The sequence below is a fragment of the Cornus florida genome, unplaced genomic scaffold, assembly GCF_030987335.1.
Source record: "Cornus florida cultivar Cherokee Brave unplaced genomic scaffold, ASM3098733v1 CherokeeBrave_3.0.0_Hap2_Chr01, whole genome shotgun sequence".
Lineage (NCBI taxonomy): Eukaryota > Viridiplantae > Streptophyta > Magnoliopsida > Cornales > Cornaceae > Cornus > Cornus florida.
The window spans coordinates 120,166,155-120,238,243 of record NW_026775571.1 but is presented as its reverse complement, the minus strand read 5'-3'; the positions used below and the strand labels follow the sequence as shown (position 1 = coordinate 120,238,243).

General features: G+C 36.9%; 2 protein-coding genes across 2 annotated transcripts; both read left to right on the top strand.

Annotated features, from left to right (window-relative positions):
* The first annotated feature begins 22,931 nt into the window (after positions 1–22,931).
* LOC132271582 (subtilisin-like protease SBT5.4) lies at positions 22,932–27,530 on the top strand. Its single transcript, XM_059773051.1, has 11 exons — positions 22,932–23,134; positions 23,288–23,400; positions 23,791–23,888; positions 23,979–24,146; positions 24,284–24,392; positions 24,738–25,281; positions 25,463–25,557; positions 25,680–25,928; positions 26,016–26,130; positions 26,249–26,453; positions 26,663–27,530. The coding sequence occupies exons 1-11, from the start codon at positions 23,036–23,038 to the stop codon at positions 27,250–27,252; spliced, it is 2,385 nt and encodes a 794-aa protein (XP_059629034.1). The 5' UTR covers positions 22,932–23,035; the 3' UTR covers positions 27,253–27,530.
* A 33,928-nt stretch (positions 27,531–61,458) lies between these two features.
* LOC132271509 (subtilisin-like protease SBT5.4) lies at positions 61,459–65,967 on the top strand. The gene is made up of 11 exons (XM_059772939.1): positions 61,459–61,661; positions 61,815–61,927; positions 62,318–62,415; positions 62,506–62,673; positions 62,811–62,919; positions 63,265–63,808; positions 63,968–64,062; positions 64,175–64,423; positions 64,510–64,624; positions 64,758–64,962; positions 65,175–65,967. The coding sequence occupies exons 1-11, from the start codon at positions 61,563–61,565 to the stop codon at positions 65,765–65,767; spliced, it is 2,388 nt and encodes a 795-aa protein (XP_059628922.1). The 5' UTR covers positions 61,459–61,562; the 3' UTR covers positions 65,768–65,967.
* Positions 65,968–72,089: the final 6,122 nt, after the last annotated feature.

Sequence of the window (72,089 nt, the reverse complement as noted above, 5' to 3'; positions counted from 1 at the left end):
GAAAAAGAAAAAAAAATAATAATACAACTATATAGTAATATTAATACTACCCTGTAATATTACGTATCTACATATATATGTAACCATTTATAAATATAATATATTTATATAAATATAGATATAACTGAATCCTCCTTATCATTATTAATTAAAATAATAATAATAATAACCTCTACTACCCATGGGTCATAACCCTTACTCATGTAGGTCTATCCAAGTAGTCCATGTGACCCATCTATTTGATCCACTACTACTACCCAAATCCAACTCATTTTTAAATTAAAAATAAATAAAATATAATACACATTTAATCAAGCAAATAAAATTACATTTAAACAAGCACATCATCTTTTAACAAATAATTTCATACAACAATTAATTTAAACAAACTACTTAAGCACACACTTACAATTAAACAATTAATTTATTTAAACATTATTTAAACATAAAACACGAAACCATATAAACATATAGCCACGTAAACACCTAAAATACAATCAAATAAAATAATTAAATTCTAATTATATCCTTTTTAAAATTAGGGGTATTACATGAAATTCCAAAAATGCTCTTATAACAGACGTTTTCGAAAAATGCATATGCACACAGAAAATCAGATTTGACGTAGGATTTTTGAAATCGAGACGGCATTTTTTGGAAAATTGTTGTGAAGAAACCCCCCACCCTTAAAATCACGTTTTTTACCCGACCATGTCGAAAGAAAAAATGCAACTTGAATTCTTGTTATATTTAATTTGCTACCAATATTCCCAATGGGGAGTAAACCAAATAGGGTCAATCTTGAGTCCATTTTCAAGGATTTTGAGTTAGTTTTCCAATGAGATGAACCTCATCTTCAAATTCCATTCATGTTGAGAGATATGGTTCGCTGCAATTCTGAATCAAATCTTCGAAATGGGTTGCAGTCCTGTAATGACCCGAATTCGTGGGTCCGGACCGTTACCAAGGTCCTTACCCTAACTCAAGGTCAACTGAGTCACACTGTCCATTTCCTGTGTCCAAACGTCTTCATAAAGATTAATCCAAGGTCCACAACTGTCCTAAGACTCAACCTTACATGAAAGCCCAAACATACAGGTCAAAAGGAACAGTCAGCCAGCTGATAGCCCTTGGTCGGCCGGCTGACAAAGTAGGATCGGTCGGCTGACCTACATGATCGGTCGACCGAAACGATGAGGAGAATCGAGTGCTCTCGGGACCTTCACTGTACAGGTCATTAGTCGGCTGAAGGATAGGGTTCGGTCGACCGAACCTAGGGTTTCGGTCGGCTGATGGTGAGGATCAGCCAGCCGAAACATGGCCTTTGAACCAAGAACTCACTCGAATAAATTTCTTGGCTGAGCTTGAACATTCCAAACCTAAACCGAACCTATTTCACACCCCATTTCCGAATTCACGGTAACAAAATATGATGATACATATTGTAATACCCCTAATTGTAAAAGGATAGTCTCGGCATTTATTTATTATTTTTATTGTATTTTTGCATGATTATTTGGTTTAACTCTTTTATTTAATTGTTTACCTGTGTGACGTGTATTTAATTGGTATCTATTTCTTTGTTTCAATTGCATTCTATTTATTTAATTGATTATTCGTGTATTTAATTGATATCTATTTATTTGTTTAAATTGCATTCTATTTATTTAATTGATTATTAAAGGTTTTAATTTAGGAAGTAATTTAGGAAGTATTTTAATTAACGATTTTTTCAAAATTGAGGGTTTAGTTTCTTTAGCCGACACAGGATTTAATTAAGTTCTATGGGCCGGTTAGGATTTAGTTAGGGCTCAAATTAATGTAGGGTTTTGGTATAACTCTATAAATATATGGGTATACGTCTGTCGAGGGTTTCTAAAACCCTATTCACCATATTCCCGTATACAGTAAAGAGAGAAGTTGAGAGAACAGAGCGTCGTAACGGTCTGTCAAGGAGAATAACAGAGAGGACCAAGGGAGGTGTTTGGTGGATTAGATCAGAACCAGAGGAGGCTAGAAGGTAGTCAGTGGTTGCCGGAAAGCTTAGAACAACGGCGTCAAGGTTCTGTTTATAAAACTGTACAGGCAAGTTCTTCTCTTTCTCCTTCCCTTTGGCTTGTGTTCTGTGCACCTAGACAGTCTCTAGGAGATTAATTGGCCTTAAACTGAACCATGCATGTTTGATATATGATTTGCTTGATCGTTTTATCTGTGCAAAATTTATTTACAAAATAATTATAGCGCATATGTTTTCTTGACTCTGTTTTGGCATAACGTCCCACTGTTCTAATTTTTATTTTGAATCTTACTGAAATCAATCAAGGTCTGACTGGATACTAGACGTAAATTAAGACTTCAAATTTAAATTGGAGAAAGAACAGAGGGGTTGGGATAAAACTGATCTTGCAATTTAGTTTCAGTGCCGTTCTTCAACAACGCTAGTTTAAATGGCCTGATTAAACTCTGTAATTGCTTTCAAAACTATTGTAAACAATCTTGGGGAATGCTTCTAGACTAAATTACGAGTCCTAAGATTAGTTCAGAGATTAACAGAGGGTTGGGAATAAGCCGGAGAAGGAGCACAAGAGCTAAAACGACGCACCGGGGACGAAGGCTCTCAGAGGAAGTGAGAGCCGGCTCCATGGAAGTGGGAGCCAGCTCCCACAACAAAGTGGAGCAGGCTCTAGGGAGTCCTAGAGCCGGCTCTAGGCTGGAAAAGAGCCTGCTCCAAATTCTGGAGCAGGCTCCCTTGGTATTTTTGGTTTATTTTACGATTTTTTTTAATTTTCTACATACTATGTTCACTGTTGGAGCATGGAGACTGTTGGAATGAATTTGGAACTTTATAGAGGGATCAAGGAATGAATTTTGAGTGTTATTAAGACCCTAAATTAAGTAAAGTTTAATTCTAAGTTGTCAGGACAAACAGTGTAAAAATTAAGGCACTTAACAAATGGAAGTTGAATTAATTGTTGAATTAAAATTCAGCAATTTGATGGAACATAATGTGTTTATAAAACTTGTTTTAGAATGCATTCAAGTGCATGGTAAGGTCATTTAATTATTAATTTTGATCTATGCATGCTTAGGAGGCTAGTTGCTGAAATATTTAAACAATCTTCTGAATTGTTTTAGCAATTTATTGGTTAATAATAGGATTATTTAACCTATTCACATGCATGATGGAGTCCCTGACATATTAAATTTGGTCTATGCATGCTCTGGAAGTTAGTTGTTGATTTGTTAAATCGTCTCCTGCAACTATATGGTTAAATGCTTGGATTTAAATTGCTGAAGCTTTAAATATTTTTCTGCAATTGTTTGGATGGTAGTTTTTGGTCTGTAAATTATTGAACTGTAATATATGTTGTAATTTACATGGATATGGAGGATGGTATGTACCGGTATGGGACGGTGACATACTAGGGATGGTTTAGCTCAAAACGCATAAACCTAACCTAATGGATTAATGGAATGGATTGGAAGATATCGAATCCTAATTGTGACTAAGTCAGATCAGCTGTAAACAAGTTGGATGACTTCCTGGATTAACGGATGGTAGTTAAGTCATATCAACTGAATAAGTTGAATGACTAACTAGTTGGTTTATTGTATGACAATTTAATAAATAGTTGAACTGCATACCCTGGATTTGGACGGACTTTATATATATGGTTATGGTACCACGAGTTGAGCTTGAGTCTCAGACTCGTTGGTTAGGGTGCGTATATGCAGAGGATGCGTAGCTGGTTATAATAGGTTGAGGTGTACCCTGTTAGGTCTAGGTACTCATGCCCACCTTTGGGTGCGTATTCGTATGTTGCCTTCTATTCAGGTTGAGACCCCTATTATAGACTGGTGAATGTCCCTTAGTGTGGATATATTTATACGTATGGACTAGATAGATATTGTGAGGTGTCTACGGTGTATCTGCGTATCGGGTCACAGTATGGATTGCAGTTAGATTAGAACTTGCTCGTGGGTCTGACCCACTCCTTTATTATTCTTTTCAGGTACAGGACGGTTCTAACCTTAAAGCTTGATCGTGCTTGTCGAGGACAGTCTCACTTTCATCTGAATACGTAGGACTTCTCTCGATGTTTCTAGCATTATCTATTTTCAGTTTTCAGTTTCAGTTGAACTTTTGGTTAGGGGTCCATCAGTGGATTCCCAAGTTGTAACCTTGAAGTTTTGGAGGATTGGAGTTTTATTTTTCAGTTGTCCATGGAGGATTTTATAATTAATGTTTCTTTCAGTTTTATTCTATCTTTATTGTTCTTTTGTCATCTGTATTCGTTTTAAAATACTTTAATTGTTTGATATTCCCTCGGGTTTGGGCCTGGGCCTGATCAACCCGTGTCTCGGATCCGAGGGGTATCACACATATTTGAAGGGCATCGTTAGTGAATTATAATATAACATTCCTTTCCCATTCATCAAGAAATATTTACTTAGTACCAAGTTTATAACACTTGCAATCAAGTGTTATGGTCCAAGTACATGTCCAAGGTTAACAAAAAACCAAAACAAAAAAAAAATTACACTTTACTATAGTTTGAGACATTACAAAAATGGGAAATACACAAAAGATACAAAATAAACTCCTAGTCATCCTCATGCTTGTGGAAAGTCGGCGTCCACTACTTATTTTCTGAGTCCTGAAAAATGTTAAATAATAGGGTGAGCGTAAAACTCAGTAAGTGGTGCCTAAGACACACCTCTTGTAGCCCCATGAATCTAAATAATGAATAGATCAAAAGGAAACGGGGTCATACAAAGTAGAGTAAAAATAACATATCAATTCCAAGTTCAAAACAATTAAATGTCGTGCCATGAATGCAATGCCATGCATGTCACTCCCCATTTTCAGAAAAAACATCCATCACTTCACAAACTGTTAATATAACCCGCCCTTTGGTGACTCCGCAGCGACGCGATAGAACGATTGGCTACTGTCCCCGACCTTTGGTACCTCCGCAGGGTCATTTGGGGCCCAGATAGCTTAACCACGCTAGGGCAATCTCCCTAGTTCCCTCTAGGCTATACTAACACACCGGCCCATTGGTGACTCCGCGATGACTGGGTTTTCTCAAAACACTTTATCAAAATTCCTCCCTAAAATCACCTTTCACTTTTATTTTAAAACACTTTCCCTTTTCTTTCATGCCCAATGCTATGAAATGCGTGTCATGTACTTCACCAATAATATGAGCATAAAAGAAATTTACACTATACAATTTAACATGCTCCTACATAGCAACTTCTAGAAAATTAACAAACATCGTAGGCATGTAAATTAACATCTAAGAAAACTTTTCACATAGTTTCATCAACACATACAAGTATAGATTCCAAATACAACAAATATATCATTCTCAAGACAATTGACTTAAAATTAAGCATGTTCTACAACAAATATGGAGAAATAATTCACAAAAGGACAAGAAAAATATGGATTAGAGACCCCTTCCTCTAAAACAATGAAAAGCCCCAATTTGCCCTAGATCCCAATTCTCCTAGAGTGCACCAAACACCAAATTGCTCCGATCAACTTAAAGATCTCGTCGTGGGCTTCAATTTGCCGTAAACGGCACTTAAAAATACCAAGTATAGAAAGAAAGATCTAGGATTGAAGTTTCGAAGCAAAAAGAAAAAGAAAAAGTGAAGCCAAGAAGGGACAGAGAGAACCAGTGGGGAAAGTAAGAAATGAGACCCAAAGTGGTCTCTAACTCACTTAAATGTGTAAAGTGGGTCCCACTATTTTCTTTTTATTTTACCTTTTTCTTTTTCCTTTTATTTTTACATCACATAATTATACATATATGCAACTATATAAATTTCACATAAAGCACCTCAAATAAAATGCATGGAGTGCAAATGGACCCAATCAAAATACCTAGATGCAACAATTTGGTAGCAGATCCCACACGGAACCGTCTGGCCTGGAAAAACTGAAAAATGCAAAAATGATCACCCTTACATTTCAAAGAGTCCTGGACTCAATGAAATGTCCCAAACAACTCTCAGACACAACCGGCAATCCCCGTAGTGTCCAATACGCAAAACGGTAAAAGACTGAAATGCCCTTGCGACTTCAAAATCTCCGGAAAAAGAAAAATGCCGAAAATTAGAAACATCACAATCTCCCCAACTTAAAAGGATTTCGTCCCCGAAATCGATCCATACCTGGGGAAGAAAACAATGCTAGATACTTGGAGCGAACCTCCTACTCAAGCTCCCAAGTAACCTCCTCGATTCCGTGGTGCCTCCAAAGAACTTTCACTAAAGGTATCGTCTTATTCCTTAACACCTTCTGTCGTGTGTTAAGGATCTGAACAGGTCCCTCTTCATAGGAGACATCCTCATCAATATTCATATCAACCCAATCCAAAACATGAGATGGATCTGGTTCATACTTCCGTAACATCGACACATGAAAAACATTGTGAACCCTGTCTATCTACGGTAGCAAAACAAGTCTATAGGTAACCTCTCCTACACGGTCCAAAATCTCAAACGGTCCGATGAACTGTGGCGACAACTTGTCACTTTTCCCGAATCTCATCAATCCTTTTCGTAGAGAAACCCGTAGAAAAACATGGTCTCCCACCTCAAAAGATAACGGCCGTCTCCGTTTATCCGCATAACTCTTCTGTCGACTCTGAGCTATGAGTAATTTATGTCTAATCAATTTAATCTTCTCAGTGGTCTCGAGTATAATGTCGGGTCCCAAGGCGGCTGTCTCGCTCACCTTAGTCCAACAAACTGGAGACCTACAAAGTCTGTCATACAACGCCTTAAATGGAACTATCTAGATACTTGCCTCATAACTGTTGTTGTAGGCAAACTTAATAAGTGGAAGGTCATCCTCCCAACTACCTCCCAAATCAAGCACACATACCCTAAGCACATCCTCCAAAATCTGGATAGTATGCTCCGACTGGCCGTCCGTCTATGGATGGAATGTCGTACTCAGGACTTTAAAGTGAACTTGGCAAAAACAACAGTTATCAAGCAAGTATCGAGCGTGGCTTTGTTTTTGCCTGATAACGCTGCTTGAAGTCCTTCCCAGAACTTCGAAGTGAACTTGGCATCCCTGTCCGATACAATGGTTACTGAAACTCCATGCAACCTTACAATCTCCTTGACATTTAGTACACCAAGTGCCTCTGCATCATCTGTTGTCGTAATAGGCAAAAAGTGAGCCATCTTGGTCAGTCTGTTAATGATGACCCATACGGCCTCATTACCTCTCCATGACTTTGGAAGGCCTGTCACAAAATCCATTGCAATCTGCTCCCATTTCCACTACGCTTCGGGCAATGGTTGTAACAAACCTACTTGTCTCTAATGCTCGGCCTTCACCTGCTGACAGGTAAGGCACTTAGCCACAAACTGAGCAACATCTTTTTTCATCCCGTTCCGCCAATACTAACGTCTCAAATTGTGATACATCTTGGTACCACCTGGATGAACTGCAAAGTGGGAAGTGTGAAACTCTCGTAGGACGTCCTCACGACAAACCATGAGAACCACCAACAAACCCCTGAACTGTAGACCCCCATTTGCACGCAAAGCCCAATCTTTCACTATCTTACCATTGGAGATCAAAGCGTGAATGGCATCTAAATCTGGGTCATGTCTCTTTGACTCAATCACTCGTACAACAAGAGTAGGCTAAGCCACAAAATTAAACAAGAATGCTGGCTTACTGTCAACATCGTCATCAAAACAATACAATCCCATCTCTGCTAAATCCTTAAGCGTCTTCCACTTCCGAATAGCCAAACAGGCCAGAGTCCCATGAGATTTCCGTCTTAAGGCATCCGCTACCGCATTTACCTTGCCCGGATGATATTGTAAGTTAAAATTGTAATCTTCCAAGAATTCAACCCATCACCTCTGTCTATTGTTCAAGAACTTTTGAGAGAAAAGGTACTTGAGACTTTTGTGATCCGAGAACACCTCGAATCTTTCACCATACAAGTAGTGTCTCCAATACTTCAAAGCAAAAACAACGGCCGTAAATTCCAGATCATGAGTAGGGTAGTTGTACTCATGAGTCTTCAACTGTCGAAACCCATAAGCCACTACTCTACCATCCTGCATTAACACACATCCCAAACCATCACGTGAAGTGTCACAATAAATCATATAACCCAAGCCACGCTCGGGTATCACCAACACTGGAGCTGTGACGAGTAAAGCCGCTCGTGAACGCCAAAATTGATGTAGTAAATGTGCGGTTCAAGGAAAGCCTTTTTAGGTCAAGTTTAAATTTATAAAAACCACTACCAACACTACTACTAACGTAGCAAGAGTGAGTAGGGATCGTCCTAAGGGATTGTGGGGATTGAGCAATGTCGAAGTTAATTGTGGAATCGCAATTAGGGCTAGTAGGTCGAGTGATCAAACAATTGGTTGGTTGGTTGATTAAAGAGCAACTAGATTAAACTAAGTAATAGCAAAAGAGTGCAATTAAGAGTAAGAAAGAGAGAGAAGAGTCTTGGGATTTAGAGATCACCACCAAGCAATGCATTTCTATATTATTGACAAGTGATTAATAAAGGCAATTAGGGTGTTGCAATATTGGTCTGTATGTCTTTGGTTGATTCAACAAGCAAAGATGACTAGTTCAGCATGTATTGTCTAAACATCATGTGAAAGGCACAATATATCTAAGCAATAAAGCATATATTGTCTAAATAACATGTGAAAGGCACAATAAATCAAACCAAGTCATTAATCATTTCATTAGACTCACAATCCAAACACAACACAAGATTAGAGACATATGCTAATTACATTCAACAGCTTGGATCATCAAACAACAAGCATAGATTGTCCTCCCATTTAACACTACACTACAACTATACTACATCTACACTACTAGAATGAAAATAAACTAGGGAAGAGGCACAATCTATCAAGAGATAAGCATGAACCATCAAGAGAATCACAAAAGCATTCTTTTAAGCACAATGTTTTGACAATTTCTAAATTTATGGCATCAATACACATAGACATGCATCAATAACACAAAATCTAGAGACAAAAACATAAACATCAATTCTAGCATACATAGACATATGAATAGAATGAAATGATCAACTGGAAACATTAAACCACATAAATCATTGAATAAACAAGATCTATATATATCAAAGTGTCAAAATATCGATTACAACACTAATCCCTCAATAATACACAAGATTAAGATATAGAAAGTATGCTTGGGGCTAACTCTAGCCCTAAGAGGATGTCTAGCCACTCATGGTGATGATGCTCCAACCCTCAAGGGCTAACTCCGTGGAAGAAGTTTGCTCCTTGTTGATGAAGATCTCCAATGGTGTCTCTAGCCTCCTCCTCCTCTAAACTTCCTCTCCAAGAGATGATATAAAAAATATAATGTTTTTCTTCTTCTTTTTTTTTTTTTAAAAAAAAGCAATCCTTATCATTATATAAGTAGGTCAAAATAACACCCAAAATGAGCTGGGGTCGTGCACACAATATTCCCTAATGATTGGATAAAGGAATCGAAAGTAAGTGAGATCGATCGAACTTAGGCTAGATCGATCCAACTGGCTGAACTTTTTGGAAAGAGATAAATCCGAGATATTTATGGGAAATATTTATGGGAAAAGGACAAAAGTGGTTAGTGGGTGGTACAACTGTGGATAGGATCAATCATTTGGATAAGGACAAAGGTGTTCGATCGATCGAAGAATGATGTTGGATCGATCGAAATTTTAGACTTAAGTGCTTTGGGTCAAAGCTTGGATCTATCTTCAAGTGCTGAGATTGATCATTGTTCGATCGATCGAACCTTGAACTTGGATCGATCGAACTTGCTGCTTTGCTTTATTTTGCTTCTTTCTTTCTCCACTTTGCTCCTTTCTTTGTTTAATCTCAGAATTGTTTCAATTAAGCTCTTATTTTGCTGAGTTAGCTTATTTTCGGGATAAGTGCCTGAAATTGAAAATAATACGAAATCAATCTAAAACGATAAAATGAGATAGATAAAGGTACTAGAATGCCTAAGCTTAAGGGGTTTAAATACGCACTTTTCAGTGATCATCAAGCTGTAATCAACCTTGTCTTCAGCTCTTAAAAGGATGACTCATAGGCTTTATTCCACACAAACTTGATCCCTTTCCTAGTCAAACGGGTCATAGGCGCTGCCAAACAGGAGAAATCTTTCACAAATCTCCGATAGTAACCCACTAAACCAAGAAAACTCTAGATCTCAAACATATTCTTGGGTTGCTCCCAAGTTAAAACTGCTTCAATCTTTGATGGGTCAACCGATACTCCACCTTCTGAAATAATATACCCCAAAAACTTCACCTCTTGTAGCCAAAACTCGCACTTCTCATCTTTGGCATACAATTGGTGCTCTCGCAAAATTTGCAATACGATACTCAAATAGACCTCGTGCTCCTCCCGAGTCCGTGAGTACACAAGAATGTCATCCATGAAAACTACCACAAACTGGTCCAAGTAATCGTGAAAGACACGGTTCATCAAGTCAATAAATGCCGCTGGAGCATTAGTCAAGCCGAAAGGCATAACAAGGAACTCATAGTGTCCATACCGTGTACGGAATGCTGTCTTTAGGATATCCTCATCCCTAACCCGTAACTGATAGTAGCCTGACTTCAAGTCAATCTTTAAAAAACAACTGGCTCCTCTCAACTGATCAAACAAATCATCTATCCTTGGCAAAGGATACTTGTTCTTGATAGTGACATAATTTAACTTCTGGTAATCAATGTACAACCTCAAAGAACCATCTTTTTTCTTAACAAACAAGACCGGTGGGCCCCACGGCGACACACTCGGTCGGATGAAGCCTTTCATCCTCAAATCATTAAGTTGCTTCTTCAATTCTTCCAATTCAACTGGTGCCATACGATACAGTGCCATAGAAATCAGCACGATACCTGACATTAAATCAATAGTGAACTCCACTTCTCGGTGTGGAGGCAACTCCGTCAAATCCTCCGGAAACACATTCAGAAAATCACGAACAATTGCAAGATAATCTTTTTCCACAACATCATCTTCTTCAGCTATAAGGCTAGCCAAGAAGTAATCACCACGACTTCGTCCACAAACTCCATAAAATGATGAAATATGGGAATCACTTTGATCTCCCACGAAAAAGAAACAGTTCCCCTCGGGAGTGCAAACTGTGACTCTACCTCTAAAACAGTCGATCATGGCATAAAACGCAGTTAACCAATCCATCCTGAGAATATCGTCAAAACTAGTCATCTCTAGGAGGATAAGGTCAAACACAAAGGTCCGCCCGGCTATCACAATGGAACAATCCCTCACAACTTGGCTCAAGGACACTGAAACTCCAACTAGTGTATCAACACACAATGCCTGATCCAAGAAGCTGACCTTTAACCCCGATGCAAGTGCAAATGATGATGAAATGAAAGAATGAGATGCACCAGAGTAAATCAAAATACGGGCCTAAGAACCATACACTGGAAAGATACCTTGAAGAACTGATGGACCATGAGATACATCAGTTGGTACAAGTGCAAAGACGTGCCCCTGCGGTGCCTGTGCCTGAGAACTGCTAACCTGAACACCAGACTACTGCACTGATAAAGTAGGAGTATCTCTCCTGGCTGGTCGTGAACCCTGCGAAGACATAGCAGGCTGTGGTGGTGGCGGTGGTTTGAAACCTGACTGAACTGTAGTCGACTGTGACAACCTCTGCCGTGACCCTCTGCCACTAGTGGTTCCTGCTCCCTGACTCGGACAGTCTCGAATCAAATGGCCCTGCTGGCGACACCCATAACAAGCCCTCGGAGCTGAAGAAACTGAAGACGATTTCATGGGATAATTGGATTTGTAATGTCTAGGCTACTGACACTAAAAGTAAATAACTCCACTCCTATCAGACCCAGCTAGCATAGGAGTGGTGGAAGCAGATCGTGCAAACTGCTGCCCCTGAAACTGAGATGAACTACCCCTGCTTCTCTTCCCTGAAGGTCCTTCTGAAAATGACCCTACATTCCTCTTTTGCTTCCACTGTTCCCTTCTTGCATCTTTATCTTTGGCCTCCGCCTCTAGCATCAATGCTCTTTCCACTGCCTCAGAATAAAACTTGATACCCTGTGCTATTAATAATGGCCTCATCTTATAGTCAAGTCCGGAGATAAACTTCTGAACCTTATCAACTTCATTACTCACCATTTCTGGAGCAAAGCAAGAGAGTGAGATGAACTTGTTCTTATACTCCGTCACTGACATATTGCCTTGGATAAGGCCAATAAACTGATCCTTTAACTCCTACCTCTTAGAGGCAGGGAAATACTTCTCATAGAACAGCTCCTTGAACCTATCCCAACTCATCTCTTCAATCTTATACTGATTTGTGATCAATTTCCACCAAAACTTGGCATCTTTTGAAAACTTGTAAGTAGCTAGGATGATTTTCAAGTGATCATCCGTCACATCCATAGAAGTCAATTGAGTTTCAACTTGATCCATATAGTCATCCGCTTCCATTGGATCCACACCACCTTCGAACATCACTGGCATTAACTGAGAAAACCCTTTAATAATCTTGAGATGTTTCTGTGCTGGCATCTCCTATACCTGAACTACCGGTTGTGGTACCAGTTGAGGTGCCGGCTGCGGATGAGTAGCAATGGTGGCCCTCAAGGCCTTTTGCAACAAGCAGTACAATGCTAGTTCCGCCAAACTTTCACCCTCTTCAACGGGTGCTTCCATATTATTGGTCCTTGTAGGAATAACTCTTGGGGCAATCAGATCCCTAAGAAGTGTGTCCTCATTAACTGGCTCCGCCGGGTTGGAGCTAGAATTTTCGCCAGCATCATCCCTTGTTGGCCTAGGGCCAACTTCTCTTGGTTCATCACGCCGTGACATCGTACCAAAAAAAATGAAAAAACAATTCAATGACATGACACAATGGTCCACCGTGGACAACTCAACATGAAATGATGCCGCACTAACACTTAGCATGCAAAACTATGCAATAACACCTTAGTATAAACATGTAAGCACATAAATAAATAATCAGTTAAGCATGTCTCTTCAAATAATAAAACACGTAGTAATTAATCACATAAATAATGCAAACAACTTCCCATGCAACCCTATGCAGGCCTCTACCCGTCGTCCTAATAGTTTTCGAACCATCGCTATGATTCTAATTTTGTAACGACCCGAATCCGTGGGTCTGGACCGTTAATCGGGTCCTTGCCCTGACCCGAGGTCAACTGAGTCACACTGTCCATTTCCTATGTCTAAACATCTTCATAAAGATTAATCCAAGGTCATAATTGTCCTAAGACTCAACCTTACATGGAAGCCCAAACATATAGGTTAAGAGGAACAGTTAGCCGGCTGATAGCCCTTGGTCGGCCGGCTGACAAGGTAGGATCGCCCGACTGACCTGCATGGTCAGTCGACCGAAACAATAAAGAGAATTGAGTGCTCTCGGGACTTTCACTGTGCAGATCATCGGTCGGCTGAAGGATGGGGTTCGATCGGCTGATAGTGAGGATCAGCCTTCCGAAACATGGCCTTTGAACCCAGAACTCACTGGCATGAATTTCTTGGCTGTGTATGAACATTCCCAACCTAAACCGAACCTATTTCATACCCCATTTCCGAATTCATGGCAACAAAATAAGATGATACACAATTGAAGGGCATCGTTAGCGAATTATAATACAACATTCCTTTCCCATTCATCAAGAAATATTTACTTAGTTCCAAGTTTTCAACACTTGCAATCAAGTGTTATGGTCCAAGTACATGTCCAAGGTTAACAAAAAACAAAAAATAAAAAAATTACACTTTACAATAGTTTGAGACTTTACAAAAATGGGAAATACACAAAATGTGATACCTCCGGATCTTCGGATGTGGATTGGCCAGGCCTACGCCCGATTACCCGAGGATATCAAACCAATTAGTAATAATTGAACACAGAATACAATTAAAACCAAAAAAGATAAATAAAATTTGCTGAAATGAAAACTAAAATGACAATCCAATAATTGAAACCTCAGAATAAATATTTCCATTGATAAATTAAACTATTTTGTTACAACTGATCCTCCACGAATACAAATCGTTCTCCAAATTATACAACTCGGGAATCCATTTAGTGGACCCCTAAAATATCCCACTGAACTCAAATGACTGAAAATAAAACTAAAGCCTAAAACATGAAACAAAATCCTACGGCATCGGTGAAGTGAATGACTGTATCTGCTCAGCACAATTCAGCTCTAAGACTGGAACTAACGAACACCTGTAAAAATAAGAGTGGGTGAGGCCCACATGCAAATTTTTCTCTAACTGTAATCCAAACAGTGACCCGATACGCAGGTACACCCTAGATATCTCAACAATAGCTATTTAGTCCATACATATATATATATATATATATATATATATATATATATATCCACACTAAGGGACATTCACTGGACTATCATGGGGGTCTCAACCAGAATAGAAGGCAACATGCGAAAATGCACCCAAAGGTGGGCATGAGTACCTAGACCTAACAGGGTACACCTCAACCTACTATAGCCAGCTACGCATCCACTGCATATACGCACCCTAACCAATGAGTCTGAGACTCAAGCTCATCTCGTGGTACCATAAAAATATATTTAAAATCTATTCATGTCCATCCATAGGAAATCTAATAAATGTTCAGCTTATTCAACCGCACAGACTTATATAAGAGATCCAATAAGTCGTTCAGCTTATTCAACCACACAGACTTAAATATAAGGAGAATTATGTTTTTATAAGTCGTACCCTTATTCCAAAATAAGTAGGACTGAGTATTTTGAATCAGTCTGTCCCTAGTATGCCACTGTCCCATACCGGTGCATACAATCCACAAAATCCATATAATTGATAAAACAGATAAAGTTGTTCATCAATTAAAATCCATAAGGTAGGAATTAGCGTTTTGAGCTAAACCATACCTAATATGTCACCGTCCCATACCGATGCATACAATCCTCCATATCCATGTAAATTACAACATAAAAATAATAAACAAGTAATTTACTGTACAAAACCAAATATCCATATCATTGCAAAAAAATGATTAAAGTTTCAGCAATTTAAATCCAAGATCTAAACCATGTATTTGCAAGAAATGGTTTAATAGTTCAACAACCAGCATCCAGAGCATGCATAGATTAATTTTAATAAATTAACAACTCTATCATGCATTTAAATAAGTTTTATAATCATGTTATAGTCCAAACAATTGCTAAATTAATTTAAGCAATTTAGTTCTTTCCATCCGGTAACAGCGTACTAAGTTCTATACTCGTATTCTGTTTTATCTTTTCGCACAGAGCCTTACACTATGCCACAAGTCTAATTTGTTAATTAAAAGACTCCACCATGCATCTAAAACTTAAATTAGAATTATGTTATAGCATCTTAAATTGTCAAATTAAAACTAGACAATTAATTTCCTTCCAATCGTTAACTGTACGCATAGTTGTTAAATAGCGCACTGTTAATTCCATTAATACAAAGGGGGTATTTTATGCAATTCAAACCTTAATTACATGTTAAATTAATTATTGAAACCCCCATCAAAGTCCTAAAACTATTCAAGAACCCCAAGTGCCCAAACAGTAGCTTAAAAGGTTATGGTACGTATAAAATTGCATCAAATTAGGAAGAGCCTACTCTTGGCAAAGTAGAGCAGGCTCAAATCAGCCTAGAGTCACCTCTTTTAGAGGTAGAGCCTGCTCTACTTCCTCTAGAGCAAGCTCTACTCCATGGAGTCGGCTCTCTCCCCCCTCCATGGAGCCGGCTCTCTCCCCCTGTGAGAGCTTCAGTCCATCTTTGCTCCGTTCCGACCTTCTGCTTCTTCTCCGGCCTGTTTCTACTCTTCAGTTGGTTTCTAAAATTGATCCTAAGGGTCTTATTAATACCAAATAGCATCCCAATGGTTTGATAACAACAATTGGAATCAAATACAAAGATTAAATTTGCTACCGAACTAAACATGCTTTAGGAACAAACTAAAACTATTTTGCAACAACAGTTCCATTCCAACCCCTCTGTTCCTCTTCACTACTAAACTTAGCAGCCTTATCTAACCCCCGTACATCCCCATGGTTCATTTACAGTAGTTAAAAGCAAGTACAGTAACTAAAATTACAATATAATTAACATGCCATAAGAAGCAAAACTAAGACATACATGCACGAATTGTAACAGATTTGATTACAACACAAACAGATCATCACTATATCATACAATAAACATGTAAGTTCTAGTTTATGATTTATTTAACCCTAGAGACTACCTAGGTGTACAGAACACAAGTCAGAGGGAAGGAGAAAGGAAAGAACTTGCCTCTGTGGGTTTTTTTGAATAAAAACCCTGTCTCCGTCTTCCTAGGTTTTCTGACGATGTCCGTTCTCTGTCAACTCTACCTCCTATTCCTCAACCTTCCTCCTCCTAGGGCCGACCTTTAAGCCACGGCCAAAACTCTCTCTGAAGTTGCTCTATTTTTTCCTCACAACCTCTCTCTGTTTTCACTCTAAAACTCTCTATATTTTCACTGTTCATGAATAGGGTTTGTGTTTACAACCCTAAGCAGACTTATAACAGTATATATATAAGCATATAAAAACCTACGCCTACTTATATTTAGAAATGGAAACCCAACTAAACCCTAGTGGGCCAAATACACGATCCATAAACCTGAGATCCTAATTTAACTTTAAAATTAAATACCTTAATAATTTAACCTAATTAACTCATTCAATCAATCAAAACCAATTTAATTAAATAAAAACAAAAATCCAATTAATACAAATAAGCAGACCAAACAAAAATAATCAAGTAATACCAATATTCAGACAAAAACAAAATATTCAATTAATCAATCCACATAAAGAAAAACAATTAATCAATTAAACATAAACACATATCCACATAATCACATAAAACACTTAAAAAATAATAATAAAATTTCAATTATATCCTTTTTTAATTTTAGGGGTATTACACAAAAGATACAAAATAAACTCTTAGTCATCCTCATGCTTGTGGAAGGTCGGCGTCCACTACTTCTTTTTCGAGTCCTGAAAAATGTTAAATAATGGGGTGAGCGCAAAGCTCAGTAGGTGGGGCCTAAGACACACCTCTTGTAACCCCGTGAATCCAAATAATGAATAGATCAAAAGGAAATGGGGTCATACAAAGCAGGGTAAAAATACCATATCAATCCCAAGTTCAAAACAATTAAATGTCGTGCCATGAATGCAATGCCATGCATGTCACTCCCCATTTTCAGAAAAACATCCATCACTCCACAAACTGTTAATATAACCCGCCCTTTGGTAACTCTACAGCGACGCGAGAGAAGGATTGGCTACTGTCTCCGCGGCGACAGGGTTTTCTCAAAACACTTTATCAAAATTCCTCCCCAAAATCCCCTTTCACTTTTATTTCAAAACACTTTCCCTTTTCATTCATGCCCAATGCTATGAAATTCGTGTCATGTACTTCACCAATAATATGAGCATAAAAGAAATTTACACTACAGAATTTAACATGCCCCTACATAGCAACTTCTAGAAAATTAACAAACACCGTAAGCATGTAAATTAACATCTAAGCATGCTTTTCACATAGTTTCATCAACACATACAAGTATAGATTCCAAATGCAACAAATATATCATTCTCAAGACAATTAACTTAAAATTAAGCATGCTCTACAACAAATATGGAGAAATAATTTACAAAGGAACAAGAAAAACATGGATTAGAGACTCCTACCTCTAAAACAATGAAAAGCCCCAATTTGTGTAATACCCCTAATTTCAAAAGGATAGTCCTGGTATTTAATTTATTGCTTAAGTTGCATTTTTAATTGTTTAATTGCATTTTTATTTGTTTAATAGTTTATTTGCTTGTTTTGTTTGAATTAATTGTTATTTCTTTGATTTATTTGACTTACATTGAATTAATTGTTATTATTTGATTTATTTGAATTAAATTGATTAATTGTTTTTTTTTATTATTATTATTTGTCTTTAATTGAAGTATTGCAATTAATTCGGGTGTTGTTTTATTTTTCTTCACGTTGTAGCCAACTTAGTTCTCCGTCTCATATTGTACTTAGGCTTAGGTTTAAGGGTGGCCTATAAATATAATTATTAAGTTTTGCTTAGGATTTTAGAATCCTTTTCACGACTGTGGAGGCAGAGAGAGAACAGATGAGGACAGTAGTTGGATTTCGCCGGAGAATTTAGGAAGACGACGGTCTAAGACCTAAAGGCAAGTTCTATTCCTAACTCTCTCCCTTTGACTCGTGTTCTTTAAACGACTAATTCAACTCCAGGACTAAATAAAGTTTAAGATTAAACTGGATTGCATGTCTAAGATACTTAAAACTGGAAATGTTTACAAGTTGGTTATTACTTGCTTTAAATTCTTTCTTGTGTAACTTCCGATTTACTTCATGTTTTAATTGATGTCAATTAATGAATAAAGGATTTAATCAGTGATGGAACACCTTGGGAAAACATTAAACTTAATCTGGTTCACATGGGTGATCATTAGAAACAGTACGTTCATGAATGGGTAATTGTTTCGGTTTAAATTCTTCTTGCATAATTTGTATTTTAATTGATGTTGGTTGATGAATTAAGAGTTTAATTAATTCTGGAACACACTGGACCTAGTATTAGACACCTAAGAGCTTTAGGAATGGAGGACAGATGATCAGAAAGTCAGAAAATAGCCGGCGTCGGAGAAGATGGAGGCTGGGAAAAGTGGAGGCGGCTCCACCCTTCAATGGAGGTGGCTCCATTGAAGTGGAGCCGGCTCCACACTTTATTGGAGGCGGCTCCAAGAGGGTGGAGGCGGCTCCACATGTTTTTGGAGCCGGCTCCTTGTTAAATTTTTATTTTTTTTCCGTTTCCAGTAAGTTTTGGCTACAATGGTTGGATTTCTGTGGTTCCAGTTGGGTTTAGGGCTGTATGTGGGGAGTATAGATGATGCTCAGAGACATATTAAGGCTCTAGGAAGCATGTTAATAATCTAATTATTGTCATCACTTGAACAGCATATGGTTTAAACAAATTAGTACTCTGTTTTGGAGTTGGAAGATTTAAATTGCTTAATCTTTATTGTTAGCAATTTTTCTGTGAAGATTTGTATAATTGAAACTTGTATCGCGATATACTATGATCATGTATTTCAATTATGCTCTTTGGGGATGAGTTGATGTTTAGTGGTATTATGATTTAAATTTATCAATTTACCGAATTATGTGAAGCAATATGAACTAAGCATGTTTATGTATATAATTTTACTATGCTTATTGATGCTTACATTATTATTTTTAGTATCAATTGTTGGATGTATGGATTAGTTGATATTTACTTTCATTATCTGTATTATCAACTACTGGATGGATGGATTGTATGCACCGGTATGGGACGGTGGCATATTAGGGACGGATTAGTTTCAAAATACTAAATCCTACCTATATGGAATAAGGGAATGGATTATAAAATAAATCCTACTTATATTTAAGTCAGATCAGCTGAAACACAGTTGAATGACTAACTAGATTACTTGCTATGGATATGTAAGTCAGAACAGCTGAACAAGCTGAGTGGCTTACTGGATTTCTTATGGATGGATAGGATAGGACTTTAAATATATTTTTATGGTACCGTAATATGAGCTTGAGTCTCAAAGTCAACGGTTAGGGAGAGTATATACAGTAGGATGCGCAGCTGACTATGTTGGTTGAACTATACCCTGTTAGGCTTAGAGAGTCATGCCCACTCAGGTGCGTTTTGCATGTTGCCTTCTACTCAGGTTGAGACCCTCATCATAGTCCAGTGAGACTCCCATAGTGTGGATATATATATATATGTGTGTGTGTGTGTGTGTGTGTGTGTGTGTGTGTGTGTGTACGGATTACATAGTTATTGTTGAGTTGGTTAGGGTGTACATGCGTATCGAGTCTATATTCGGATTGTAGTAGGATAGAACTTGTTCGTGAGCCTGACCCACTTCTATTTTTCAGGTATTCGCCAGTTCCAGTTTTAGACCTGATCGTGCTGAGCAGAGACTATCACTCACTCTTCCGACGATGCAGGACTTCCCTCTATGGTTTACTTTGGATGTTCTTTGAGTAGTTTCATTTCAATTTGGATTTTCATTAGGTGTCCACTAGAGATGAATTCCCTAGTTGTTAATTATTGGAGGTTTTATGGAGGATTGGATTTCTAGATTTTTAAATTTATTTATTCAGGGATTTTTAAACTTAGATTTCTTTCAGTTCTTAATTATTTATTTCTTATTTCATTTTTTTTGTATTCCATGTTCGTTTTAATTATTAATTGTTTAATATTCCATCGGGTTTGGACTTGGGCCTGATCAACCCGTGTCTCGGATCCAAAGGGTATCACAATTTGCCCTAGATCCCAATTCTCTTATAGTGCACCAAACACCAAATTGCTCTGATCAACTTAAAGTTTTCATCGTGGGTTTCAATTTGCTGCAAACAACACTTAAAAATACCAAGTATAGAGAAAGAGATCTAGGATTGAAGTTTGGAAGCAAAAAGAAAAAGAAAAAGTGAACCCAAGGAAGGGAGCGAGAGAACCAGCGGGGAGAGTGAGAAATGAGACCTAAAATGGTCTCTAACTCACCTAAATGTGTAAAGTGGGTCCCACTATTTTCTTTTTATTTTACCTTTTTCTTTTTCCTTTTATTTTTACATCACATAATTATACATATATGCAACTTTATAAATTTCACATAAAGCACCTCAAATAAAATGCATGGAGTGCAAATGGACCCAATCAAAATACCTGGATGCAACAATTTGGTAATGGGTCCCACACGGAACCGTTCGGCCCGGAAAAACTGAAAAATGCAAAAATAATCACCCTTACATTTCACAGAGTTCTGGACTCAATGAAATGTCCCAAACAACTCTCAGACACAACCGGCACACCCCGTAGTGTCCGGTACGTAAAATAGTAAAAGACGAAAATGCCCTTGCGACTTCAAAATCTCCAGAGAAAGAAAAATGCCAAGAATTGGAAACATCATAAGTCCCATCCAAACTGTGTTGCTCATCATGCCCTGCTGTCATCATTAAGCCGTTCCTTGAAAGCTTGGCGTCCAGACACAGCTTTTGGCGTCCGGACGTAGTGTATAAAAAGCTTGCGTCCCCATGTAACTAGCGTTGAGCCAACGACTCCTAAACCAGAAAATATACACACACACACACACATACACACACACACACACACATATATATATATATATATATATATATATATATATATATATATATATAATCGAGAAGAAAAGAGATGTAATCTTTTTTCAATTCAATTTGTTCCTTTGATCAATATTTAGGGATGTGTGAAATGAGGCATGCCTGAACTCAACTGTATGAGTTTAAGTTAAATTTAAACTACCTAAAAAATTGTGTGGAAATGAAATTTGATCGGGATGTCCCACACATGAACATTTCTTTGTATGCTTGTGATAGCCCTTATTGAGGCCAATTTCATTGCTTTATTTTAAGTCCAAGCATCGACCTATGTGGAGCCCAATAGTTTCTTGTATTCTCTCATATTATTTTCTGTAATTTCTAGATTGTCACTTAATTGTATTGATTTAATTGAACCATTAGTTTAATTAATCAAATCAAACCCCTCTTTTGATCATTCAACCTACTAATCCAACATTGATTCCAAAATATCCTCGACAGCATGCTAAGTTTAACGTCGATAGCTCGCCGCGCACAGAGGCATAAGCGCGCGCGCGCCCAAGCGAGCAGCAGAGCTCATCTCTTACGAGCAGCTTTATGTTACTTGTCACGTAGTGGGGAGATTTTTTTAGGTACAAAAATCAAGATTCGAGATTCACATTATGCTTGGGATGTTTCAAGATCATCCTCAGACTTTGTTTCAGTTTCTTCAATAACTTCCTTGGCTTTAAAAACAGCTTCTCTTCTGTGAACAGCTGGAACACCAATTCTCATCTCATAAGCAATGAGAGAGGCTTGAAACATAATATGCAACCAAAACCCGTCGTCTAAGGTATTCGAACCTAGGAGCTCTAATACCACCTGTGACGACCCTGGAAGCCTTAAATGATGACATGTGAAAGGTGAGGATTCACCCACTTGGTGGCTTATGATTGGTCCACTTGTTGGCCTAAGATGAGGGCAAGTGTAGGACTTAGATAAAGCATTGAGAACTCAAAATTCTCATTTTCTTTCAAAGATTTAATATTTATACATTAAAAACCCTAAGTGACACAATTATTATCAACGGGTATCGCTCTCATATTCTGAGCGCACTCCCACTATTACGCTTCGCGCACGTTCTGGCTCAAATTCTCACTATTTATGACTTAATTTTGCAACTCTCACGCTCCCGCTTTTAAATTCGCTCTCACTTTCGCTCCCACCCTAAATGACTTAGTGTGTCACTAGACACCTAACATATTTTTTATTGACCACAATATTTTGACAACTCCATTTATAAATTTTTTTTTTTATAATTTGCAACAGCAATTCCAGACTTTTGTGTCAACTATGCAATTTATTTTCCTTTTCAATTTTAAAAATATTAATTTACCGACACGCATTCATTTCGGCAATAAGCGCGCATGATCACAAAGACGTGCAGTAGATTCTTTCTAATTTAAAATAGCAAATGCATGCAATTATTGAATTCATTTTCTGAATTACTATATTAGGAAAGAACATTAAAGAAAATTGGAGGAGGAAATTTTGAGATTTAATTCCCTACTATGTATAGATATCAATATGGGTATAAATAAACAACCCCTCCTCTCCTCGCTCCTCAGGACGAAAACGGAAGGGAAGGAGCCCCAATCTCTTCTCTTCCTCGACGCAAACAGTAGATATATAGTTTTTAAGTACAATAAATACTTAAGAAAATATATATCATTTCAGATTACAGCATTTCGCGGCCATGATGGAAAGCAAAATGTTGTTTTCAAAACTCACAATTTTCCTTGTAATCTCCATTCTTCTCTGTGTGTCCCCAACACCAGCTTTCGCGGCCAAAAAGGTAAGCACTACAGATAGATCTTCACTTCTAGTCATGGATCGATTTGGAACTTAATTAATTTTTCTAGTATTTCCTCGCTAATGGGGGCTGGCTTTGATTATTCTCCGTTGTGTGTTTTTTTGTTTTTGTTTTTTTCTTCTATGGTGTTAGTAGTCATATATTGTGTACATGGGAACTCCTTCGCATAAAGGTCGAAAAATGAGTGAGAAAGCTCTTGGTCAAGTTTCAGATTCTCACTGCAAGTTTCTTGCATCATTCCTCGGAAGGTATGAGATTTTACACATATTTTGATTAATTATATTTTACTTTTTTGTTTTTATCAATATTCTCTTAATCCCATATGAATATACAAGTCAGACTAGATAAATTATCCTTTTTTTTCATATATAGGAAAGAATTTTCATATATAATTGGAAAAGAGGAATTCAAGTGATTGCCCCAACAATAAAAGACCGTTGGGTGTGTAAAATGAGTGAAAATTTAAATACCAGTTTGATGACAATCACTTATGTAAATAATGTAAATTATTTAAGTCTCCTTTTCAGCTTTTCCATTTCAAAAAACCTAATTGAGGGAGATTGAGTGTTATTATTTTTCATACTATTGCATCACATTGTTTCAACTCTCTCCTTTGCTTATGCAATTGTTTCATGCAGTACAAAGAAGGCCAAAGATTCCATATTTTACTCGTATCAAGGATACATCAACGGCTTTGCTGCAGTGCTTGATGAGGAGCAGGCAGCTAAAATTTCAAGTACAGCATCTTGTGTGGATTCTGTCTCCTTTATGTTCGATCATTAATTTTTGATGTACTACTGATACATGTTTTTCTATATTGACGCAGAGGATCCAAATGTTGTGTCCGTTTTTAAAAATGAATTGTTACAATTGCACACAACAAAGTCTTGGAATTTTCTTTCACTAGAAAATAATAACGGTGCCGCTGACTTAAACTCCTTGTGGACGAAGGCCAAACATGGAGAAGACATCATTATAGGAAATCTTGACAGTGGTAATTAGTGATAACCATTTTTTATTCTTTTAATTATCCCATATATAGATTGCCTTTCAAATTATTTCTTTTTTATTCTTGTGATTCTGGAGTTTTGAATAAAGAATTTATAATTTTTTGTGACTTGGTTTTTTTAGGCGTCATTCCCGAATTAGAGAGTTTCAGTGACAAAGGATATGGACCCATTCCAAAAAAATGGAATGGAATATGTCAGAACGGCACCAAAATTGGATTCGCATGCAATAAGTAAGTTCCATTTTCATTAAATCCCTATGTGAATAAATATAAAAATATGTAAACAAAATCATATATCAAAGCAGTCAACAAAATCAATATATGATCGGCAATTGTAAGAACCCACACAAACAATTCAAAGCACACACCCATATTCAACTAGGTCAGCCTCTAATTCAAGTACTCTACCACTTAAGTTTCAAATTCAAAAGAAATTTGGGTTGATAGAATGATGCGAATGAATATGGGCAGCACCATTTAGCCTTGCATAATCCAACATAGAGATTCTCAGGAGATGATATTCTGTTTTTGTTTTTTTTAACAAGGATATTTTCTTATTTGGAACAAAATTTTCAGAAAACTTATCGGAGCTAGGTACTTCTACAAAGGATTTCTTATGAATAGGGAGTTGAAAGACCATTCCAATTTCTCATCACCCCGAGACGATGGTGGCCATGGAACTCACACATTATCAACGGCAGGTGGGAACATTGTGCCTGGAGCAAATATACTTGGCGCTGCAAATGGAATTGCAAAAGGCGGTGCACCTAGAGCCCGAGTGGCTGCTTATAAGGTATGCTGGCCACCAGTAGATGGTAAGGGTGGATGCAGTGAGGCGGACATCCTCAAAGCCTTCGATCAGGCCATACGTGACGGAGTTGACGTGCTTTCAGTGTCGCTTGGTTCAGTCCGACCCACTGATTACGTCGACGATGCCACTTCAATTGGGGCATTCCATGCTGCTAAGCATGGCATACTTGTGGTGGCCTCAGCCGGGAATGAAGGACCCGGAGATAGTACTCTCTCCAATCCTGCCCCATGGATACTAACAGTTGCGGCGAGCACCATGGATCGTGAAATTGTTGCTAACGTTGAGCTTGGCAATGGAGCGCGCTTCAAGGTTCAATTCCATGTCATTCAAAATTTATGATGATCCAATAGTACATAAAGTACAAAAAAGTGAACAGTAATATATATTTTTTCCCTGTTTGATAAACATCTAAAAGTTTAACTTTGGTGTGCTATTAATTGTTTCTTCAATTTGTTTAAGATTCTATTAATTATGTAATATATGATTGTAGGGAGCTGGTGTTTTTAAACCAATGCGACAAGAAAAACCCATTCCGATTCTTACTGGGGCACAGGCTAAAGCTGCCAAGGCTAACGAAAAAGAAGCGTGAGTCAGAACAATATCTGCCTTGTGAGATAGAAAGAAATTTCATGATTGCGGTATCATGCAATTTGATGATTATGATTTCTAATTCGAATTTCTTTATATATATATATATATATATGCAGTTTGTTTTGCAAGGAGGGAGCACTGGATCCCCAGAAGGCTAAGGGTAAAATCGTGGTGTGTCTTAGGGGCGGCGAAGTTGATAGAGCAGACAAAAGTGTAAATGCTGCTCGTGCTGGGGCTGTTGGAATGATTCTTTGCAACGACAAGGCTGATGGTGATGCTATCGTTGCTGATCCTCACACGATTCCCGCTTCGCATCTCAATTACACAGCTGGTCAAGCTCTTTTTGCCTACATCAACTCAACCCAGTATGTCAATTACATTTGTCTGAGTTATCACATCAATTTAATCAGTTTTCTTCTTATATATACTTAATTATTACTGTGATTATGTAGGAATCCGCAGGCTACTATTAAGGATACCACAACACAACTCAACACAAAGCCTGCTCCAGTCATGGCTGCTTTCTCCTCTAAGGGTCCAAACATTTTTACACCAGAGATCCTCAAGGTTTGACCGTGGACATACAGGAACAAGAACCTTTTTCCTTTTTTTTCAATTTTGGCTTTTCCAGTTTTGGCTTAACCATTTTAATTTTTTTTTTTTTTTTTTTCTGTTTAATATTCAGCCTGATATCACTGCACCAGGAGTAAGTGTGCTAGCTGCATTTGGATTACCTATATCAGGCTTTGATAAGCAAACTGTTTTTCCCTTCAACCTTTTATCTGGAACATCCATGTCTTGTCCTCACGTTTCTGGTATTGCCGCCCTTCTCAAAGCAATCCACCCTGATTGGAGTCCCGCTGCCATTAAATCCGCAATCATGACCACCGGTAATATATTTCAATTCATTTTCACTTGTACTAATGGTATCTTCTACCATTCTTATAATTACTATCGTCTCACGTCACATTTATGCGAAGAGTTGTGCTAAATGTACCAAAATTATAGACATGCACTTGGCTTTATTACTCATTTAGACGACATATTCAATCCCAGTACTAATTATCATTTGTTTGATGGTGAACTTTTTTCTATGCAGCAAGCACAATAGACAACACTGGTAGTCCAATCTTAAATTCTTCTAATATTAAGGCAACGCCATTCAGTTACGGTGCTGGGCACGTACAGCCAAACCTTGCTGCAGATCCTGGCTTGGTTTATGACATGACACCTTCGGATTACAAGAAATTCCTTTGTGCAAGTGGATATGAAACACACAAGGTTCAGCTCTTTGCCAAGAAGCATGTATGTCCCAACTTTACAGATCCTCTCACTATATTAAACCTCAACTATCCTTCAATAACCGTCCCGGAACTCTCTGGCTCAGCCACCGTGAGACGAACACTGAAGAATGTTGGCCCTCCCGGCAACTATAAAGCCCGTGTTGTTTCCCCACAGGGATTTTCAGTTATTGTTAAACCTGATGTCTTTAAATTTACCAAGGGTGGTGAACAGAAGACATTTTCTGTGACATTGAAAGAAGATCAGAAAAATAAAAAAGCTAGTGATGACGAAGACTATTCATTTGGAGAGTTAATATGGTCAGATGGGGTACATAACGTCCGGAGTCCGATTGTGGTTGCCAAGGAGCCTGAATTGAAATCCCCGAACTCTAAAACAAAGGAGTAGATATATATAAATATGTGTGTGTATATATATATATGTATAAACAAAGTGAACTGAAAGAGAAGTAAACATGGAGCAGTTACATAAAGACTTATTTGAATTATTATTACTCAATTTGTACAGATATGACGGTTGATGGATTCATATAGAGGATGTCAATACATGTGTTGTGTTCTTTTCTTCTTTTAATCCGCATTTTTTGGTCATTGTCTATGTACTTGTGACTGTGGCTTAAATTACCAATTTTAATATCAGAATTTTAGAAAATCTAGCCATTATCAAAGTACTTTAAGAAGTATCTTGAAAAATCTGTAAATGTATACAATGATTGTGTAAATTATCCACTCTGTTTAAGGCTATAACATTTTTTTGGATAATTAAGGCCGGAGAAGCTAATTGGAAAGTTCAGGTTACTCTAATTATAAAAGAAAACAAAATTATAAATTAGATTCTTAGAGTTTTTTTTATTAAGGGTTAATTCCATCTACACTCCCTGAGGTTTGTCAATATGCTATTTACATCCCCTCTACGTTTCATAATTCCACCTATCTCTCTTAAGGTTTGGGTTTACATATCAATTTGCCCCATGCCGTGAAGTAACTAACAATTTGTGCTGATGTCATTTCTACAAGCAATTGCATTATCATAATTATATTCGATCTTGTTTTAGTGTGTTTTTTGGGATGTAAAACACTAATATCTAATTCAAGTCTAGGCCTCGAGGCCTAGAAAAATTTAGTGCACTTATTAAAGGGTCCCAAAGTTGATCCAATATATGCAGCTATCACATTTACTCCTGGTCCAGTGATATCAGGATGAATATTAACCCAAAAATAAAAAATGGAGATCTGTTAATTACAAAATGCTATTCAAAGTGAATAGACATGCCCAACGGTCTAACCAAATTATTAGTTACCATCAAATGTTTTAAAGTTGTTACAAGTGATTTGGTAGCTAATTGGGCTTTGACTATTCACATTGAAAATATCTTATAGAAGCCAAAACTGTACATTGGTTTTAAGTCCAAAAAAAAAAAAACGAAAGAAAGAAAGGGTACTTGTTCCCGGTGTCAAACCTTGAGGATCTCTGGGGTAGTTGTGTTTGGACCCTTAGAGGAGAAAGTAGCCATGACTGGAGCAGGCTTTTTGTAGGGTTCTACTGCATGTTATTATTCAATTTGTACAATAACTTCAAAATAAATAAATAAAAAATTCATTACAATTATTCAGCCATTCAAGTTTTTTATTGTTCATTCTTTAAGATTTAGGCTTCATTTATTTGGGTGTAAAATTTTTTCCTTATAAAATATTTTTCAAATAATACCTTCTTCATGTAAAACGTTCTTCTATTTTTTATTTTTCAATGTTTGGCAAAGGTCTTGAAAATATTTTTTAGTGTTTGACTTCTGAAAGGGTTTTTAAATGAAAATTGAAGCTCTTATTTGATGCATTGATTATTCAATCTCTTGCTTATCCATTACTCTTTTTTTAAAAGCCTACAAAAAATTTAACAAATAAAATATATAACTTTTTTTGTTTTTGTTTTTTGAACAACCAAACACCAAAAAAAAGAGATAAATAAATAAATATTTTTCAAAAAAATATTTTACATTGGAGAAATAATCCTTCCTCTGATGTGAGCACAAAAGTTTCTCAGGACAGAGCCTGGATTGATTTGTTGGACTGAAGTGGGTGAGACAGTCGCCTTAGAACCCGACATTATACTCGAGACTACCGAGAAGATTAAGCTGATCAGGCAGAGATTACTTACAGCTCAAAGCCGACAGAAGAGTTATGCAGATAGGCGGAGACGACTGCTATCCTTTGAGGTGGGAGATCACGTTTTTCTTCGGGTTTATCCACGAAAGGGTTGATAAGGTTCGGGAAGAGTGGCAAGTTGTCGCCACGATTCATTGGACCTTTTGAGATCTTGGATCGTGTAGGAGAGGTTACCTACAAACTAGCATTGCCACCGCAGATGGACAAGGTTCATAATGTTTTCCATGTATCGATGCTACAAAAGTACGAGCCAGATCCGTTTCACATTTTGAGTTGGGTTGATGTGGACATTGATGAGGATGTTTCCTACGATGAGGGACCAGTTCAGATCCTTGACACACAGTAGAAGGTGTTGAGGAAAAAGACCATACCGTTGGTAAAGGTTCTTTGGAGGCATCATGGAGTTGAGGAGGCTACTTGGGAGCTCGAACAGGAGGTTCGCTCCAAGTATCCAGATTGGTTTTCTCCCTCAGGTATGGTTTGATTTCGGAGACGAAATCTTTTAAAGTTAGGGAGACTGTAATGTTTTAAGGTTTTATATATATATATATATATATGTGTGTGTGTGTGTGTGTGTGTGTGTGTGTGTGTGTGTGTGTGTGTGTCTTAAAGTTATTAGATTTTTTTTAAAAGCTAGTAGGCCCCACCAATATTTTAAACACCACAAAAAGGCCTAATGGCCATTGACTAGACTGCCTTTTTTTCTCTCTGCGTATCTCTCTCTCTCTCGTCCGATTCCAGTAGCTTAATTTTCCTTTTCTTTTTTTTTCTTTTACAATTTCAAGCTTTGATTGATCCTTTCATTCTTGGAATTTTTAGGAGCCGTTTGCGGCAAATCGAAGAGCACGGCGAGATCTACGTGTGAGTACCAGAAATATCATTTTTAGTGCACTCTAGGGATTTTGAAATTATAGGGTTCTTGGGCTCAAATTGGAGGTTTTCATCAAATTTGAGGTAGGGGTGTTCTAATGCATGAATTATTGTATTTTTGTGAGTTTCTAGCTTAAAGTGATGCCTAACATATTTAATTAGTGCTAATTATTGCAAAGATTTGTTTAAAATAATAAGCATGGAATGTATGTGACTATTTGTTAATTGTTTTAAGGTGATTTAGTATGCTTACATATTTGTATGAAATTGAATTTATATTGTACATGCTAGTTATGCAAAGTTAATATTAAATGAGAGATCCATCATGTAGTTTATAAATTTTCCTTGTATAGTGTGTGTGAAAGTTATGTGGTTGGGTTAATAAATTGAAGCACAAACATTCATGCATTCATTAGGAAAGAGAAAGGGAAAAAAAATATTTTTAGAACAAACGAAATTATTTTGGGGAAAATATTTTCTAAAAGTGTTGCGAAAACCGAACGACTAGCAGGCGCCTAGTGGTCCGTGATGTTGGTGTAGTCTAGAAGGGAATGTAGTTGAGTTAATTAGTCCGGATGCGACGCCTTAGAGGTGCCTTGTGGTCGTGGATAGTTAACCAACTTTTTTCTTATGACGCCTTAGAGGTGCCTTGGGTTGGATTACACTAACGGTTTGGTTGTTGAAACAGAATTGTTTCGAAAACGGGGAGTGGCATATGTATGACATTATACTTCATGGTACATGTGGGAAATTTGTGATTGGATGATATTTATACTATGTTTGTTGTTGTGATTGAGATTATGTTTTCCCCATAGTATGACCTCGTCCCTTTTATCTATTCTTTGTGTGGGATTCACGGGGATGTAAGAAGTGTGTCTTAGACACTTCCTACTGAGCTTATGCTTACTCTATTATTTTTAACATTTTTCAGGACATGGAAAAGAGGTGACGGATGACGATCCACTACAGGTTTAGATGAGCTTGGAGACTCATTTTATTTTGCTATCTTTTATATTATAACTCTAATATTTTGTAAATATAATCTTAACTATTTTAAGAAATTTTAGTTTAATTGGTACAATGTTGTAAGCTATGGACTTTTAAATTCTAGCTACATTTTATGGACTGTAACTTAATGTAACTAAGGTGTGTTTCTTGTTTGGATGAAATGGTGGAATGGGATTTTTGATACGTATGCAATCATTTTGGAAATGTGATATAATATCTGTATTGTGCGTTGAGACATGATAGGTTATTTTTAAGGCCCCGTGAGGCCATTGCATCTTTTTTTTTTTGTTGTATTTTAACAGGTTATAGAGGGACTTTTTTTGATGAGGTTGTGATACCCCTCGGATCCGAGACAGGGGTTGATTAGGCCCAAGCACAAACCCGAGGGAAATATCAAACAATTAATATTTAAATGAACACAGAATACAAATATGAAATAAGAATAAAATAATAAGCTGAAAAGAATTCCAATTAAATAAAATCCTCAAAGTAATAATGTTAAAATCCAATAATCCAAAACCTCTATTTAATTAATAACTCGGGAATCCATCTTGTCGACCCCTAATAATATCCCAAACTGAAACTGAAACAACTGAAATAAAATCTAAAGCCAAACATGGAAAATAGTCCTATGTAGTCGGAGGAATAAGTGTTTGTATCTGTTTTGCAAGACCAAGCTCTAACCTTGGAATTGACGAGCACCTGAAAAATAAAAGAGTGGGTTAGGCCCACATGTAAGTCCTATTCTATTACGATCCATACAGAAACTCGATACGCAGATACATCTTAGATAGCTCAACAATAATTAGAGTAGTTCATATATGTATAAGTACACACTATAGAACGCTCACTAGTCTAATAGTTCTGTCTCAGCCTGAGTAGAGATACCATGCAAATCACACATAATGTGGTCAAGTGTACCTAGACCTACCAGGAAACAGTAACTACTGTTCAGCTATCTATCCTAGGCGATATACGCACCCTAACCATGGTCCTGAGACTCAAGCTCATACCATGGCACCATAACTTAAATATATAAAGTCCGTATACTCCTAATACAAAATATCATCCATCTGGTATAGTAGCCTGATATATGTATAACAATCCATCCAGAAACCAAAGCAGGTCATTCAAGTATTTTATTGATATGACACAAGCATGAGTTGGACTTAACCATTATGGTTAATCTATACCTCAATTTAGATTAGGTAGGACCTAGTATTTGAACTAATCCGTCCCTAGAATAGGTTTTGAACTAAGCCAATTACTCTAATATGCCACCGTCCCATACCGGTGCATATACACATGTATAAGTAGGACTTAACTTTTATAGTTAATCTAACTTATTTCCAAATAGGTAGGACTTAGTATTTTTAACTAATCCATCCCTAGTATGCTACCGTCCTATACCGGTGCATACAAAACACAAATCCGTATAATTGACAAAATAGGAATAAGTAACTCATAAATCATACTCCAAAATTAGCATAAATAAAGTCTCACATGTGTATAACCAAATTATGCATCCAATATAAGATTTAAAAATCCTTTTGCAGTCCTTTAGATGGATTAAATAAGTTTAAGCATTTAATCCTCCAAACCGTACCATAATTGATGTAATTATTCAGAAATTAAATACCGATTTAATCCAAACCAAGCATAGTTAATTTTAAGTAATTCACTATACTTAAAACTCTATTTAAATATAATTAATCAATATTGAATCACATATAAACAAATCTCCAAGTTCCAATGTGTAAGCTGATTAACAACCAAAGTGCAACATGTAGGATTTGTCCCTAATTTTACACTGTCCATCCCTTAATCCATTTATGAATTATTGTTTCCCTATCTTTTACAGGTCTATGAGAATCATATACATCATTTAAAATAGTTTAAACGAAGTTGCAACACCCTGCACAGTCCAAACAACGCCTTAAAACCCAACCGTATGCAATTCTGGGCGAGAGCAGGCTCTCACAAATTGAGAGCCTGCTCCTTTGGCATGGGAGCCAGTTCCCTAACTTAGGGAGCCTGCTTTATGCATCTAGGAGCCGGCTCAGACTCCATTGATGAGGGAGCTGGCTCCCTCCTTTTGGGAACCCTTTCTCTCACTCCGTGAAGTCGGTCGGCGATTTCTGCTTCGTTTTCCTCGCCTCCGGCAATACCCAGGCCCTCTGAATTTTTTTTAATACTTGTTCCAGTGTTCATTCAGTGTCCCAGATTATTTTAAAGACATCCATATGCATCAACAATCTCAATTAAACAAGGCTTAAACAAATATACAGAATCATACAATTAAACGGTTTAAGAATTTTCAAAATAGTTTAATACAACGAAGCAAATTACAGTTTACACATGCATCAAAGATATATTTTAGCATTAATTAAACTCCTGGAGTCTAGCTAGGGATGCACAGAACACAGGTTTAAGGGAAAGAGACAGAATAGAGACTTGCCTCTAATTTCAGTTTAGAAATCTTAAACCTACGTCTCTAAGTTTTTCGACCACTTCCTAGACTGTCGTTCCACTCCTCTGATGCTCTTGGTTCAACCCAGAAGCACTCCGTCCAGTCCTCCTTGAACCTCTCTGTCTATCTCTCAAATTTCCATCTCTACCTCTCAATACTCTATGTTCGTGGTTTTTTTGTCGTAAACCCTAAACAGACATCATATATATATATATATATATATATATATATAGTCATCTTTGAAAACCCTAGTCCACTTAGAATTAGAGACGGCCAACCCTAAATTAAATTCTAGTCAGCCACAACGTGAATCCTAAAAGAAAATAAAACCTAGGTTAAACATTAACTATACCCTACTACAACCCAATCCACGTATTTACATTACTAACCGATTACTTCAATTAAGGAAAACCATAATATAATTACAATTAATTTAATTAAAGAAAATCAACATATAACTACACAAAATAATTCATTAATTAATTCAAATAAATACAATTTAATAAAACAATACCTTTAATAAAACAATTTATCAATTAATTCACATAAACAGCTAAATAAACAATTAAATAAATAAAATGCAACAAAATAATTAATTAAAATACCAGGGCTATCCTTGTAAAATTAGGGGTATTACAGAGGTCATGCCGAAATTTTGTATATATTATTATTATTATTTTGGTATCTTTTGGGACGTTACAGACAAAATTAAGCTGATTTAATTTATCAGTCAACCAATATCCCAACCAAAATCCTGACCCTTGTGTAAAATCAGCAATCCCTCAACTAAATCCATGAAAAATGCTCTGTCATTTCAACTTCAATATAGGAAATGGCTGCAAGGATCTAGGGATCTCTAATGGTCCATCACAATTATCTAATAAATATTAGACTTTAAGACAAAATCACTATGTCTCTCCTCCTGCCTGTCCTCCAAACATCTGCTTCATACCATGAAGCATTATGTTTCCACTAGGATGAATAAAGAACTAAGAGTTATGAACCTCAGTCCTTGCATCCTCTTTCCAACTTGTCTATAGAAAGTACCATTAGTATGGTACCACCAGCTTTCGTCTGCACCCATTGTTCAAATTAGAGCATCGTCAAAAGTTAACTCTACAACTGAATCCTTACATACTGATTCATGATAAACTTACCGATTTGGAAAGTCAATCCGTAATTCCATTTATCGAAAGTCAACTAGCTATGACTTTTTGACATACATTGTGCATCGCTTCCTTATTATAGGTGATCGGTCTCACCATCCTGTCTTTGACACACCCAATTTCTATAATGTAAGTAAGTGTCAATTAGACTACTTATCCAACCTCAAAAGAACATGGAACATTTCTATCCTCCAAACAAGTCATCAATTTCCCTGCAACAGCTAATTGTTGCAAATTGTGACCTAAAAAAAAAAATTCCATATTTTTATTTTGTAAATGAAGAAACTTGATTTCCTCTTCCATATGCAACACCGGCAACTCCTCATAATGACACACCCTTGTGAAGAAATTCTTGCTTAAGAATTAACTGATGAAGATTTATTCAGTCTACTATCCTCAATCGGTGTCATTCTAACAAGTACCTAAACTAGTACAAACTCCTCCTTCCATCTTGGTGACAACTTCTAGAATTTCTTAGAAGATGTTCTACAACTCTGACACCTCTAATAAATCATCGTGGCGATAAAGTATATCAAACTAATCGTACTACATTATTTGACTTGTAGTGATGATTTAACTATTCCATCCCAAATAACATACCATAATAACGTATGTCCAGGTCAAATAGATTGGTTAGATTATGTATTTCTACCAAATCCTATGAGCACATGCTCACAATCCTAGCGTAAATAACGCTATTACTCCATGTTATTAAAAAAAAAAAAAAAAAAAAAAAAAAAAAAGAAATAGTAGTTGGCTGATCACATACTTGTGTCCCCAACTAAACCATATTCCAAATCATAAATAATTGACAACAAATAAAACACATAAGATACACACAATAGAACAAAATATAATCCTACTTAAAACACTGTTCTTTCTATAAAAGAAAACCTCTTCTAAAATAAACTTGCAAAAATTGTTTCACAAAATTTCTTTTTATAGTTTCGTAGGTAATCATCCAACCTCGAAACATATACTTTAAACATAGCTGAAAAACAACATATGTTTGCCTAAACAAATACCAACGGCTTAACCCTTATCCTCCTTATACGCGGAATATAAACTGTTTAACTTGGCTTTATAAAGTAAATTAAAACGTCACAACCTAATCCCCACACTCTCCGGAATGTGATATAAAATCATTGTTTTGTTTTGGTAAGAACTCCATTAGATCCCTAAACTCCAGAAGAGTACTTCTCACATATCTCTCTTAGAGATGATACAAAAATTTAACTATATGTAGATTAATCCACACCAAATCTACTTGTATCATTCATTATACTATTAGCGAATAAGATCATCCTGGTGCAATCATTCATCTTCAAGATTTAATATCCTCTTTCTTGGATACGTTGAAATCTCCTCCCATAGGATCCTTTTAGGACACCTACTATTCGTTTGTCTCCTTTTTTAGATCAACTGAAGTCATGTTGGCCCCGATATGTGGTGACCTAACACATACACCTAAATCATTTCTTGGCTTATACTTTTAAAAGTAGCGCCAACCGGAACTAAACCTTCGATTCCTAATTCTACCTTCTGGTAAAGAAATCGATAATGTACTCCTTTACTCCTTTGGGTCTTTATCGCTTTCGCCTTGGACCCAATCCTCCTTCCAGTGTTAACCATTCTGTGATACAGAATATAATTGACATTCGCTTCTCCTAACGAACCATAAATAGAGTACAATGAATCCTAATATGGGCTCTAAGTTTGAAGAGATGCATCACGGAAGTCATATAATGAAAGATACTCCTAAGGACACTTGACCCCGGAGTGCTTCGATACTAACTGTGATAACCCCGGATTTCTTAATGCGGGTTGGCAGGCCCACGCCCGAACGCCCGAAGATATAAAAAATAAATAGTAATAATCGAACACAGAATACAAATATAATCAATAAGAATAAATAAACTGCTGAAAAGAAACTAGAATGATAATCCAAAAATTCCTCAGAATAATCTTCTATTAATAAATCCATCTGATACAAGTAATCCTTCAAACTAAAAAAAATACAACTCGGGAATCCATAATACGTGGACCTCTGGAAAACCAAAACTAAACAATCAACGGTCTATAACTAGATACAGAAATCCCAAAGGGAACTCCTATGTAGACAATCCGGAAGAATAAAGTAGACAATCCCCATTCAGCACGAATAATCCCTACTCCTGATGAATTCCTGAAAAATAATGGTGGGTTAGGGCCACAAACAAGTTCTACTCTTTACAGTCCAAGTAGAGACCCGATACGCAGAAACATCCTAAACAACTCAACAATAACTATTTAGTCCGTAAATATATATATATATATACACATATATATATACTACAGGACTCTTACTAGACTACAGGCCAGTCTCAACCTGACTAGTAGGCATCACGCAAAATGCACCTGAAGTGGGCATGAGTACCTAAACCTAGCAGGATACACATCAAACCATCATAGCCAGCTATGCATCCCAATGCATATACGCTCTCTAACCATCGATCCTGAGACTCAAGCTCATATCGTGATAACATAATTATATATTTAAAATATACTTCATCCTAATACAGAACATAAAGCAAACATCCAGTATGTCATTCAACTGTTTTTGTTGAGCTGACATGAATCTATGTAGGATATAACTTTTTGTTATGTATGAGTAGGTAGGAATTAGCGTTTTGATCTAATCCATCCCTAATATGCCACCGTCCCATACTGGTGCATATAATCCACAAAATCCATAAATGATGCAACATTCCAAAGTAATATATCAAATAAATCCACAAATCCAATAATTGATGCAATAAATGATAAATTTAAACATCAATTAAAATCCACCAAAAACAACCCAATAATTGATAAAACAGAGATAAATAGTTTATCAATTATACTCCAAAATAAGCATAAATAATGTATAATATGTATATGACCATATTATGCATCCAATACAAGATTTAAAAATTATGTTCCAGTCATTTAAGTTTCTAACATAAAACTAAGCAATTAAAACCTTCATATCCGTTAACAGTATGCAAAATTCTTTAAACTTTCATACTGTTCAATTCATTAGCATATAAATATTAATTATGCCATATGGGTTTTAATACAACATGAAATAATATTTAGAATCCTCAATGTTAACCCGAAACAGCTTCAGGAACCCCAAAAATATCAAAATCGTACTTAAAAATCAATTCCAGTATGTATTTAGGCAAGAGAGCTTGCTCTCAAAATGGAGAGCAAGCTCTCACACATAGGGAGCCGGCTACCTAACCTTGGGAGCTGGCTCTGTGCCTTAGGGAGCCGGCTCCCTTAACCATGGAGCCGGCTCTCTCTCTCTCAGAAAGTCGCGAGCTGAAAAATAAAGAGAGCCGGCGCTTCCCCTTTGGGAGCCGGCTCTGTCCCTACTTCATGTCATCGTCTTCGTCTCCGATGATGTCAAAATCCCTCTGTAATGTTTTGTTTAAGTTCCTAGAGGTCCAACTAAATCCCAAATCATCCAGAAAAATCATATAAACTCAATACGCATCGTTACAAGATTTGTATAGAATATGAAACAATTTGTTCAACAATTAAATTTCAATTAATCAACATATAAAATATAGTTTAAAATCTGAATTAACATGCACACATAATTAATTTTAATGTCCGTTAAGTTCCTGGAGACTATCTAGGCATGTACAAAACACAGATCAAAGGGAAAGAGCAAGAAATAGAACTTACCTCTAAGTTTCGAATTAAAACATTAACTTCTTCTTCCTAGTTTTTCCAGCAATCGTGACTGTCGTCAAGGACTCCTCTGCTCTAGTTCTAACCCTCGAACAACCCTCAACCTTCCTCCTTAGTCCGGCCTAATCCTTTGGCCAAGACCTTTTTTTGTTTCTCGGTTTCTATTCTCTCCTCTCTGTTATTTCTTTTTCTCTAGGTATAAAAACAACTCACATATAAACCTAGCCTCCTCCTCCACAAACTTAAATACATATATATAGGCAATAATATTTAAACCTAATCCTATATGTAATACAAGTCTGTTTATACAGAAAAAGAAAAAAAAATAATAATACAACTATATAGTAATATTAATACTACCCTGTAATATTACGTATCTACATATATATGTAACCATTTATAAATATAATATATTTATATAAATATAGATATAACTGAATCCTTCTTATCATTATTAATTAAAATAATAATAATAATAACCTCTACTACCCATGGGTCATAACCCTTACTCATGTAGGTCTATCCAAGTAGTCCATGTGACCCATCTATTTGATCCACTACTACTATCCAAATCCAACTCATTTTTAAATTAAAAATAAATAAAATAGAATACACATTTAATCAAGCAAATAAAATTACATTTAAACAAGCACATCATCTTTTAACAAATAATTTCATACAACAATTAATTTAAACAAACTACTTAAGCACACACTTACAATTAAACAATTAATTTATTTAAACATTATTTAAACATAAAACACGAAACCATATAAACACATAGCCACATAAGCACCTAAAATACAATCAAATAAAATAATTAAATTCTAATTATATCCTTTTTAAAATTAGGGGTATTACATGAAATTCCAAAAATGCTCTTATAACAGACGTTTTCGAAAAATGCATATGCACACAGAAAATCAGATTTGACGTAGGATTTTTGAAATCGAGACGGCATTTTTTGGAAAATTGTTGTGAAGAAACCCCCCACCCCTAAAATCACGTTTTTTACCCGACCATGTCGAAAGAAAAAATGCAACTTGAATTCTTGTTATATTTAATTTGCTACCAATATTCCCAATGGGGAGTAAACCAAGTAGGGTCAATCTTGAGTCCATTTTCAAGGATTTTGAGTTAGTTTTCCAATTAGATGAACCTCATCTTCAAATTCCATTCATGTTGAGAGATATGGTTCGCTGCAATTCTGAATCAAATCTCCGAAATGGGTTGCAGTCCTGTAATGACCTGAATTCGTGGGTCCGGACCGTTACCAAGGTCCTTACCCTAACTCAAGGTCAACTGAGTCACACTGTCCATTTCCTGTGTCCAAACGTCTTCATAAAGATTAATCCAAGGTCCACAACTGTCCTAAGACTCAACCTTACATGAAAGCCCAAACATACAGGTCAAAAGGAACAGTCAGCCAGCTGATAGCCCTTGGTCGGCCGGCTGACAAGGTAGGATCGGTTGGCTGACCTACATGATCGGTCGACTGAAACGATGAGGAGAATCGAGTGCTCTCGGGACCTTCACTGTACAGGTCATTAGTCGGCTGAAGGATAGGGTTCGGTCGACCGAACCTAGGGTTTCGGTCGGCTGATGGTGAGGATCAGCCAGCCGAAACATGGCCTTTGAACCAAGAACTCACTCGAATAAATTTCTTGGCTGAGCTTGAACATTCCAAACCTAAACCGAACCTATTTCACACCCCATTTCCGAATTCACGGTAACAAAATATGATGATACATATTGTAATACCCCTAATTGTAAAAGGATAGTCTCGGCATTTATTTATTATTTTTATTGTATTTTTGCATGATTATTTGGTTTAATTCTTTTATTTAATTGTTTACCTGTGTGACGTGTATTTAATTGGTATCTATTTCTTTGTTTCAATTGCATTCTATTTATTTAATTGATTATTCGTGTATTTAATTGATATCTATTTATTTGTTTAAATTGCATTCTATTTATTTAATTGATTATTAAAGGTTTTAATTTAGGAAGTAATTTAGGAAGTATTTTAATTAACGATTTTTTCAAAATTGAGGGTTTAGTTTCTTTAGCCGACACAGGATTTAATTAAGTTCTATGGGCCGGTTAGGATTTAGTTAGGGCTCAAATTAATGTAGGGTTTTGGTATAACTCTATAAATATATGGGTATACGTCTGTCGAGGGTTTCTAAAACCCTATTCACCATATTCCCGTATACAGTAAAGAGAGAAGTTGAGAGAACAGAGCGTCGTAACGGTCTGTCAAGGAGAATAACAGAGAGGACCAAGGGAGGTGTTTGGTGGATTAGATCAGAACCAGAGGAGGCTAGAAGGTAGTCAGTGGTTGCCGGAAAGCTTAGAACAACGGCGTCAAGGTTCTGTTTATAAAACTGTACAGGCAAGTTCTTCTCTTTCTCCTTCCCTTTGGCTTGTGTTCTGTGCACCTAGACAGTCTCTAGGAGATTAATTGGCCTTAAACTGAACCATGCATGTTTGATATATGATTTGCTTGATCGTTTTATCTGTGCAAAATTTATTTACAAAATAATTATAGCGCATATGTTTTCTTGACTCTGTTTTGGCATAACGTCCCACTGTTCTAATTTTTATTTTGAATCTTACTGAAATCAATCAAGGTCTGACTGGATACTAGACGTAAATTAAGACTTCAAATTTAAATTGGAGAAAGAACAGAGGGGTTGGGATAAAACTGATCTTGCAATTTAGTTTCAGTGTCGTTCTTCAACAACGCTAGTTTAAATGGACTAATTAAACTCTGTAATTGCTTTCAAAACTATTGTAAACAATCTTGGGGAATGCTTCTAGACTAAATTACGAGTCCTAAGATTAGTTCAGAGACTAACAGAGGGTTAGGAATAAGCCAGAGAAGGAGCACAAGAGCTGAAACGACGCACCGGGGACGAAGGCTCTCAGAGGAAGTGAGAGCCGGCTCCATGGAAGTGGGAGCCGGCTCCCACAACAAAGTGGAGCCGGCTCTAGGGAGTCCTAGAGCCGGCTCTAGGCTGGAAAAGAGCCTGCTCCAAATTCTGGAGCAGGCTCCCTTGGTATTTTTGGTTTATTTTACGATTTTTTTTAATTTTCTACATACTATGTTCACTGTTGGAGCATGGAGACTGTTGGAATGAATTTGGAACTTTACAGAGGGATCAAGGAATGAATTTTGAGTGTTATTAAGACCCTAAATTGAGTAAAGTTTAATTCTAAGTTGTCGGGACAAACAGTGTAAAAATTAAGGCACTTAACAAATGGAAGTTGAATTAATTGTTGAATTAAAATTCAGCAATTTGATGGAACATAATGTGTTTATAAAACTTGTTTTAGAATGCATTCAAGTGCATGGTAAGCTCATTTAATTATTAATTTTGATCTATGCATGCTTAGGAGGCTAGTTGCTGAAATATTTAAACAATCTTCTGAATTGTTTTAGCAATTTATTGGTTAATAATAGGATTATTTAACCTATTCACATGCATGATGGAGTCCCTGACATATTAAATTTGGTCTATGCATGCTCTGGATGTTAGTTGTTGATTTGTTAAATCGTCTCCTGCAACTATATGGTTAAATGCTTGGATTTAAATTGCTGAAGCTTTAAATATTTTTCTGCAATTGTTTGGATGGTAGTTTTTGGTCTGTAAATTATTGAACTGTAATATATGTTGTAATTTACATGGATATGGAGGATGGTATGTACCGGTATGGGACGGTGACATACTAGGGATGGTTTAGCTCAAAACGCATAAACCTAACCTAATGGATTAATGGAATGGATTGGAAGATATCGAATCCTAATTGTGACTAAGTCAGATCAGCTGTAAACAAGTTGGATGACTTCCTGGATTAACGGATGGTAGTTAAGTCATATCAACTGAATAAGTTGAATGACTAACTAGTTGGTTTATTGTATGACAGTTTAATAAATAGTTGAACTGCATACCCTGGATTTGGACGGACTTTATATTTATGGTTATGGTACCACGAGTTGAGCTTGAGTCTCAGACTCGTTGGTTAGGGTGCGTATATGCAGAGGATGCGTAGCTGGTTATAATAGGTTGAGGTGTACCCTGTTAGGTCTAGGTACTCATGCCCACCTTTGGGTGCGTATTCGCATGTTGCCTTCTATTCAGGTTGAGACCCCTATTATAGACTGGTGAATGTCCCTTAGTGTGGATATATTTATACGTATGGACTAGATAGATATTGTGAGGTGTCTACGGTGTATCTGCGTATCGGGTCACTGTATGGATTGCAGTTAGATTAGAACTTGCTCATGGGTCTGACCCACTCCTTTATTATTCTTTTCAGGTACAGGACGGTTCCAGCCTTAGAGCTTGATCGTGCTTGTCGAGGACAGTCTCACTTTCATCTGAATACGTAGGACTTCTCTCGATGTTTCTAGCATTATCTATTTTCAGTTTTCAGTTTCAGTTGAACTTTTGGTTAGGGGTCCATCAGTGGATTCCCAAGTTGTAACCTTGAAGTTTTGGAGGATTGGATTTTTATTTTTCAGTTGTCCATGGAGGATTTTATAATTAATGTTTCTTTCAGTTTTATTCTATCTTTATTGTTCTTTTTGTCATCTGTGTTCGTTTTAAAATACTTTAATTGTTTGATATTCCCTCGGGTTTGGGCCTCGGCCTGATCAACCCGTGTCTCGGATCCGAGGGGTATCACACATATTTGAAGGGCATCGTTAGTGAATTATAATATAACATTCCTTCACCATTCATCAAGAAATATTTACTTAGTACCAAGTTTATAACACTTGCAATCAAGTGTTATGGTCCAAGTACATGTCCAAGGTTAACAAAAAACCAAAACAAAAAAAAAAATTACACTTTACTATAGTTTGAGACTTTACAAAAATGGGAAATACACAAAAGATACAAAATAAACTCCTAGTCATCCTCATGCTTGTGGAAAGTCGGCGTCCACTACTTATTTTCTGAGTCCTGAAAAATGTTAAATAATAGGGTGAGCGTAAAACTCAGTAAGTGGTGCCTAAGACACACCTCTTGTAGCCCCATGAATCTAAATAATGAATAGATCAAAAGGAAATGGGGTCATACAAAGTAGAGTAAAAATAACATATCAATTCCAAGTTCAAAACAATTAAATGTCGTGCCATGAATGCAATGCCATGCATGTCACTCCCCATTTTCAGAAAAAACATCCATCACTTCACAAACTGTTAATATAACCCGCCCTTTGGTGACTCCGCAGCGACGCGATAGAACGATTGGCTACTGTCCCTGACCTTTGGTACCTCCGCAGCGTCATTTGGGGCCCAGATAGCTTAACCACGCTAGGGCAATCTCCCTAGTTCCCTCTAGGCTATACTAACACACCGGCCCATTGGTGACTCCGCGATGACTGGTTTTTCTCAAAACACTTTATCAAAATTCCTCCCTAAAATCACCTTTCACTTTTATTTTAAAACACTTTCTCTTTTCTTTCATGCCCAATGCTATGAAATGCGTGTCATGTACTTCACCAATAATATGAGCATAAAAGAAATTTACACTATACAATTTAACATGCTCCTACATAGCAACTTCTAGAAAATTAACAAACATCGTAGGCATGTAAATTAACATCTAAGCAAACTTTTCACATAGTTTCATCAACACATACAAGTATAGATTCCAAATACAACAAATATATCATTCTCAAGACAATTGACTTAAAATTAAGCATGTTCTACAACAAATATGGAGAAATAATTCACAAAAGGACAAGAAAAATATGGATTAGAGACCCCTTCCTCTAAAACAATGAAAAGCCCCAATTTTCCCTAGATCCCAATTCTCCTAGAGTGCACCAAACACCAAATTGCTCCGATCAACTTAAAGATCTCGTTGTGGGCTTCAATTTGCCGTAAACGGCACTTAAAAATACCAAGTATAGAAAGAAAGATCTAGGATTGAAGTTTCGAAGCAAAAAAGAAAAAGAAAAAGTGAAGCCAAGAAAGGACAGAGAGAACCAGTGGGGAAAGTAAGAAATGAGACCCAAAGTGGTCTCTAACTCACTTAAATGTGTAAAGTGGGTCCCACTATTTTCTTTTTATTTTACCTTTTTCTTTTTCCTTTTATTTTTACATCACATAATTATACATATATGCAACTATATAAATTTCACATAAAGCACCTCAAATAAAATGCATGGAGTGCAAATGGACCCAATCAAAATACCTAGATGCAACAATTTGGTAGCAGATCCCACACGGAACCGTCTGGCCTGGAAAAACTGAAAAATGCAAAAATGATCACCCTTACATTTCAAAGAGTCCTGGACTCAATGAAATGTCCCAAACAACTCTCAGACACAACCGGCAATCCCCGTAGTGTCCAATACGTAAAACGGTAAAAGACTGAAATGCCCTTGCGACTTCAAAATCTCCGGAAAAAGAAAAATGCCGAAAATTAGAAACATCACAATCTCCCCAACTTAAAAGGATTTCGTCCTCGAAATCGATCCATACCTGGGGAAGAAAACAATGCTAGATACTTGGAGCGAACCTCCTGCTCAAGCTCCCAAGTAACCTCCTCGATTCCGTGGTGCCTCCAAAGAACTTTCACTAAAGGTATCGTCTTATTCCTTAACACCTTCTGTCGTGTGTTAAGGATCTGAACAGGTCCCTCTTCATAGGAGACATCCTCATCAATATTCATATTAACCCAATCCAAAACATGAGATGGATCTGGTTCATACTTCCGTAACATCGACACATGAAAAATATTGTGAACCCTGTCTATCTGCGGTAGCAAAACAAGTCTATAGGTAACCACTCCTACACGGTCCAAAATCTCAAACGGTCCGATGAACTGTGGCGACAACTTGCCACTTTTCCCGAATCTCATCAATCCTTTTCGTAGAGAAACCCGTAGAAAAACATGGTCTCCCACCTCAAAAGATAACGGCCGTCTCCGTTTATCCGCATAACTCTTCTGTCGACTCTGAGCTATGAGTAATTTATGTCTAATCAATTTAATCTTCTCAGTGGTCTCGAGTATAATGTCGGGTCCCAAGGCGGCTGTCTCGCTCACCTTAGTCCAACAAACTGGAGACCTACAAAGTCTGTCATACAACGCCTCAAATGGAGCTATCTAGATACTTGCCTCATAACTGTTGTTGTAGGCAAACTTAATAAGTGGAAGGTCATCCTCCCAACTACCTCCCAAATCAAGCACACATACCCTAAGCACATCCTCCAAAATCTGGATAGTATGCTCCGACTGGCCGTCCGTCTGTGGATGGAATGTCGTACTCAGGACTTCAAAGTGAACTTGGCAAAAACAACAGTTATCAAGCAAGTATCGAGCGTGGCTTTGTTTTTGCCTGATAACACTGCTTGAAGTCCTTCCCAGAACTTCGAAGTGAACTTGGCATCCCTGTCCGATACAATGGTTACTGAAACTCCATGCAACCTTACAATCTCCTTGACATATAGTACACCAAGTGCCTCTGCATCATCTGTTGTCGTAATAGGCAAAAAGTGAGCCGTCTTGGTCAGTCTGTTAATGATGACCCATACGGCCTCATTACCTCTCCATGACTTTGGAAGGCCTGTCACAAAATCCATTGCAATCTGCTCCCATTTCCACTACGCTTCTGGCAATGGTTGTAACAAACCTACTTGTCTCTAATGCTCAGCCTTCACCTGCTGACAGGTAAGGCACTTAGCCACAAACTGAGCAACATCTTTTTTCATCCCGTTCCGCCAATACTAACGTCTCAAATTGTGATACATCTTGGTACCACCTGGATGAACTGCAAAGTGGGAAGTGTGAAACTCTCGTAGGACGTCCTCACGACAAACCATGAGAACCACCAACAAACCCCTGAACTGTAGACCCCCATCTGCACGCAAAGCTCAATCTTTCACTATCTTACCACTGGAGATCAAAGTGTGAATGGCATCTAAATCTGGGTCATGTCTCTGTGACTCAATCACTCGTACAACAAGAGTAGGCTAAGCCACAAGATTAAACAAGAATGCTGGTTTACTGTCAACATCGTCATCAAAACAATACAATCCCATCTCTGCTAAATCCTTAAGCGTCTTCCACTTCCGAATAGCCAAACAGGACAGAGTCCCACGAGATTTCCGTCTTAAGGCATCCGCTACCACATTTGCCTTGCCCGGATGATATTGTAAGTTAAAATTGTAATCTTCCAAGAATTCAACCCATCACCTTTGTCTATTGTTCAAGAACTTTTGAGAGAAAAGGTACTTGAGACTTTTGTGATCCGAGAACACCTCGAATCTTTCACCATACAAGTAGTGTCTCCAATACTTCAAAGCAAAAACAACGGCCGTAAATTCCAGATCATGAGTAGGGTAGTTGTACTCATGAGTCTTCAACTGTCGAAACCCATAAGCCACTACTCTACCATCCTGCATTAACACACATCCCAAACCATCACGTGAAGTGTCACAATAAATCATATAACCCAAGCCACGCTCGGGTATCACCAACACTGGAGCTGTGACGAGTAAAGCCGCTCGTGAACGCCAAAATTGATGTAGTAAATGTGCGGTTCAAGGAAAGCCTTTTTAGGTCAAGTTTAAATTTATAAGAACCACTACCAATACTACTACTAACGTAGCAAGAGTGAGTAGAGATCGTCCTAAGGGATTGTGGGGATTGAGCAATGTCGAAGTTAATTGTGGAATCGCAATTAGGGTTAGTAGGTCGAGTGATCAAACAATTGGTTGGTTGGTTGATTAAAGAGCAACTAGATTAAACTAAGTAATAGCAAAAGAGTGCAATTAAGAGTAAGAAAGAGAGAGAAGAGTCTTGGGGTTTAGAGATCACCACCAAGCAATGCATTTCTATATTATTGACAAGTGATTAATAAAGGCAATTAGGGTGTTGCAATATTGGTCTGTATGTATTTGGTTGATTCAACAAGCAAAGATGACTAGTTCAGCATGTATTGTCTAAACATCATGTGAAAGGCACAATATATCTAAGCAATAAAGCATATATTGTCTAAATAACATGTGAAAGGCACAATAAATCAAATCAAGTCATTAATCCTTTCATTAGACTCACAATCCAAACACAATACAAGATTAGAGACATATGTTAATTACATTCAACAGCTTGGATCATCAAACAACAAGCATAGATTGTCCTCTCATTTAACACTACACTACAACTATACTACATCTACACTACTAGAATGAAAATAAACTAGGGAAGAGGCACAATCTATCAAGAGATAAGCATGAACCATCAAGAGAATCACAAAAGCATTCTTTTAAGCACAATGTTTTGACAATTTCTAAATTTATGGCATCAATACACATAGACATGCATCAATAACACAAAATCTAGAGACAAGAACATAAACATCAATTCTAGCATACATAGACATATGAATAGAATGAAATGATCAATTGGAAACATTAAACCACATAAATCATTGAATAAACAAGATCTATATATATCAAAGTGTCAAAACATCCATTACAACACTAATCCCTCAATAATACACAAGATTAAGATATAGAAAGTATGCTTGGGGCTAACTCTAGCCCTAAGAGGATGTCTAGCCACTCATGGTGATGATGCTCCAACCCTCAAGGGCTAACTCCGTGGAAGAAGTTTGCTCCTTGTTGATGAAGATCTCCAATGGTGTCTCTAGCCTCCTCCTCCTCTAAACTTCCTCTCCAAGAGATGATATGAAAAATATAATGTTTTTCTTCTTCTTTTTTTTTAAAAAAAAAAAAAGCAATCCTTATCATTATATGAGTAGGTCAAAATAACACCCAAAATGAGCTGGGGTCGTGCACACAATATTTCCTAATGATTGGATAAAGGAATCGAAAGTAAGTGAGATCGATCGAACTTAGGCTAGATCGATCCAACTGGCTGAACTTTTTGGAAAGAGATAAATCCGAGATATTTATGGGAAAAGGACAAAAGTGGTTAGTGGGTGGTACAACTGTGGATAGGATCAATCATTTGGATAAGGACAAAGGTGTTCGATCGATCGAAGAATGATGTTGGATCGATCAAAATTTTAGACTTAAGTGCTTTGGGTCAAAGCTTGGATCTATCTTCAAGTGCTGAGATCGATCATTGTTCGATCGATCGAACCTTGAACTTGGATCGATCGAACTTGCTGCTTTGCTTTATTTTGCTAATTTCTTTCTCCACTTTGCTCCTTTCTTTGTTTAATCTCAGAATTGTTTCAATTAAGCTCTTATTTTGCTGAGTTAGCTTATTTTCGGGATAAGTGCCTGAAAATGAAAATAATACGAAATCAATCTAAAACGATAAAGTGAGATAGATAAAGGTACTAGAATGCCTAAGCTTAAGGGGTTTAAATACGCACTTTTCAGTGCTCATCAAGCTGTAGTCAACCTTGTCTTCAGCTCTTAAAAGGATGACTCATAGGCTTTATTCCACACAAACTTGATCCCTTTCCTGGTCAAACGGGTCATAGGCGCTGCCAAACAGGAGAAATCTTTCACAAATCTCCGATAGTAACCCACTAAACCAAGAAAACTCTAGATCTCAAACATATTCTTGGGTTGCTTCCAAGTTAAAACTGTTTCAATCTTTGATGGGTCAACCGATACTCCACCTTCTGAAATAATATACCCCAAAAACTTCACCTCTTGTAGCCAAAACTCGCACTTCTCATCTTTGGCATACAATTGGTGCTCTCACAAAATTTGCAATATGATACTCAAATAGACCTCGTGCTCCTCCCGAGTCTGTGAGTACACAAGAATGTCATCCATGAAAACTACCACAAACTGGTCCAAGTAATCGTGAAAGACACGGTTCATCAAGTCAATAAATGCCGCTGGAGCATTAGTCAAGCCGAAAGGCATAACAAGGAACTCATAGTGTCCATACCGTGTACGGAACGCTGTCTTTAGGATATCCTCATCCCTAACCCGTAACTGATAGTAGCCTGACTTCAAGTCAATCTTCAAAAAACAACTGGCTCCTCTCAACTGATCAAACAAATCATCTATCTTTGGCAAAGGATACTTGTTCTTGATAGTGGCATAATTTAACTTCTGGTAATCAATGCACAACCTCAAAGAACCATCTTTTTTCTTAACAAACAAGACCGGTGGGCCCCACGGCGACACACTCGGTCGGATGAAGCCTTTCATCCTCAAATCATCAAGTTGCTTCTTCAATTCTTCCAATTCAACTGGTGCCATACGATACAGTGCCATAGAAATCAGCACGATACCTGACATTAAATCAATAGTGAACTCCACTTCTCGGTGTGGAGGCAACTCGGTCAAATCCTCCGGAAATACATTCAGAAAATCACGAACAACTGCAAGATAATCTTTTTCCACAACATCATCTTCTTCAGCTATAAGGCTAGCCAAGAAGTAATCACCATGACTTCGTCCACAAACTCCATAAAATGATGAAATATGGGAATCACTTTGATCTCCCACGAAAAAGAAACAGTTCCCCTCGGGAGTGCAAACTGTGACTCTACCTCTAAAACAGTCGATCATGGCATAAAACGCAGTTAACCAATCCATCCTGAGAATAACGTCAAAACTAGTCATCTCTAGGAGGATAAGGTCAAACACAAAGGTCCGCCCGGCTATCACAATGGAACAATCCCTCACAACTTGGCTCAAGGACACTGAAACTCCAACTAGTGTATCAACACACAATGCCTGATCCAAGAAGCTGACCTTTAACCCTGATGCAAGTGCAAATGATGATGAAATGAAAGAATGAGATACACCAGAGTAAATCAAAACACGGGCCTAAGAACCAAACACTGGAAAGATACCTTGAAGAACTGATGGACCATGAGATGCATCAGTTGGTACAAGAGCAAAGACATGCCCCTGCGGTGCCTGTGCCTGAGAACTGCCAACCTGAACACCAGACTACTGCACTGATAAAGTAGGAGTATCTCTCATTGCTGGTCGTGAACCCTGCGAAGACATGGCAGGCTGTGGTGGTGGCGATGGTTTGAAACCTGACTGAACTGTAGTCGACTGTGACAACCTCTGCCGTGACCCTCTGCCACTAGTGGTGCCTGTTCCCTGACTCGGACAGTCTCGAATCAAATGGCCCTGCTGGCGACACCCATAACAAGCCCTCGGAGCTGAAGAAACTGAAGACGATTTCATGGGATAATTGGATTTGTAATGTCTAGGCTGCTGACACTAAAAGTAAATAACTCCACTCCTATCAGACCCAGCTGGCATAGGAGTGGTGGAAGCAGATCGTGCAAACTGCTGCCCCTGAAACTGAGATGAACTACCCCTACTTCTCTTCCCTGAAGGTCCTTCTGAAAATGACCCTACATTCCTCTTTTGCTTCCACTGTTCCCTTCTTGCATCTTTATCTTTGGCCTCCGCCTCTAGCATCAATGCTCTTTCCACTGCCTCAGAATAAAACTTGATACCCTGTGCTATTAACAATGGCCTCATCTTATAGTCAAGTCCAGAGATAAACTTCTGAACCTTATCAACTTCATTACTCACCATTTCTGGAGCAAAGCGAGAGAGTGAGATGAACTTGTTCTCATACTCCGTCACTGACATATTGCCTTGGATAAGGCCAATAAACTGATCCTTTAACTCCTACCTCTTAGAGGCAGGGAAATACTTCTCATAGAACAGCTCCTTGAACCTATCCCAACTCATCTCTTCAATCTTATACTGATTTGTGATCAATTTCCACCAAAACTTGGCATCTTTTGAAAACTTGTAAGTAGCTAGGATGATTTTCAAGTGATCATCCGTCACATCCATAGAAGTCAATTGAGTTTCAACTTGATCCATATAGTCATCCGCTTCCATTGGATCCACACCACCTTCGAACATCACTGGCATTAACTGAGAAAACCCTTTAATAATCTTGAGACGTTTCTGTGTTGGCATCTCCTATACCTGAACTACCGGTTATGGTACCAGTTAAGGTGCCGGCTGCGGATGAGTAGCAATGGTGGCCCTCAAGGCCTTTTGCAACAAGCAGTACAATGCTAGTTCCGCCAAACTTTCACCCTCTTCAACGGATGCTTCCATATTATTGGTCCTTGTAGGAATAACTCTTGGGGCAATCAGATCCCTAAGAAGTGTGTCCTCATTAACTGGCTCCGCCGGGTTGGAGCTAGAATTTTCGCCAGCATCATCCCTTGTTGGCCTAGGGCCAACTTCTCTTGGTTCATCACACCGTGACATCGTACCAAAAAAAATGAAAAAACAATTCAATGACATGACACAATGGTCCACCGTGGACAACTCAACATGAAATGATGCCGCACTAACACTTAGCATGCAAAACTATGCAATAACACCTTAGTATAAACATGTAAGCACATAAATAAATAATCAGTTAAGCATGTCTCTTCAAATAATAAAACACGTAGTAATTAATCACATAAATAATGCAAACAACTTCCCATGCAACCCTATGTAGGCCTCTACCCGTCGTCCTAATAGTTTTCGAACCATCGCTATGATTCTAATTTTGTAACGACCCGAATCCGTGGGTCTGGACCGTTAATCGGGTCCTTGCCCTGACCCGAGGTCAACTGAGTCACACTGTCCATTTCCTGTGTCTAAACATCTTCATAAAGATTAATCCAAGGTCCATAATTGTCCTAAGACTCAACCTTACATGGAAGCTCAAACATATAGGTTAAGAGGAACAGTTAGCCGGCTGATAGCCCTTGGTCGGCCGGCTGACAAGGTAGGATCGGCCGACTGACCTGCATGGTCAGTCGACCGAAACAATAAAGAGAATTGAGTGCTCTCGGGACTTTCACTGTGCAAATCATCGGTCGGCTGAAGGATGGGGTTCGATCGGCTGATAGTGAGGATCAGCCTTCCGAAACATGGCCTTTGAACCCAGAACTCACTGGCATGAATTTCTTGGCTGTGTATGAACATTCCCAACCTAAACCGAACCTATTTCATACCCCATTTTCGAATTCATGGCAACAAAATAAGATGATACACAATTGAAGGGCATCGTTAGCGAATTATAATACAACATTCCTTTCCCATTCATCAAGAAATATTTACTTAGTTCCAAGTTTACAACACTTGCAATCAAGTGTTATGGTCCAAGTACATGTCCAAGGTTAACAAAAAACAAAAAATAAAAAAATTACACTTTACAATAGTTTGAGACTTTACAAAAATGGGAAATACACAAAATGTGATACCTCCGGATCTTCGGATGTGGATTGGCCAGGCCTACGCCCGATTACCCGAGGATATCAAACCAATTAGTAATAATTGAACACAGAATACAATTAAAACCAAAAAAGATAAATAAAATTTGCTGAAATGAAAACTAAAATGACAATCCAATAATTGAAACCTCTGAATAAATATTTCCATTGATAAATTAAACTATTTTGTTACAACTGATCCTCCACGAATACAAATCGTTCTCCAAATTTTACAACTCGGGAATCCATTTAGTGGACCCCTAAAATATCCCACTGAACTCAAATGACTGAAAATAAAACTAAAGCCTAAAACATGAAACAAAATCCTACGGCATCGGTGAAGTGAATGACTGTATCTGCTCAGCACGATTCAGCTCTAAGACTGGAACTAACGAACACCTGTAAAAATAAGAGTGGGTGAGGCCCACATGCAAATTTTTCTCTAACTGTAATCCAAACAGTGACCCGATACGCAGGTACACCCTAGATATCTCAACAATAGCTATTTAGTCCATACATATATATATATATATATATATATATATATATCCACACTAAGGGACATTCACTGGACTATCATGGGGGTCTCAACCAGAATAGAAGGCAACATGCGAAAATGCACCCAAAGGTGGGCATGAGTACCTAGACCTAACAGAGTACACCTCAACCTACTATAGGCAGCTACGCATCCACTGCATATACGCACCCTAACCAATGAGTCTGAGACTCAAGCTCATCTCGTGGTACCATAAAAATATATTTAAAATCCATTCATGTCCATCCATAGGAAATCTAATAAATGTTCAGCTTATTCAACCGCACAGACTTATATAAGAGATCCAATAAGTCGTTCAGCTTATTCAACCACACAGATTTAAATATAAGGAGAATTATGTTTTTATAAGTCGTACCCTTATTCCAAAATAGGTAGGACTGAGTATTTTGAATCAGTCTGTCCCTAGTATGCCACTGTCCCATACCGGTGCATACAATCCACAAAATCCATATAATTGATAAAACAGATAAAGTTGTTCATCAATTAAAATCCATAAGGTAGGAATTAGCGTTTTGAGCTAAACCATACCTAATATGTCACCGTCCCATACCGGTGCATACAATCCTCCATATCCATGTAAATTACAACATAAAAATAATAAACAAGTAATTTACTGTACAAAACCAAATATCCATATCATTGCAAAAAAATGATTAAAGTTTCAGCAATTTAAATCCAAGATCTAAACCATGTATTTGCAAGAAATGGTTTAATAGTTCAACAACCAGCATCCAGAGCATGCATAGATCAATTTTAATAAATTAACAACTCTATCATGCATTTAAATAAGTTTTATAATCATGTTATAGTCCAAACAATTGCTAAATTAATTTAAGCAATTTAGTTCTTTCCATCCGGTAACAGCGTACTAAGTTCTATACTCGTATTCTGTTTTATCTTTTCGCACAGAGCCTTACACTATGCCACAAGTCTAATTTGTTAATTAAAAGACTCCACCATGCATCTAAAACTTAAATTAGAATTATGTTATAGCATCTTAAATTGTCAAATTAAAACTAGACAATTAATTTCCTTCTAATCGTTAACTGTACGCATAGTTGTTAAATATCGCACTGTTAATTCCATTAATACAAAGGGGGTATTTTATGCAATTCAAACCTTAATTACATGTTAAATTAATTATTGAAACCCCCATCAAAGTCCTAAAACTATTCAAGAACCCCAAGTGCCCAAACAGTAGCTTAAAAGGTTATGGTACGTATAAAATTGCATCAAATTAGGAAAAGCCTACTCTTGGCAAAGTAGAGCAGGCTCAAATCAGCCTAGAGTCACCTCTTTTAGAGGTGGAGCCTGCTCTACCTCCTCTAGAGCAAGCTCTACTCCATGGAGTCGGCTCTCTCCCCCCTCCATGGAGCCGGCTCTCTCCCCCTGTGAGAGCTTCAGTCCATCTTTGCTCCGTTCCGACCTTCTGCTTCTTCTCCGGCCTGTTTCTACTCTTCAGTTGGTTTCTAAAATTGATCCTAAGGGTCTTATTAATACCAAATAGTATCCCAATGGTTTGATAACAACAATTGGAATCAAATACAAAGATTAAATTTGCTACCGAACTAAACATGCTTTAGGAACAAACTAAAACTATTTTGCAACAACAGTTCCATTCCAACCCCTCTGTTCCTCTTCACTACTAAACTTAGCAGCCTTATCTAACCCCCGTACATCCCCATGGTTCATTTACAGTAGTTAAAAGCAAGTACAGTAACTAAAATTACAATATAATTAACATGCCATAAGAAGCAAAACTAAGACATACATGCACGAATTGTAACAGATTTGATTACAACACAAACAGATCATCACTATATCATACAATAAACATGTAAGTTCTAGTTTATGATTTATTTAACCCTAGAGACTACCTAGGTGTACAGAACACAAGTCAGAGGGAAGGAGAAAGGAAAGAACTTGCCTCTGTGGGTTTTTTTGAATAAAAACCCTGTCTCCGTCTTCCTAGGCTTTCTGACGACGTCCGTTCTCTGTCAACTCTACCTCCTACTGCTCAACCTTCCTCCTCCTAGGGCCGACCTTTAAGCCACGGCCAAAACTCTCTCTGTAGTTGCTCTATTTTTTCCTCACAACCTCTCTCTGTTTTCACTCTAAAACTCTCTATATATAGGGTTTGTGTTTACAACCCTAAGCAGACTTATAACAGTATATATATAAGCATATAAAAACCTACGCCTACTTATATTCAGAAATGGAAACCCAACTAAACCCTAGTGGGCCAAATACACGATCCATAAACCTGAGATCCTAATTTAACTTTAAAATTAAATACCTTAATAATTTAACCTAATTAACTCATTCAATCAATCAAAACCAATTTAATTAAATAAAAACAAAAATCCAATTAATACAAATAAGCAGACCAAACAAAAATAATCAAGTGATACCAATATTCAGACAAAAACAAAATATTCAATTAATCAATCCACATAAAGAAAAACAATTAATCAATTAAACATAAACACATATCCACATAATCACATAAAACACTTAAAAAATAATAATAAAATTTCAATTATATCCTTTTTTAATTTTAGGGGTATTACACAAAAGATACAAAATAAACTCTTAGTCATCCTCATACTTGTGGAAGGTCGGCGTCCACTACTTCTTTTTCGAGTCCTGAAAAATGTTAAATAATGGGGTGAGCGCAAAGCTCAGTAGGTGGGGCCTAAGACACACCTTTTGTAACCCCGTGAATCCAAATAATGAATAGATCAAAAGGAAATGGGGTCATACAAAGCAGGGTAAAAATACCATATCAATCCCAAGTTCAAAACAATTAAATGTCGTGCCATGAATGCAATGCCATGCATGTCACTCCCCATTTTCAGAAAAACATCCATCACTCCACAAACTGTTAATATAACCCGCCCTTTGGTAACTCTACAGCGACGCGAGAGAAGGATTGGCTACTGTCTCCGCGGCAACAGGGTTTTCTCAAAACACTTTATCAAAATTCCTCCCCAAAATACCCTTTCACTTTTATTTCAAAATACTTTCCCTTTTCTTTCATGCCCAATGCTATGAAATTCGTGTCATGTACTTCACCAATAATATGAGCATAAAAGAAATTTACACTACACAATTTAACATGCCCCTACATAGCAACTTCTAGAAAATTAACAAACACCGTAAGCATGTAAATTAACATCTAAGCATGCTTTTCACATAGTTTCATCAACACATACAAGTATAGATTCCAAATGCAACAAATATATCATTCTCAAGACAATTAACTTAAAATTAAGCATGCTCTACAACAAATATGGAGAAATAATTTACAAAGGAACAAGAAAAACATGGATTAGAGACTCCTACCTCTAAAACAATGAAAAGCCCCAATTTGTGTAATACCCCTAATTTCAAAAGGATAGTCCTGGTATTTAATTTATTGCTTAAGTTGCATTTTTAATTGTTTAATTGCATTTTTATTTGTTTAATAGTTTATTTGCTTGTTTTGTTTGAATTAATTGTTATTTCTTTGATTTATTTGACTTACATTGAATTAATTGTTATTATTTGATTTATTTGAATTAAATTGATTAATTGTTTTTTTTTATTATTATTATTTGTCTTTAATTGAAGTATTGCAATTAATTCGGGTGTTGTTTTATTTTTCTTCACGTTGTAGCCGACTTAGTTCTTTGTCTCATATTGTACTTAGGCTTAGGTTTAAGGGTGGCCTATAAATATAATTATTAAGTTTTGCTTAGGATTTTAGAATCCTTTTCACGACTGTGGAGGCAGAGAGAGAACAGATGAGGGTTTACAGTAGTTGGATTTCGCCGGAGAATTTAGGAAGACGACGGTCTAAGACCTAAAGGCAAGTTCTATTCCTAACTCTCTCCCTTTGGCTCGTGTTCTTTAAACGACTAATTCAACTCCAGGACTAAATAAAGATTAAGATTAAACTGGATTGCATGTCTAAGATACTTAAAACTGGAAATGTTTACAAGTTGGTTATTACTTGCTTTAAATTCTTTCTTGTGTAACTTCCGATTTACTTCATGTTTTAATTGATGTCAATTAATGAATAAAGGATTTAATCAGTGATGGAACACCTTGGGAAAACATTAAACTTAATCTGGTTCACATGGGTGATCATTAGAAACAGTACGTTCATGAATGGGTAATTGTTTCGGTTTAAATTCTTCTTGCATAATTTGTATTTTAATTGATGTTGGTTGATGAATTAAGAGTTTAATTAATTCTGGAACACACTGGACCTAGTATTAGACACCTAAGAGCTTTAGGAATGGAGGACAGATGATCAGAAAGTCAGAAAATAGCCGGCGTCGGAGAAGATGGAGGCTGGGAAAAGTGGAGGCGGCTCCACCCTTCAATGGAGGTGGCTCCATTGAAGTGGAGCCGGCTCCACACTTTATTAGAGGCGGCTCCACATGTTTTTGGAGCCGGCTCCTTGTTAAATTTTTATTTTTTTTCCGTTTCCAGTAAGTTTTGGCTACAATGGTTGGATTTATGTGGTTCCAGTTGGGTTTAGGGCTGTATGTGGGAAGTATAGATGATGCTCAGAGACATATTAAGGCTCTAGGAAGCATGTTAATAATCTAATTATTGTCATCACTTGAACAGCATATGGTTTAAACAAATTAGTACTCTGTTTTGGAGTTGGAAGATTTAAATTGCTTAATCTTTATTGTTAGCAATTTTTCTGTGAAGATTTGTATAATTCAAACTTGTATCGCAATATACTATGATCATGTATTTCAATTATGCTCTTTGGGGATGAGTTGATGTTTAGTGGTATTATGATTTAAATTTATCAATTTACCGAATTATGTGAAGCAATATGAACTAAGCATGTTTATGTATATAATTTTACTATGCTTATTGATGCTTACATTATTATTTTTAGTATCAATTGTTGGATGTATGGATTAGTTGATATTTACTTTCATTATCTGTATTATCAACTACTGGATGGATGGATTGTATGCACCGGTATGGGACGGTGGCATATTAGGGACGGATTAGTTTCAAAATACTAAATCCTACCTATACGGAATAAGGGAATGGATTATAAAATAAATCCTACTTATATTTAAGTCAGATCAGCTGAAACACAGTTGAATGACTAACTGGATTACTTGCTATGGATATGTAAGTCAGAACAGCTGAACAAGCTGAGCGGCTTACTGGATTTCTTATGGATGGATAGGATAGGACTTTAAATATATTTTTATGGTATCGTAATATGAGCTTGAGTCTCAAAGTCAACGGTTAGGGAGAGTATATACAGTAGGATGCGTAGCTGACTATGTTGGTTGAACTATACCCTGTTAGGCTTAGGGAGTCATGCCCACTCAGGTGCGTTTTGCATGTTGCCTTCTACTCAGGTTGAGACCCTCATCATAGTCCAGTGAGACTCCCATAGTGTGGATATATATATATGTGTGTGTGTGTGTGTGTGTGTGTGTGTGTACGGATTACATAGTTATTGTTGAGTTGGTTAGGGTGTACATGCGTATCGAGTCTATGTTCGGATTGTAGTAGGATAGAACTTGTTCGTGAGCCTGACCCACTTCTATTTTTCAGGTATTCGCCAGTTCCAGTTTTAGACCTGATCGTGCTGAGCAGAGACTATCACTCACTCTTCCGACGATGCAGGACTTCCCTCTATGGTTTACTTTGGATGTTCTTTGAGTAGTTTCATTTCAATTTGGATTTTCATTAGGTGTCCACTAGAGATGAATTCCCTAGTTGTTAATTATTGGAGGTTTTATGGAGGATTGGATTTCTAGATTTTTAAATTTATTTATTCAGGGATTTTTAAACTTAGATTTCTTTCAGTTCTTAATTATTTATTTCTTATTTCATTTTTTTTGTATTCCATGTTCGTTTTAATTATTAATTGTTTAATATTCCATCGGGTTTGGATTTGGGCCTGATCAACCCGTGTCTCGGATCCAAAGGGTATCACAATTTGCCCTAGATCCCAATTCTCTTATAATGCACCAAACACCAAATTGCTCTGATCAACTTAAAGTTTTCGTCGTGGGTTTCAATTTGCTGCAAACAACACTTAAAAATACCAAGTATAGAGAAAGAGATCTAGGATTGAAGTTTGGAAGCAAAAAGAAAAAGAAAAAGTGAACCCAAGGAAGGGAGCGAGAGAACCAGCGGGGAGAGTGAGAAATGAGACCTAAAGTGGTCTCTAACTCACCTAAATGTGTAAAGTGGGTCCCACTATTTTCTTTTTATTTTACCTTTTTCTTTTTCCTTTTATTTTTACATCACATAATTATACATATATGCAACTATATAAATTTCACATAAAGCACCTCAAATAAAATGCATGGAGTGCAAATGGACCCAATCAAAATACCTGGATGCAACAATTTGGTAATGGGTCCCACACGGAACCGTTCAGCCCGGAAAAACTGAAAAATGCAAAAATGATCACCCTTACATTTCAAAGAGTTCTGGACTCAATGAAATGTCCCAAACAACTCTCAGACACAACCGGCACACCCCGTAGTGTCCGGTACGTAAAATAGTAAAAGACTAAAATGCCCTTGCGACTTCAAAATCTCCAGAGAAAGAAAAATGCCGAGAATTGGAAACATCACAAGTCCCATCCAAACTGTGTTGCTCATCATGCCCTGCTGTCATCATTAAGCCGTTCCTTGAAAGCTTGGCGTCCGGACACAGCTTTTGGCGTCCGGACGTAGTGTATAAAAGGCTTGCGTCCCCATGTAACTAGCGTTGAGCCAACGACTCCTAAACCAGAAAATATATACACACACACACACATACATACATACATACATACATACATACATATATATATATATATATATATATATATATATATATAATCGAGAAGAAAAGAGATGTAATCTTTTTTCAATTCAATTTGTTCCTTTGATCAATATTTAGGGATGTGTGAAATGAGGCATGCCTGAACTCAACTGTATGAGTTTAAGTTAAATTTAAACTACCTAAAAAATTGTGTGGAAATGAAATTTGATCGGGATGTCCCACACATGAACATTTCTTTGTATGCTTGTGATAGCCCTTATTGAGGCCAATTTCATTGCTTTATTTTAAGTCCAAGCATCGACCTATGTGGAGCCCAATAGTTTCTTGTATTCTCTCATATTATTTTCTGTAATTTCTAGATTGTCACTTAATTGTATTGATTTAATTGAACCATTAGTTTAATTAATCAAATCAAACCCCTCTTTTGATCATTCAACCTACTAATCCAACATTGATTCCAAAATATCCTCAACAGCATGCTAAGTTTAACGTCGATAGCTCGCCGCGCACAGAGGCATAAGCGCGCGCGCGCCCAGGCGCGCAGCAGAGCTCATCTCTTACGAGTAGCTTTATGTTACTTGTCACGTAGTAGGGAGATTTTTTTAGGTACAAAAATCAAGATTCGAGATTCACATTATGCTTGGGATGTTTCAAGATCATCCTTAGACTTTGTTTCAGTTTCTTCAATAACTTCCTTGGCTTTAAAAACAGCTTCTCTTCTGTGAACAGCTGGAACACCAATTCTCATCTCATAAGCAATGAGAGAGGCTTGAAACATAATATGCAACCAAAACCCGTCGTCTAAGGTATTCGAACCTAGGAGTTCTAATACCACCTGTGACGACCCTGGAAGCCTTAAATGATGACATGTGAAAGGTGAGGATTCACCCACTTGGTGGCTTATGATTGGTCCACTTGTTGGCCTAAGATGAGGGCAAGTGTAGGACTTAGATAAAGCCTTGAGAACTCAAAATTCTCATTTTCTTTCAAAGATTTAATATTTATACATTAAAAACCCTAAGTGACACAATTATTATCAACGGGTATCGCTCTCATATTCTGAGCGCGCTCCCACTATTACGCTTCGCGCACGTTCTGGCTCAAATTCTCACTATTTATGACTTAATTTTGCAACTCTCACGCTCCCGCTTTTAAATTCGCTCTCACTTTCGCTCCCACCCTAAATGACTTAGCGTGTCACTAGACACCTAACATATTTTTTATTGACCACAATATTTTGACAACTCCATTTATAAATTTTTTTTTTTTTTTTTTTTTTTTTTTTAATTTGCAACAGCAATTCCAGACTTTTGTGTCAACTATGCAATTTATTTTCCTTTTCAATTTTAAAAATATTAATTTACCGACACGCATTCATTTCGGCAATAAGCGCGCATGATCACAAAGACGTGCAGTAGATTCTTTCTAATTTAAAATAGCAAATGCATGCAATTATTGAATTCATTTTCTGAATTACTATATTAGGAAAGAACATTAAAGAAAATTGGAGGAGGAAATTTTGAGATTTAATTCCTTACTATGTATAGATATCAATATGGGTATAAATAAACAACCCCTCCTCTCCTCGCTCCTCAGGACGAAAACGGAAGGGAAGGAGCCCCAATCTCTTCTCTTCCTCGACGCAAACAGTAGATATATAGTTTTTAAGTACAATAAATACTTAAGAAAATATATATCATTTCAGATTACAGCATTTCGCGGCCATGATGGAAAGCAAAATGTTGTTTTCAAAACTCACAATTTTCCTTGTAATCTCCATTCTTCTCTGTGTGTCCCCAACACCAGCTTTCGCGGCCAAAAAGGTAAGCACTACAGATAGATCTTCACTTCTAGTCATGGATCGATTTGGAACTTAATTAATTTTTCTAGTATTTCCTCGCTAATGGGGGCTGGCTTTGATTATTCTCCGTTGTGTGTTTTTTTGTTTTTGTTTTTTTCTTCTATGGTGTTAGTAGTCATATATTGTGTACATGGGAACTCCTTCGCATAAAGGTCGAAAAATGAGTGAGAAAGCTCTTGGTCAAGTTTCAGATTCTCACTGCAAGTTTCTTGCATCATTCCTCGGAAGGTATGAGATTTTACACATATTTTGATTAATTATATTTTACTTTTTTGTTTTTATCAATATTCTCTTAATCCCATATGAATATACAAGTCAGACTAGATAAATTATCCTTTTTTTTCATATATAGGAAAGAATTTTCATATATAATTGGAAAAGAGGAATTCAAGTGATTGCCCCAACAATAAAAGACCATTGGGTGTGTAAAATGAGTGAAAATTTAAATACCAGTTTGATGACAATCACTTATGTAAATAATGTAAATTATTTAAGTCTACTTTTCAGCTTTTCCATTTCAAAAAACCTAATTGAGGGAGATTGAGTGTTATTATTTTTCATACTATTGCATCACATTGTTTCAACTCTCTCCTTTGCTTATGCAATTGTTTCATGCAGTACAAAGAAGGCCAAAGATTCCATATTTTACTCATATCAAGGATACATCAACGGCTTTGCTGCAGTGCTTGATGAGGAGCAGGCAGCTAAAATTTCAAGTACAGCATCTTGTGTGGATTCTGTCTCCTTTATGTTCGATCATTAATTTTTGATGTACTATTGATAAATGTTTTGCTATATTGACGCAGAGGATCCAAATGTTGTGTCCGTTTTTAAAAATGAATTGTTACAATTGCACACAACAAAGTCTTGGAATTTTCTTTCACTAGAAAATAATAACGGTGTTACTGACTCGAACTCCTTGTGGACAAAGGCCAGACAGGGAGAAGACATCATTATAGGAAATCTTGATAGTGGTAATCAGTGATAACCATTTTTTATTCTTTTAATCATCCCATATATAGATTGTCTTTCAAATTATTTCTTTTTTATTCTTGTGATTATGGAGTTTTGAATATAGAATTCATAATTTTTTGTGACTTTACTTTTTTAGGCGTCACTCCTGAATTAGAGAGTTTCAGTGACAAAGAATATGGACCCATTCCAAAAAAATGGAATGGAATATGTCAGAACGACACCAAAAATGGATTTGCATGCAATAAGTAAGTTACATTTTCATTAAATCCCTTTGTGAATAAATATAAAAATATGTAAACAAAATCATATATCAAAGTAGTCAACAAAATCAATATATCATCGGCAATTGTAAGAACCCACACAAACAATTCAAAGCACACACCCATATTCAACTAGGTCATCCTCTAATTCAAGTACACTACCACTTAGAGTTTCAAATTCAAAAGAAATTTGGCTTGATAGAATGATGCGAATGAATTTGGACAGCAGCAATTAGCTTTGCATAATCCAACATAGAGATTCTCAGGGGATGATATTCTGTTTTTGTTTTTTTAACAAGGATACTTTCTTTTTTGGAACAAAATTTTCAGAAAACTTATCGGAGCTAGGTACTTCTACAAAGGATTTCTTATCAATAGGAAGTTGAAAGACTATTCCAATTTCTCAACACCCCGAGACCATGAGGGCCATGGAACTCACACATTATCGACGGCAGGTGGGAACATTGTCCCTGGAGCAAATATACTTGGCGCTGCAAATGGAATTGCAAAAGGCGGTGCTCCTAGAGCCCGAGTGGCTGCTTATAAGGTATGCTGGCCACCAGTAGATGGTGAGGGTGGATGCAGTGAGGCGGACATCCTCAAAGCTTTTGATCAGGCCATACGTGACGGCGTTGACGTGCTTTCAGTGTCGCTTGGTTCAGTCAAACCCACTGATTACTTCGACGATGCCACTGCAATCGGGGCATTCCATGCTGCTAAGCATGGCATACTTGTGGTGGCCTCAGCCGGGAATGAAGGACCCGGAGATAGTACTCTCTCCAATCCTGCCCCATGGATACTAACCGTCGCAGCGAGCACCATGGATCGTGAAATTGTTGCTGACGTTGAGCTTGCTAACGGAGGGCGCTTCAAGGTTCAATTCGACCTCATTCAAAATTTATGATGATGATCGAATAGTAGATAAAGTATAAAAAAAAAAAAATAGTAATATATATATATATTTTCCCCTCTTTGATAAACTATTAATTGTTTCTTCAATTTTTTTAAGATTTGATGTAATATATGATTATAGGGATTTGGTGTTTTTAAACCAATGCGACAAGAAAAACCCATTCCGATTCTTACTGGGGCACAGGCTAAAGCTGCCAAGGCTAACGAAAAAGAAGCGTAAGTCGAACAATCTGCCTTGTGAGATAGAAAGAAATTTCATGATTGCGGTATCATGCAATTTGATGATTATGAGTTCTAATTCCGAGTTTCTTTATATATATATATGCAGTTTGGTTTGCAAGGAGGGAGCACTTGATCCCCAGAAGGTTAAGGGTAAGATCGTGGTGTGTCTTAGGGGCGGCGGAGTTGATAGAGCGGACAAAAGTGTAAATGCTGCTCGTGCTGGAGCTGCTGGAATGATTCTTTGCAACGACAAGGCTGATGGTGATGCTATCGTTGCTGATCCTCACATTATTCCCGCTTCGCATCTCAATTATACAGCTGGTCAAGCTCTTTTTGCCTACATCAACTCAACCCAGTATGTCAATTACATTTGTCTGAGCAGTTATCACATCAATTTCATCAGTTTTCTTCTTATACTTAATTATTACTGTAATTATGTAGGAATCCGCAGGCTACTATTAAGGATTCAATGACACAACTCAACACAAAGCCTGCTCCAGTCATGGCTGGTTTCTCCTCTAAGGGTCCAAACATTTTTACACCAGAGATCCTCAAGGTTTGACCCTGGACATACAGGAACGAGAACCCTTTTCTTTGTGTTTTTTTTCAATTTTGGCTTCTTTTAAGGGTCCAGTTTTGGCTTAACGTTGTCTCCATTTTTAATTTTTTTGTTTTTGTTTAATATTCAGCCTGATATCACTGCACCAGGAGTAAGTGTGCTAGCTGCATTTGGATTACCTATATCAGGCTTTGATAAGCAAACTGTTTTTCCCTTCAACCTTTTATCTGGAACATCCATGTCTTGTCCTCACGTTTCTGGTATTGCCGCCCTTCTCAAAGCCATCCACCCTGATTGGAGTCCCGCTGCCATTAGATCCGCAATCATGACCACCGGTAATATATTTCAATTCATTTTCACTTGCACTAATGATATCTTCTACCAGTCTTCTAATTACTATCCGTGTCACGTCAGATTTATGCTAAGAGTTGTGCTCTAAATGTAACAAAATTATAGACATGTACTTGGCTTTATTATTCATTTAGACTGCATATTCAATCCCAGTACCAATTATCTTCTGTTTGATGGTGAACTTTTTTCTATGCAGCAAGCACAATAGACAACACTGGTGGTCCAATCTTAAATTCTTCTAATATTAAGGCAACGCCATTCAGTTACGGTGCTGGGCACGTACAGCCAAACCTTGCTGCAGATCCTGGCTTAGTTTATGACTTGACACCTTCGGATTACAAGAAATTCCTTTGTGCAATTGGATATGAAACACACAAGGTTCAGCGATTTGCCAAGAAGCATGTATGTCCCAACTTTACAGATCCACTCACTATCATAAACCTCAACTATCCTTCAATAACCGTCCCGAAAGTCTCTGGCTCAGCCACCGTGAGACGAACACTGAAGAATGTTGGCCCTCCCGGCAACTATAAAGCCCGCGTTGTTTCCCCACAGGGATTTTCTGTTATTGTTAAACCTGATGTCTTTAAATTTACCAAGGGTGGTGAACAGAAGACCTTTTCTGTGACATTGAAAGAAGATCAGAAAAGTAAAAAAGCTGGTGATTACAAAGGCTATTCATTTGGAGAGTTAATATGGTCAGATGGGGTACATAACGTCAGGAGTCCGATTGTGGTTGCTAAGGATGCCCCTCAACTCACCCCGGAGCCTGAAATCCCCGAACTCTAAAACCACGGAGTAGATATATATAAATGTGTGTATATATATATGTGTGTATATAAACAAAGTGATCTGAAAGAGAAGTAAACATGGAGCAGTTACATAAAGATTTATTTGAATTATTATTACTCAATTTGTACAGATATGACGGTTGATGGATTCATATAGAGGAGGTCAATAAATGTGTTTTGTTCTTTTCTTTCTTTTAATCCGCATTTTTTGCTCATTGTCTATGTACTCGTGACTGTGGCTTAAATTACCAATTTTTATATCAGAATTTTAGAAAATCTAGCCATTATCAAAGTACTTTAAGAAGTATCTTGAAAAATCTATAAATGTATACAATGATTGTGTAAATTACCAACTCTGTTTAAGGCTATAACATTTTTTTGGGTAATTAAGGCCGGAGAAGCTAATTGGAAAGTTCAGGCAACTCTAATTTATAAAAGAAAACAAAAATATAAATTAGATTCTTAGAGTTTTTTTTATTAATATGTAATTTCCGCAAGCAATTGCATCATCATAGTTATATTCGATCTTGTTTTAGTGTGTTTTTGGGGATGTAAAACACTAATATCTAATTCAATTCTAGGCCTCCCTCAAATAAAGCTGATCTGAGACCTTAATTGAAACATTTAACTACATTACTTTCATGCAGGTTTTCGAAGTATGTTACGAAATCGTAACACCTCAATTAATAAAGTGTTGAATGCTGATATCCTGATAATATATAGCAGGTTTTAATCTATGTGCCTCAATTAAGAATTGTGTCTTTCAGGGTCTAGGATTCTAAATTTTTAAGATACGTTTTTAAGTAAAATGATGTTGACACACCCAGTTGCACAAAGGAATTTCTTGCAAAATGTCAAAATTATCATTAAATTCATATATAATTTAATGATTTTCCTTATATATATATATATGTGTGTGTATATTTATACTCAAATTTTGTAACTCGTTTAAATTTTCTCTTGATTTTTGTGAAGAGATTGGAATTGAATTGTTAATTTTTTGGAGCGGGTCAAGCATCTTCCCAGATTGTGCACTCTACTGATATTATGAAATTCTTGGGGCTTGCTGATTCCAGGTGCTCTGTTTTAGAGAAAGGTATTACCAACGATAAATTTTAGAGAGAAAAAAAAAAAAAAAAAAAAATTTAGAGGGAGATACTATATTTCGTTAAAGAAGAGTTCTAGGAATGGAAGAAAAAAATATAGAAATTATAGATTTAGAAAATAATATTTGCAAGAAAGATTATGTTTCACCAACATATTAGTGGCTTAGTGGTACCAGGATTCTACTTCCCAAAAGGACGTTAGGAGTTTCTAATGTCTCGGATTTTCTGAATTTTTTTAATTTTTTTATTTTTTGTATCTCGTTTGCATGCCGGGCATCGTGGTGTGTGCTAGGTGAGTCCCGAGAGTTGTTGAGACATTCCTTTTTGTTCGAAACTCTTAAAAATGCATTATTGGTCATTTAGATTGTAACGACCCAAACTCGTGGGTCCAAAACTTTAATCGGGTCCTTACCCGAACCCGAGGTCACCTGAGTCAAACTCGTCATATCTAGTGTCAAAAACAACATTCTTAGGTCAAAGATGCACTCCATGAAGGTTCTACATAACTTCTTAAGGAGTATGATAAATTATATCCAAAGGAGGAACAAAATGGGCAAGGCTGGTACATTTCAGTCGGTCGAAGTGCGGCTTCGGTCGACCGAAACAACCCCTCTATATCGATTGACCGAAACAAGCACTTCGGTCGGCCGGTTATGACTTCAATAGTAATTGAAGTCTCTGGATGAACCAATCGGTCGAAACAGGCATTTCGGCCGGTCGACAACTCCTGCTACTGAAAATGCTTTGAATGTAAAAATATGTTTTGGCCAATGGAAAAGCTTTGAAAATCTGCTCTAAACTAGTCATAAACCTCTGCAAAATGATAAACCACCATCTATGATTATAAACATCAACATTAATGTACAAAACAACTTCGTTATTCCATTCCAGTACAACATAATACATAGTCTTTACGTTTTGTTCAAATTTACATCAAATTGGTACAAAAGTTTATGATTACATTACACAGCCATGGTAAGCAAACTTTATACACTTTCAAGACATTGGTTTACAAAATAAATGGCTTAAATACAAAAAGGTTACAAAATACACTCCTAGACTCTTCATGTTTGTGGTGGGTTATCATCCGCCACCTCCTTTCTATAACCTGAAAAATGATAAATATAAAGGGTGAGCAAATTGCTCAGTAAGTGGTGCCTAAGACATACCTCTTGTGACCCCGTGAATCCAAATAATGCATAGAACAATAGGGAACGGGATCTTGCTATGCCGGGAGAAAATTCCACAAATTATAAAACCAAAATGGACAATGTGATGCCATAGAATGCTATAACATGCTAAGTCGCTTCTCATTTTCAAAATCATTTCCATCATCCACTTTTCAAACCGTTAACATAACCCGTCCCTCGGTGACTTCTCGACTACACGAGAGAAGGATTGGCTGCTGTCCCTGACCCTTGGTAACCCCGAGGCGTCATTTGGGCCCAGACAGCTCAACCACGGTAGGGTGATTTCTCTAATTCCCTCTAGGTTACATTAACGCCACGGACCCTCGGTACCTCTTCAACGTCGGATTTTCTCAAAACCCTTTAATCAAAACTTTCCCCAAAATCCCTTTTTCTTTCGTTTCAAATCAATTCCCTTTTTATGCCCAATGATATGCATGAATATCTCATGCCTTTCAATGCTATGACAATAAGGAGCTTCATAAATTCATAAAATCAACGTGTATCCAGACTGCAATTTCTAACTAGTTGCTAAACACATAAGCATATAAAATCAACAATTAAGCATGTTTTTCACACAAATCAACTTATACACATAGTCATGAACTTCATACATATGATACCCCTCGGATCCGAGACACGGGTTGATCAGGCCCAAGCCCAAACCCGAGGGAAATATCAAACAATTAATATGTAATACAAACACAGATGACAAAATGAATTTGATAAATAAAGTTTAAGCTGAAAGAAAACTAAATATAAAAACCTTTAATATTAAATATACTTAAATCTCAATAATCCAAAACCTCCATAAGTTAACAACTCGGGAATCCATCTCCAGTGGACCCCTAAAAACCAAACTGAAATGAAAGTAAACTGAAGATAAAATCCAAATCAAATATCTGGAAAGAAGTCCTACATCGTCGGTAGAATGGAAGATCTTCTCTGCCCAGCACGAACAAGCTCAAGCCTGGAACTGACGAACACCTGGAAAATAGGAGTAGGTCAAGCCCACGAACAAGTTCTAACCTACTACAATCCAAGCAGAGACTCGATACGCATATACACTCTAACCAACTCAACAATAACTATATAAGTCGTGTATATATATATATATATATCCATACTATGGACTCTCGCTGGACTATGATATGGGTCTCAACCTGAGTAGAAGGTAACATGCAAAACGCACCTGAGTGGGCATGACTATCTAAGCCTAACAAGGTACACCACAACCAGCATAGCCAGTTACGCATCCTACTGCATATACGCTCCCTAACCGTCGACTCTGAGACTCAAGCTCATGTCACGGTACCATAATAATATATTTAAAATCCGTTCATAACAATCCATAATAAATCTAGTAAGTCGTTCAGCTTATTCAACTGCACAGACTTAACATAGATAACCAGAAATCCAGCTAGTCATTCAGCTTGTGCAGCTTTTTTGACTTAGCCTAAATATAAGTAGGATTTATTTTTAATCCATTCCCTTATTCCGTATAGGTAGGATATAGCAATTTTGAGCCAATCCAAACCTAGTATGTCACCGTCCTATACCGGTGCATATAATCCAATCCATCTGGCAGTTAATAGAATAAATAAAAAATATAACTATCAACCAATCCATACATTCCACAATTGACAATAAAACATTAAGTACAAATATCAATTGTTCCATATTAAGCATGATAAAATAATTGTCAATTAACAAGCTTAATCCATACTACTCTGAAATGTCCACTAATTGATATTACAGGTTATACATGTAAACCAATTAATTCTAACCAACCATAACAGAAAATAAATGTTCACAGGTTTATTTTTAGTAATTCTGGAATATGACTAACTGCAAAACATCACTAAGAATTTTAATACCAAAGCTTAAACATCTTGCAGCTTCTCCCATCCAAACTGTAAACCAACTTAGGGCCAAATAAGAATACTAAACCATTTAAATCCACACGCTTATTTTATAACATTGGGATAGGTTTAATTGAGAATTTTATTACCAAGAACTGCTATTCTAAGTGTTAAGCAATTCTGCATCCTTTCATAACAAAAACATAGTAAACTGATTAATTAAGCATTGCCCACTATCGCATTAAAACAAAGTTGTTTTATTTTGCATAAATCTTCTCTCAAGAATTTTAATCAAGCTTAGACCACCTTTAAACACCTCAGTATAGCCTCCAACAGAAACTAAAAATCTCAAAATCCGAGTTCCGTAGCCAAACCAATCGCAGAAAACTTAAAACTGGAAGCCAGTTAAAGAGCCTGCTCTTTCAAAAGAAAGAGCCTGCTCTTTCTTACTTGGAGCCAGCTCTCCTTGTCTTGGAGGCGGCTCCAAGACCCCTTAGAGCCGGCTCCATGTTCCCATGGAGCCTGCTCTTTGCTCCAAAGAGCCGGCTCTTTGAAATCTTGAGCCGTTTCTTCTCTGTTCTTCATCCCTTCCACATCCGGTGTGTTTCTGTTGATCTGAATTCCATTCCTAAGGTACTTAGATGATTAAACTAGGTTCCAAGTTAATCCATAATTCACTAAATTCTTTGTTCAATTTCTAAACTCAACTAATAAATAGATTTTGCAAAAAGAATTTAATACGAGCAATTTAAGCATTCCTGAGCATCGACTGTTGTAGCAAAACAAACTTGCAACCTAAATTAATTCTAGTGCTTCCCAACATGTTATAGAACTAATTAAAATCATTATCCATTAGTTTACACGAATTAAATAGAGGTTACACAAGGAAGAAATTAAAACAAACAGTACACACGTTTCAACTATAATCAGTTTTAAAACAACAGAGGTACAAGAAATCCAGTTTAATTTTAATCCTTAACAGTTCCCTGGAGTTGTGTTAGACGTGCAAAGAACACGAGCCTAAGAGAAAGAGATAGGTTTAGAACTTGCCTTTAGGTCTCAGTTTGAAACCTTGCACCGTTGCTTCCTAAATTCTCCGGTGAACTTCGACTACTGTAAGCCTTCCTCTGTTCCCTCTCTCTGCCTCCACCGACGTGTTTAAGTTCTAAAACCCTAGGTAAAACCTTAATGTATATATTTATAGGATTAAGGTTACCCTAATTCTAGTCCTAATACTAGACAGGAAACTAAGTCGGCTAACAAAAAAAAAAACAAAACCCTAAGTTCAATTAACGAAAAATAGAAAATAAAATACCATTTAATAATTAATTCAATTAACGAAAAATAGAAAAAGAAAATACAATTTAATAACTAATTAATTAATTCACAAACCACCACTAAATAAATAAAAACAAATAAAGTCACACTTAATCAACAAATTCACAACTAAATAAATAAAAAACACAATTAAATAAATAAATAAACCATTAAGCAATTAATTAAGTAACATGACTAATTAAACAAATAAACCTTAAAACTATTACGCAAATAAGCAAATAAAAATGCAAATAAGCCATAAATTAAATTCCAGGAATAGCCTTTTAAAATTAGGGGTATTACAATACACAACAATTAAATCATTTTAGAGGCAATCAACTCAAATTAAGCATGTTTGACAACAAATATTATAGAAAAATTCACAATGGTGCAAGAAATTGGGAAATAGAAACCCCTCCCTCAATTTTGTAGAAAAACCCTCAAATGAGTCCAAATTTTCGAAAATCCTAAGGTGCACCAAATGATGAATTGCTTACATCAATGAGTAGATGTAATAACCCTCGAATCCGAAACATTGGTTGATCAGGCCCAAGCCCAAACCTGAGGGAATATCAAACAATTAATATTTAAATGAATACAGATTTCAAAATGAATTAAGAATTAAATAATTAAAAGCTGAAAGAATTCTAAAATATAATCCTTTATACTTAAGTACTGAAAATCCATTAACCCAAAACCTCCAATAGTTTAACAACTCGGGAATCCATCCAGTGGACCCCTAATAATAATCCAAACTGAAACAGAAAACCAAAAGAAATCCAGAACTAAATCATGAAGAGAGATCCTACGTCATCAGAAAAATGAGTGGTTGTTTTTGCTCAGCACGA

Excerpts from the sequence above, each read along its gene's own strand:
- LOC132271582 (XM_059773051.1), top strand. The coding sequence starts at position 23,036 with ATGATGGAAAGCAAAATGTTGTTTTCAAAACTCACAATTTTCCTTGTA. Across the intron at positions 23,889-23,978 it reads GCAGGCAGCTAAAATTTCAA|AGGATCCAAATGTTGTGTCC; the intron begins GTACAGCATCTT and ends ATATTGACGCAG. Across the intron at positions 24,147-24,283 it reads TATAGGAAATCTTGACAGTG|GCGTCATTCCCGAATTAGAG; the intron begins GTAATTAGTGAT and ends TGGTTTTTTTAG.
- LOC132271509 (XM_059772939.1), top strand. The coding sequence starts at position 61,563 with ATGATGGAAAGCAAAATGTTGTTTTCAAAACTCACAATTTTCCTTGTA. Across the intron at positions 62,674-62,810 it reads TATAGGAAATCTTGATAGTG|GCGTCACTCCTGAATTAGAG; the intron begins GTAATCAGTGAT and ends TTACTTTTTTAG. Across the intron at positions 62,920-63,264 it reads AATGGATTTGCATGCAATAA|AAAACTTATCGGAGCTAGGT; the intron begins GTAAGTTACATT and ends CAAAATTTTCAG.